Source organism: Macrotis lagotis, chromosome 1 (genome assembly GCF_037893015.1).
Source record: "Macrotis lagotis isolate mMagLag1 chromosome 1, bilby.v1.9.chrom.fasta, whole genome shotgun sequence".
Lineage (NCBI taxonomy): Eukaryota > Metazoa > Chordata > Mammalia > Peramelemorphia > Peramelidae > Macrotis > Macrotis lagotis.
Genome location: NC_133658.1, coordinates 924,518,573 through 924,590,661, shown reverse-complemented (window position 1 = coordinate 924,590,661; position 72,089 = coordinate 924,518,573). Strand labels below are relative to the sequence as shown.

Genomic DNA, 72,089 nt, shown 5'->3' with positions numbered 1-72,089 from the left:
GAGGTGTTGATAGCTATTGGACTGTGGGAAAACAGATTTTGAATGTTACCATTTATTGCTGTCAGTCCACTTAGTTTTGAAACTAGATTATGAAATGGTCTCCTTTACAATGAAATGTTTTTGTTTTTTCCCATTAGGATTGATGTGCTAAGTCAGAACTTAATGTGAAATGCATTTAACCCTTGGTAGTAAGCCACATGATTAGAAACTGCATGGATCAGGAAACCTGGGTTCAAATTCAGTCTCAGATATTTCTTAGTTATATGATCACTTCACATCATTTGCCTCAGTTTCCTCATCTGTAAAAAGAGATAAAATTAGAATCTAATTCACAGGGTTGTTGTGAGGATCAATTGAGATAATAATTATTAAATGTTTATCACAGTGCCTGGAAAATATTAACCATTATATAAATACTAGATATTATCATTTTATTAAGTGTAACTCTAAAAGACAACTAAGTGGCACAGTGGATAGGCTGTTGGGCTTGGAATCAACAAGACCTCAGTTCAAATTCAGCTTTAGCTATTTACTGTGTGACCTTGGGCAAGTCACTCAACCCTATTTACCTCAGTTTACTCATCCATAAATTGAGCCACAGATAAAAGTGGTAAGCAACTTTGGCAAGAAAACCAAAAATGGGGTCACAAAGAGTCATACACAGCTGAAATGATTGAAAACTAACTACTACTCTATACTACTTTTTTGAATCAATGAATGGAGATTGTCAAATAAATAAATGCTGTTTTTTTATATGAGAGAATTCAGAATTGCAATAAAAGAAGTTGATATTGACTGATAAAGTTTTGTGTCACATTTCCAAAAAGAATAATATTGTCGGTTATTGTTAGCCTTCATGTTTTCTTGCATTTTGATTTTGGAGAAATCATATATAAGACATATTGTTAAATTGAAAAGTGATATATATATATATATACATACACACACACACACACACACACACACATAGAGAGAGAGAGAGGGAGTGTGTTACAAAACATATCATTAGAAAATCAACTTCTCTTAATTTGGATGTAGTTAGATTGTGAACTGAGCTGACAAAGAATCTGTTCAACAACACATAAAACTGTTAAGGATTCAATTTTATTTTATTGCCAATTTCACTTTAAGAAGATTATAATAATTTACTGTTTGGAAAAAGGAAAGAACCATAGACCTTTTAAGTGGTGTTTCTTTGTGAGGGACTTTCTATTTAAACAGTCAAAAGATCTTATCAATCCTGCTAGAGAAACTATAAAATAATGATGTGATTTGAGGAGGAACTGAGACCACCTCTGGTCAAAATGAGAGAACTTTACGTGTTTGCTCAAAGAAAAGAATGAGCTTTAGTTGATAAATTGTTTGCCATCATTTAAGAAAATTATGAAAGTGTACTTGAAGTAATATATTTTGAAATATGAATAAGCAAATAATTTATGAATAAACAAGAGCTAGAGAGCAGAATGGTATAAAATGGATGATTTCTATCACATTAAATTAAATTTTTTTTTCTACAGATAAAACACATATAGTCAAGACTGTAAGGAAAGCAAAAAAAAACTGGGGAAAAGTTTTTAGATAGATTCTCAGATTTTTGTAAATATATAAAAATTTCATCAAATCTGAAAGTATAACAGTAATTCCCCATTTGATCAATGGTCAAAGGATATGAGCAGGCAGTTTCCTGATGAAGAATTCAAAACAATTTATAGTCATATAAAATGTCCTAAATTGTTACTGATTAGAGAAATCCAAATTAAAATCTCCTGATAATATTTTTTACATCTATCAGATTGGTTAAAATCTTTGAAGGGGGAAGTGGAAAATGTTGGAGAGGTTGTGACCAAATTGGGACACTAATTCAGGAAGATGAGTTCAAATATGATCTCAGACACTTAGCACCTGTGTGACTGTGCAAGTTAATTGACCTCTAGAATGATCTCCCTCCTCAGCTCTGCCTCTTAGCATCCCCAGGTCTCTTTAAAGCTCAGTTCAAGAGGCAGTTTTCCTCCTAATGCTTCCTGCTTCCTCTCTCTCCAATGAATGACTCTGCTTTTATCTTGCATATGCTTGTTTTTACTTAGGTGTGAATGTTTCCTATTCCCCCTTTTTTGCTCAAGGCACTGTTTAATTTTGATTAAAGTAACAAAAATGACCCACAGTCATGGGAAAAACCTTTTAACAAGACCATCTTCCTCTTCAGGGATTGGAAAAGTTTTCTATTTCAGACTGATTGCAGAACTTTATCACTGTCTGGATTAAAGTGAACTTGTTATTTAGTTATGTCCAACTCTTTGAGACTCTTTGGATCATATCTGTTGATAGATGGTTTTCTTGACAATGACACTGGAGTACAATGCCACTTCCTTCTCCACTGAATTCTTTTGTTTGGCAATCTGAGGTTACGTGATTTGGGCAGGATCAACTAGAAGGAGTCTGAGATTGGATTTGAACTTATGTTTTCCAGGCTCTAGGCCCAGTGTTCTATATACTGACCCATGAGCTGCATCTAGAGCAAGCTTATCTGCCATATTAGCTTAGTGACAAGAAGGCAGAAATATTGTATAGGATATAAAGAAACATGAGGAATATTCTGTGATTTGTAATAAATGATGTACGGTTTCTAAAAGGGTGTCATTCCTATCAAAAGCTGGAAGGTATATGATCCCTCATTCATTCCCATCATCCTTCAATAGCATGTGAATACCTTGAGAGAAGGGATTCATGTTCTTGTCTTTACAGTGCCTGCCAATTATCCAGCCATCCCACTTCCTGTGTATGAGTCATTTTAGGCCATATTTTGCCTCTTTCTTGCTTTATCCCTCTCCTTGTAGTTCCCCATTACCCTATGAAGACCTGTCATCTTAGTTCTTCACTGAGAGAAATGTTGCATGATGTATTTTTTGTTTCTTGTTTTGCAAGGCAAAGGGGTTAAATGCAGTTAAGCCCTTGGTCACACAGCTATCAAGTGTCTGAGGCTGAATTTGAACTCAGGTCCTTCTGATTCCAGGGTCAGTACTCTATCCATGTGCTAACTAGCTGCCCCCTCACTTCATGATTTTTGATCATGTAACATGACCAAGACAAACAGGAACATCAGCAAGCAGGGAGCAACTTGGGATCTCAGAAAGGATGGGCTATTCCCCAACTTCAAGTGGGCTGACTCTATCCGGAGTTGACTCCCCTCTTGCTATTGAATTCTGGGTCTGTGTGCGAACCAGCTAACTACAAACATGATGACATTTCTGAGCCTCAATCTGTTGTCTTGAAAAGAAAGATAAGAATTCCTGCACAACATACCTAACAGGTGTTTTACATACAGAAACCTTAAAGTGCTGGAACAAAATAGAAATTATTGTCCTACTGAGAGGAAGGGCCTGGGGAATATGGGACAAGTTGGAGAAAATGTGTCTTGTTTGAGCTAATCATCTAGTCCAACACTTTCATTTTACAGAAGAGGAAACTGAAGGGCAAAAGAAGGCAATATCTGGTGGAGAATGAGAGTCAAGGATCCCAGCCTTAAGTCCCTTCTTGGAAGATGATCCTTTTCTTCCTTCAGAGATCTCTGAAAGTATCTTTTTTCCATGTCTTCCAGGAAAGGAGTTGGATATATGATACCAATCACTTTCTGGGCTGATGCTGACCTATCCTGACAAGGGTTGGATTAAGAACATTTCATCATCAATAACTAATTTACTGCAGGAAGGATACAAGATGTGTCAAATTTGGATGAGACATATGCTGATGAGAAAAAGACTTAGACTTGGTTCTCCTGACCGTCTTATGTGTTATTTGCCTCAAGAAATATAGGAAATAAAGTCCTTAAGGAGATACACAGTAGCATATGCAGAGATCATGGAGGAGTCCAAGGCATTCCAACAACCCAGACAAATCATTCCTAGCCCTACAAGCTCATCTGGACTTGCTGATTTCTAAAAGTTTCAAAGGTTCTAAGATGACAGACAGTTTAGAACTACCATGACTGAGTGACACTTAGAGAGATGCAGGACTCTTGGTTTAGGAGGAAGACAGATGAAATTTAGTTTTATGCAGATAGTAATAAACCAAAATGTGAAGGCTATTTATGGATTGAAGACCTATGGATCCACATTGATTAATGATAGGGAAATGATCCTAGAAAGAGGCACTGAACACTTCCATAGTGTTTTTAATAGTCCATCATCAACCAATGCAGAAACCTTTGACCCTTTACCTCAGGTTGAAGTCAATCTATCTCTAGCTGAAGTTCCAACTGAAGAAGATAGTTTGAATGCCATTAGGCCCCTTTCAAATAGAAAAGCACCTGGTGCTGCTTCTAGTCCAGCCGAGGTCTAAAAGGTGGGAAGTCCATTACTCATCTAAAAACTGACTGAAATTTCCAGGTGGTATGGTAAGAAGAGGTAATCCTCCAAGATACACCTTCATCATCTGTCTCTATAAAGGTAAAGGGAAGAGATTGTCCTGTGACAATCCATCACAAGGGTATTTTTCTTTTAGTCATTGCTGATAAGATTCTTGCCAGAGTCCTTCTCAATAGATTGATCCTTCACCTGGAAGATGGTCATCTCCCTGAGAGCCAGTGTAACTTTATAAAGGGTAGAGGAAAGGTTGATGTGCTGTTTGCTGCCCAACAATCCAGGAAAAGTGCCAAGAGCAGGACAGAGCTCTGTATACAATGTTTGTAGATCTAACCAAGGTCTTTGATACCATCAGTCATGAGAGTTTATGGAAAATTATGTCAAAATTTGGTTGACCAGAGAAGTTCATCACAACTATACATCAGTTTCATGATGGCATGCTCACCTGGGTTCTGGATAATGGACAAATCTCTTGAGATTTCCTGGTCACCAATGGAGGGAAGCAAAGACTGTGTCCTTGCTCCCATGCATTTTAGCATGATGTTTTCAGTCATGGTATCAAACACCTTAATGAAGATGAACATGGCCTCAAGGTCAGCTACTGCACTGTTGGAAAAGTCTTCAACTTGGAAAGGTTACAAGCCAAAAGCAAAGTGGAGGGAGTGTTGGTGCATGATCTTCTGTTTGCAGATGATGGTGCACTCAATGTAGCCTCTGAAGCTTAGATGTAACAAAGTATGGATCGATTCTCTGCTGTTTGTGCTCTGGTCTAACAATGGACACCAAGAAAATGCAGGTGCTCCATCAGCCAGCTCCACACAATCCATCTGTGGAATCATCAATTACAGCAACTTGAGAAGTTTTGAGTACTGTAGACAAGGTCACTTCTCTTGGCAGTGTCCTTTCCAAGGAGGTACACATTGACAATGTGGTTGACACTTGCATTTTCGGAGCTAGCTCAGTATTTGGAAGACTCCAAAAGAAAGTGTGGGAGAGAAGAGGTATTAGAATTACTACCAAACAGAAGGTCTACAGAATCGTTGTACTGACCTTATGGCTCCATGCCTGTGAATCCTGGAGAGTTTACCAGCACCATGTCAGGAAACTGAATCACTTTCATTTAAATTGTTTTAGGAAGATTCTGCAGATCACCTGGCAGAAGATCCTAGACACTGAGGTCCTTTCTCAAGTTAAAATGCCTAGCATTCCAATGTTTCTACCGAGAGTGCAACTATGATGGACTGAACATGTTGTAATGCCAGACGTAGGCTTGTCAAAAGAAACTATTTTATGGAGAACTCACCCAAGGCAAGTGCTCACAAGGGGGTCAGAAGAGGTGATACTGAGACACCCTGAAGTCTCCTTGAAGAGCTTTAGAATTGATTGTACCACATGCACGGGACTGCCCAGCATGGCGTGCCCTCATGAGTGAGGGAGCTGCACTCTATGGTAGAATTGAAGCAGCTCAAAGGAAATATGACAACCACAAGTTTAGAGTACCCACCCCAGGTGTTCACATGGACTTTTTGTGCCCAACCTGTAGTAGAGCATTCTGAGATTCTATTGATCTGATCAGTCACATTTGGACACACTGTCATTTGTCTCAAACATAGTGATGTCATTTTGGTCTTCTTCAATAATGAAGGTCAATAACCAACAATCACTGAGACCTACTATTCCTTCTCTTAAAGTTCTACTCCAAATGTTGCCTGTTTAGTTCTTTGTGATGGAATTTTGACAGTTCCCTAGTCGCAGCCTTCACACTTCCTCCACCCATGGTATTTCCTTATTGATCCAAGAGCAAGTCCAATTTCTTTTCCCCTTAGCTGCTTTTCAGGTTTTTACAGTTGACCAATTTTACCCTTCCCCACATCATCTTCATAAGACAAAGAGGTTCTAGGGTCATGACTTTCTTCATTTTATACAACACAGATGTTAAATAACCTATGTAGAGAACTTTAGATTTTTATGGCCTCCATCAGTGGGAGCCCATTAACATGTGGTCTTGGAGGCTATTTTCAGAAATCTTGATGTTTAATCCCCAGCTCACTGTTTCTTAATTGCCCCTTTTAGTGTCTTATTCTTGGATCATTTTCTGACTTTATATACATGCTGTAAGAGCAGGAAGGGATCAGGGAAATATTAAACCCATCATTCACTAAACAATTCCCTAGTATGCACCAGACACTTTGAAATATAATTGGAATGAAAAGACAAATGCTGAAAGACCTCAGGGAGCATACATTTTTGTCAAGGGATAAAGTTGTTGAGTGAAAATTACTCTTTTTAAACATAAAGAAACAGGCAGGGGTGCCTAGGTGGTGCAGAGCACTGGCCCTAGAGTCAGGAGTACCTGAGTTCAAATCTGGCCTCAGACACTTAATTACCTAGCTGTGTGGCCTTGGGCAAGCCACTTAACCCCATTTGCCTTGCAAAAACCTAAAAAAAAGAAACAGGCAAAAAAAAAGGAAAAGTCCCTTGCCCAAGAAAATTCGGAAGTTAATATCAGTGCCAGGGATAGAGTATAAATTTCCTATTTCTCACTTCAGGGCTCTCTTTTGATTAGAGAGAGATTGTTCAATCTCAGACCCTCCTATTGAAGAGCTAGAGTTTGTATCTGCCCTGCAGAGATCCTTGTCTGAGGATAAAGGACAGGAAATGTGGAGGTGGAAGGGCAATGACTCATGGCCAGTCTGGGGACCCTGGGACACCTGAGAGTTGTTGCTTCCTAGAAGTAGAACATCTGATCATACTCTGGGCCTGGGCCATGCCAGCATTACAAGATCTCACCACATCCTGAGTCTGAGTCAAGTCCCAGCTCATTCTTTCCCTTCAGGCTATTGGTCTAGCAACATGAACATGAAGACTCCTGTCTTCCTCACTTAGGGCCAAATCCTGACTCTGTGTGCTCCAGAGGACACTGGATGGAGATGTGTAGAGGGGGACCTCTGGGAAAGAGGAATGAGCCCTGAGAATGATGCCAGGACATCTCACATCCAGAAATGAGTGGAAACTAAGAGGAAACTGAGAGGGGTACTCCCCAAAATGGAGGGAACATAGAGTCTTGAGAAGAGTAATATAAAGTGTAAAGAGGATGAGCCATCTTTTCACAAGAAATTCTCCGATATGGTATGCCCATGCCAAAAGAAGAGGGGAAAATACCTTATGTTGAGTCCTCTTTCATAATTCCATTGATTCTCCTTTGAGCTCATCATAACCCTCCATGTACAGGGCATCCAAGTGAGATGAACAGGTCTGTATTAGGTTGACGAATGTTGAACTTTGAGCTGCTTCAGTTCTGCCTTCCTCATAGAGTGCAGCCCCATCACTGATGAGGGCATGCCATGCTGAGTGGTCCTGTGCCAGAGTATCCAGTGCTGCACAATCTATCCTAAAGTTCTTAAGAATCAGAGGTAAGGATAGTAGGGTTGGTGGGGGGAGTTCCAGAAATTCTAGGCTCCAATTGCCTTTCAGATATATGTTTTGGTTTTTTTTTTTTTAGGTTTTTTTGTAAGGCAAATGGGGTTAAGTGGCTTACCCAAGGCCACACAGCTAGGTAATTATTAAGTGTCTGAGACCAGATTTGAACCCAGGTACTCTTGACTCCAAGGCCGGTGCTTTATCCACTACACCACCTAGCCGCCCCCTAGATATATGTTTTTGAGCATCATTTTCAGTTGAACTGAACTCTGTATGGAACAAATGTGACTGCGGTACTGAAGATCTTCTGAAGGGTACCGACTATCATAAATGCTCAAATTGACAGTACAGGACACATGGCAGAAGATACTATCCGCATCCAGAGAAAGAAATGATAACTAGAAGTATGTGCCGAATGATTTTAGTTATATATACACATATGTTTTTATCTAATGTGAAACATCTTTAAGGTGGGGAAAAAGTGTAAAAAGGAGAAAGATGGGGGTGGCTAGGTATACAGTGGATAGAGCACCAGTCCTGGAGTCAGGAGTACCTGAGTTCAAATCCGGCCTCAGACACTTAATGATTGCCTAGCTGTTTGACCTTGGGCAAGCCACTTAACCCCATTGCCTTGCAAAAACCAAAAAAAAAAAAAGGAGGGGAATGATGAAATTTACATGATAACTTTGTTATATGTTTAAAAGGAATGGCAAGTTGTATGTAATAGGTCTGTCGTTTCATATACTATCATTTTTTTCTATTATAGATTTTGGAAATGCTTTTTTCAATAAATTCAAAATTAAATTAATATTTCTAAATGTAAAGGGTACTGTAGTGACCATCAGGAAAAAAAGGCTTTGGCATTCTGCTGATAAAGTGTCTTAGGGAACATCAGACTCTATCCATGACTAATTCCTCAGAATATCATTTTTGCTGAGAAAAAATTAGGATAAATGTCTCAGTTCTTCTCCCCCCTGCCAAGGACACACTGCTGATTGATGAGATTGTGTCTGGGAAATTCTTCTGAAGCAGACTGAATCTATAGACCCCAGTTGACCCATCGAAGATGACTATAATGCATCCTAAGGGATACCACAGTGACTTACCTGGATGCCCCAAATAAACTTGCCATGGCACATTGACCAAAATCCAAATATTTTAGAATCTAAGAGTCACTTCCAAAATGCACCAGAGTCTCCTGCAAAATTTCCTTATCTTTCTTTTTAGGTTTTTTGTGGCTTGCCCAAGGCCACACAGCTAGGTAATTATTAAATGTCTGAGGCCGGATTTGAACTCAGGTATGCCTGAGTCCAGGGCTGGTGCTCTATCCACTGTGCCACCTAGCCACCCCCCAAAATTTCCTTATCTTGAGCTCTGTTTTTTTTTTTTTTTGCAAGGCAGTGGTGTTAAGTGTCTTGCCAGAGGTCACATAGCTAGGTAATTATTAAGTATATGAGATCAGATTTGAACTCACTCCAGGGCTATCCACTGTGCCACTAGCTGCCCCTTGAGCTCTGTTCTTTAGCAAGGAATCTATTATTACCTGATCACTCTCTTCCAACCCTAACTGATCACCTCCTACTTAAATAATGCTGCAATGGAAATTGAAGTCTTCTGATTGACTAATCAGATTTTAAGGATAAACTCATTTAGCCCCTGGGTTGAGCTCCCGTTATGTGTTGCAATGACAAATTGGAAGTATTTTAGAGTGACCAGGTCCAATGCTTTCATCTTATAGTTGAATAAACTGCAGACTTTGAGAAGGGAAGTCCAAGTTCACAGCTAATTGCTAGAAGAGTCAGGACTCACATCCATCTACAAATTGTTTCCATAGTCCACCTTCCACTAGGCAGCCTGTGGAAACCATACATTTTCTCCTGGGTCTTTCTCTGAAGAAAGTGCATGGTGATGGGTTATGCCCCACTCAACCAGTCCCATAGCTTCCTCTTGCTTCCTGATCAGAGTAATTGGCATTTCACAAAATTGTAAAAGACAGGATTGGAGGGAGGCATGTTACAGGAATTATTGTGTTAGAAAAAAACCAACAGTATAAAATTAGGAATATATGGGAGGGGGGCAGCTAGGTGGTGCAGTGGATAAAATACCGGCCCTGGAGTCAGGAGTCCCTGAGTTCAAATCCGGCCTCAGACACTTAATAATTACTTAGTTGTGTGGCCTTGGGCAAACCACTTAACCCCATTGCCTTGCAAAAAAAAATCTTTAAAAAAAAGGAATATATGGGAGGAGAGTTTTGGGTGGTAGAGAGCATATGTGCCAGAGAAAGAGGAGGTCTGGGGGAGGAAGACTAAGAACATAAAGAGGAAAATGTAATGAGAGAATAGGCTTACAGTCTTTCAGGGTAGGTGAAGTCCTAGGTAAGTCTTAGAATGTTAGAGTTTAAAAGTACTGAAAAGTTATCTGAACTATTCCCTTTCTTTACAGGAGGAGAAACTGAGACCCAGAAAGGTGGAATGATATGACTATAGTTAGTATGTAGTATATAGTTAGTCAAGTGAAAGCAATGACTTATTAGCCCTATTGAATTTCCAACAGGAATTGAGTTCATCTGGCCAGGTTCCCCACAACATCCTGCGTCACTATCACTGACCTAGCATGTTGCTGTAAATTATAACCAAAAGATGAATGGCTAGTGAAGGAGAAAGCGAATGTTTAGTGAAGGAGGCAGGTTAATCTTTATGAAGCTAGAGTGTCATGGAAGCCAATGAATTGGAGTGTATCCAAATATAAGAAATGTGTCATTGGCCCAAATACCACAGAGAGTCCAAGGAGAGAATGATAGAAGAATGGAACTGTTGATTTAGGGATCCAGAGACCATGAAGGATCCTGGAGTGAACTATTTCAGAAAACTTTTGAGGGCAGGAGCCAAGTTGCAAAAGCTTATCATGTGAAAAGGTGGGGAGGAAAAAGAGATAGAAAATGTACAGACTTCTTAACAGGTATTTGGGGTTTGGAGGGGAATAGAGATGGGCAAAAAATGAAACTGAGCAAAATGACCATTCTTGGCCACAGAGATAAAGAAATTCTCATGCTTGGACAAGCTAATGGGAAGGCTATTGCTTGTTGATTTGTGAATTTTTTTTTAAGATAGAAGACTTGAAGCAGTCCAGAAGCAGAGTGTGAAGATGTCTGAGAGGGCAGAGGAGAATAATGGAACTGAATCCCAGGGGAGACAGGAAAAGATGAGACTGATGTCAGGGGTGAAGACAGAATTGCTGCTCTGACGGATTTCCTTTCAAGGAGGGAGGAAGGCACAGAGGAAACACTAATGTTCTGGGACAGATACCCTGCTGCCTGCCAGCACCAAGCTCCTCAGAGATATGGTATAGGACAGAGGTTTGCTCTCATTAGTTAGGACTTCCTAATTATCTAGGCTTCAAAACTACTAGAATCTCTGCGCCCTGCCTCCCTCACGCACACATTTTTATTCCATGAGGAAACTTTGACTTGATTCTACGCAGGCACATTGGAGAACCAAAGAACCTGTCCAAACCCTGGGGACTCTCATGTCCTAGAACCTAAATTCATCCGATATCTCTCAAAGATAGCATTTCTGAGATTGTCTCTCACATCCATTAGACCTGACTATACTGGCATAAGCTTCCTAGTTCTTTTTAATAAGGATGATTCAATGTTTATACATTTAAAAAAATTAAAGAGCCAACTTTTAGTTTTATTTATCAATTTGATGATATTTTGTGTTTTTGGTTTATCTATTTCTGCTCTAATAATCTAGATTTCCTAATTTGTTTTTTACTTTGAATTTGTTTTATGGTTTTCTAATATTGCATTATAAATTCACAATTTTTTTCTGTATTTTGTTCATGTAGTTTTAGAGATGGATTTTCTTCTCAACAAAAAGTTTGTTTATGTATCCCTATTTATATTGTGTTTCTTTTATTTTTGTGTGTTGTCCAACAGTTTGATTGCAATTCTATATTTTAATTACCTAATGCATAGGTAATTTAGTTCATACTTTTCATTTTTTATACATATGTATTTATTTTTTTGTTTGTTTTTTTAGGTTTTTTCAAGGCAATGGGGTTAAGAGACTTGCCCAAGGTCATACAGCTAGGTAATTATTAAATGTCTGAGGGCGGATTTGAACTCAGGTACTCCTGACTCCAGGGCCAGTGCTCTATCCACTGCACCTCCTAGCCATCCCCAATTTTATTTTTAAGAAACATTTTTAGTATCAATAAATTGTGTTGTTTTATTTTCTTGTCTAATCTGTAATTCTTGCTTTATTCTTCACTTTTAAGGTTATGAAATTTAGAATTGTTTCTTTTAGAATAGTGTTTTTTTAATTGGGAAATATTTTGTAAAAATTTTAAGTCAAAATTGTATTCCTTTTATTATTTTTACATAATATGCTTTCAAATAAACCTATCCCATAATAGGGATAATAGAACCTCTCTTTCCTCATTAGCTTCATTTTCATTTTTTTCACTCTTTTTATGGTTTTGGAGTTTTACCTAAATTACTGATTTTTAAAAATTTCTCTTATGTATCTCTTTAACAGATGGCAAATTTCTTTTCCTCTCTGAGTTGTGGTGAATGCAAAAAACCTCCTCCTTACTCCCCTTCAACTTTAAAAATCCTATTTACCTTGTTCTCTCTAATCATTCTCTTCCCTTCCTGTCTTTCTTGAAATTTTACTCTTTGATCCATGGTCTAAATACTTATTTATTCCTTCTCTAATATCTTATGTTCATCATGGAATAAAAACTTCTGAAATTCCAACTCTGAGTTCCTTCTTCTAGTTAACATCTCTTTTATTTCTTTGGAATACCTTGCCTCAATTTCCCTTTTATTCTAGTATGCCTCTTATTTACAAATATCAAGTTATAAGTCTAGAAAGTATATTCTATAGTAGAGAATGCCCTATGGACCAACATTGTGGTCTCCTTATACCCCACTGTCCCATCTGCCTTGGGATAATCCCTATAGTCCATGCACTCTCCATATTCTTGGCAATAGTTGATGTTAGCAACTCCAATTCCTTGTCTTTTAGAGCAAAATTCTGAATTTGAATTCTCTGGATAGACTCAATCAAAGTTCCCAGTATCTTATTATGGTCATAGACGTTTTCTTTGAGAGTACTTTTCAGTATTTCCCTCTGCTGCTAGAGGCTGTGATCGTCCCCCTTTTACTCCCTTTTGCCACCTTCACTGTTCTCCAGTAGCACTTTGATTTGATGAAAGATGATCCTTTGTTATTCACTCATGGATTCGATTAGGCTACCTTACACATTCCCTTCCTTCATTCACCTCCCCCTCCTTATTGATTCAGACTCCCCTTCTGCTGTTTAATCCTGAAAAACATATGGATTCATCTCTGAATGTATTGTGGAATATTGTATCTATATTCTAGACCTGCTCCTCCTCCATCCTCTTCTTATTTCTTTAATTTTTTACTTTCATGTAAACAAATAAATAAAACAAATACTTGGCTCTTGTTTTCTTTATCCACTCTGTTCTGGCAGTCTTGTTACCATTGAAGACATCTCTTCCACCATAAACAGTAGCCTTTTCTTTTCTTTTCTTTTTTTCTTTTGCAAGGCAATGGGGTTAAGTGACCTGTCCAAGGTAACACAGCTAGATAATTATTAAGTGTCTGAGGTTGGTTTGAACCCAGGTTCTCCTGAGTCCAGGACCGGTGCCCCAATAGCAGCTTTTTCTCATACTCTTCAATTTGGGATGACTCATTAAAAAAAAAATTGGTTACTTCTTGGAACTTCCATTTTAAGGACATACTAAGAGAGCCATGTGAACTTTATTCTCTCCAGGTTCCACTTTTGACTCTCCATGCACCCATGTACCAGGAAATATCTCCCAATCCACACTCAAGAAGGCAGAAAAGGAAATGGAAAACCCCTCTAGTGTCTTTGCAAGAAAATCCCAAATAGGGTCAGGAAGAATCAGATATGACTGAACAGCAACAAAAGAAGACAAATCCTAAGGAAACAGGTACAATCTCATGGATGTGATTAATGGATCTTGGATTAGGAGGTTTCTGTGTTTAAGAAATGCTGAATCGGGTGGCTAGGTGGCTCAGTGGATAAGAGCACCAGCCCTGGAGTCAGGAGTACCTGAGTTCAAATCCGGCCTCAGACACTTAATAATGACCTAGCTGTGTGGCCTTAGGCAAGCCACTTAACCCCATTGCCTTGCAAAAAAAAAAAAAAAAAAAGAAATGCTGAATGTCCATTTCTCATTGACTACTGTGTATTTTCCTTATATTCCTTAGTTACTGATTCAGTTTAGGAAAACTGAAACTTGGTCAGAATAGAATAAAGAGAAGTTGTGTATGAGATTCTGGAAATCCTTAAATGCAAACCTAAGGAACTCCATTAATTCACCGGACTACAGGACTCTGCCACTTACTCTTGAATTTGATTCTGTGTCAACATCATCATTTTCTTATGATTTATGACGAATCTCCCAGAGAAGAGAAAAATTACGCTTCCATTGAATATGATTCTATTTCAGGAGTTACTGGGAAAATAGTACTGTGGATGCTAAAAGCCAAGTCATAGTTTTGCAACTGTGGATCTAAAATTATTGCTTGAAGATTGGGAAAAAAAGATATTTGTTCCAGAGGTTATGACATAAGACCAAAAGAAATTAGGTTGAGGAGCAGATCATAATTTTTAATAATAATATTATCCAGCATTTCTATTAAAGTATGAAAAATACTTTTCTGATGTTGTCTCACCTGAGCTTCAAAACAACCCTGAAAGACAGGTGTTATTTTTATTTCTATTTTATAGTTAAGAAAACTGAGGCAAAGTATAAGAAACTTGTCTTGGCACAATTCTGGCCATTCTGAATCCAAGGCAGCTAGGTGTTTTGGTCCTGGAGACATGAAAGCTTATCTTTGTGAAATCAAATCTAGCCTCAGACTCTTACTAGTGTGTGATCCTGCCTAAGTCTAATAATCCTGTTTGCCTCTGTTACTCATCACCAATGAGTTGGAGAAGGAAATGGCGAACCTCTAGAGTATCTTTGCCAACATAACCCCAGAGAGTTGGACATGACTGAAATGACTCAACTTCGACATTATGACTCTAGGTCCAGTGCTTTATCTAATAAGCCACCTTGCTACTAGATATGTCTTATCCACCAGGTGTTCCCCATGAGACAAAGGACTTTAGTTTTGATTGTTACTTCTTCCCTGGCACTGGGCTACCATTTCAGTTTGCAGTGATGCATTCCTCTCTGCCTCACAGTGTATGGCTACAGAATCATATAGAGTGGGCTCCAGTGGTGGCTTAGAAGGGACTCCTTTCTGTGTCTCACTCAGGATCCTTTTATCCAACTGGATGTAGGTAATTGTCTGGAGGTCTTCATCCTCTCTGACCTGGAAGTAGAATGTTAGATTGTCAGTAAGGGAGAAAAAGGAGTTGAAGGGTGGGGGGAAAGAACTTAGAAAATGGAGATGAGAGGGGAAAGACAGTTTTTATGTGAAATGAATGAAACCAAAATTGAGAGTAAATGTGAGGAGATTGGGATCCAGGATGAGATAGGATTCTCCAGGCAGAGGATTCACTCACAGCAGTCTCACTTTGGCTCCATTGATTCATCTGTATATCTGGGGAGAGAAGAGAAATTGTGTTTAGTTTATGAACTCACAGAACCAACCTATCCCCAGGGTAGCTGCTTTCCACCTGATGATTCACTCACACTCCTTTTGGGGGGATCCAGAGTTATGGGAAAGGCAAACTTGTTGAGAGAGGCATGGGTCATCTGGGAATCTGTGGAGAGAACATGATGGGGGTGGGAGACAGGGAGAAAATCATGCTCAGAAGGCAACATGCTCATTGTGAATGGTGAAGGGACATGTAACCCTATTAGATCAGAGAAAATGGGAAAGATCATCTGAGTCTCCTTACCTTCTTGGGAGCTGTCCATGTGAAGTCACTGGTCAGGGGTGGGAGAGAGAGAGAGAGAGAGAGAGAGAGAGAGAGAGAGAGAGAGAGAGAGAGAGAGAGAGAGAGAGAGAGAATCAGTTTAAATCAAGTCAAATCTGATTTCCCAGATGTTGAAATTTATGTCCCATCTATTACCCCAATACTTATTCCCTGAATCTGAGGAAACTGCCATCTCCAAACTCACTGATCTGGATGAGTTGATGGTTTCGGATTGCCAAAAAAAGGAAGACGAGGAAGAGAATGAAGATGCAGCTGAGTACAATCAGAATAGTTCTGGAATCTTTCCCTTTTAGGATAGAGGGTGAAGGTGAAGATCAGTCCATAAGCATTTCTTCTTTTTCCTTTCCACCCATCATGGTGAGTTTTCCTGTTCATCTACTTTGGAAACATTGCCCCTCTTCCCCATACTGTGAAAGTACTACGTCTTACCCTTAGTCTGAGCTGGTTGCCGAGAAAGTGTATCCTTCTTACCTGAAAAACATAATATTTTTTGCTGAAAAGGGAGAGGGAGTTGTAAGGAGAATGCTCATGCCCCAGGCCCTACCCAGTTCCCCCATGGGCTTGGGAAAGGCATAAGAGAAACTTTGCCCCTTCTCCCATGCCTCAAAATATGGAAGGTATTGGAGATTAATTCCTAAACCAGGGGTAAGGGAATGATCACAGGTGGTCTTCAGAGAATCCTTCTTCCTCTACTCCTCACTTTGTACCATAAGTTCCAGAATTTCACTGGGTGATACGCTGACATTGCTCTCTGGTCCAAGGTCATAGCGGCAACTGTAATTCCCAGAGACATTGATGTTCACGTGGGGAAAGTGGAACTCAGCCGCATCCTGGGTAAACTCTTTGATCCCTACACATCTTTCCTCTCCCTCATTGTAGAGAGCAAATCTCACACCTCGGATTGGTCCCTGACATCGGAGGGTCACATTTCCTCCTGAAACCACCAGATGTCTGGGTGTTGCTGAGAGGGAGGGCTTGGGGAGGGTTGCTGAAAGGCAAAGCACAGACATTAGAGGTTCAAGTTCCCCTCTGAGGAACAGAGGAGCCAGGCATGCTGGGAAAGATTCTAAGTATCCTTTACTCATCACTCCTAGACCTTCTTTGTCATGCCCTTTTCAAGAGAACCTTTCCCAGATATTGTAACTCTCTTATTCTTTGGACCTTCCTGGCAGTTTGGTCCTGTCTCCATCCTTTGCCCCAAGGTTGAGTCATACAATGAAGGATGAAGCAACCCCTCCCCATATCCCCTCTGCCTTTCTCAGGGCTCCATACTCTCTATCCCAAGATGGTCAGACCAGCTCCTCATGGGATCCCCTCCCATACTCTTTGGTCTCACTCATAGCCCATGAGTCCAGTCCTTCTGCTCTGTGATACCCCAGGTCCAGAAATGCTCTCACCTGTAACCCAGAGCTCCAGAGTCTCACTGGACTCTGAAACCCTATAAGAATCTGCAGTATCATTGTAGGTGCAACTATAGTTCCCAGTGTCCTGGGACCTCAGAGAATAAAGTGTGAAATTAAACTTTGTCCATTTTCCAGTCTTGCTTTGTATAGGCTTTGGGTGCTGTTCCTTGTGGAGAATGAATGTCATTGTTTGGAGACATGAGTCTGGTGGCAGGCTGCACTGGAGGGTCACATCTCGCCCTGGGCCCACCACAGGAGCTGGATAGGCTTGGAGGTGGGGCCTAGAGGGATTTCCTAGAAGAGAAAGATCACTAGGTAAGAGTCAGGATCTGCGTTCAACTTCCAATTTTGCCCAGAATTAACTGTGTAACCTTGTACAAGTCCCTTACCCTTCTGTTCCTTAGATTCCTCATCTCTTAAATGACAAGATTGGGGCAGCTAGGTGGTGCAGTGGATAAAGCACTGGCCCTGGAGTCAGGAGTACCTGGCTTCAAATCTGGCCTCAGACAATAATTACCTAGCTGTGTGGCCTTGGGCAAGCCACTTAACCCTGTTTGCCTTGCCAAAAAACCTAAAAAAATAAAATAAATGACAAGATTGGAGCAATGGCTACTCAGGCCCTTTCTGCTTCCAACAGGGTAAGAAGGAGACCTTATTGAAAACCGCATTGCAATTCTCTGCTACCTGGATCCGAGCTTTCAGAGGAGAGAATCAGTGAATTCTATTTCACCCTAAATGAAGAGGCTCTAGACAGTCTCAGTTCAACCTAATTGCAATGCTGAGAGAATCAGCTCCTGAAGTCAGGTCTCCATCTCTGCTACCACGTTTCTCCTTTTCTATCACATGATAAAGTTGGACTCTATCACCTCAAAGATTCCTTCCAGCTTAGTAGCTCTGGGATTCTCTTCCTGCTCCCACAATCTTTCCTTATCCTCAACCCTATGTACCAGAGCCCTGCAGATTTTCCCCAATTTCCTAGTTTTGAGAAGTCTGTGTGGGACATCCCTAGTTCCCAATATCCTGTTAGAATCTACTTGATTTGCTGCTAGTTCCAACCATTACAAGGAAATTCTGTAACTAGACAAGGTAACCAAAGCTTGGGCCCAGGGCACCAGAATTGGAAAAAGTATTAAATCACTAGCACTTTTTTAGCTATTGGAAATAATGGCACTTAGCACAAAGTTAACCCATAAAAATGGCAAATGCCAACCTACCCAAATGGCATTTGTCCCTAGCCCCCATAGCACTGCAGGTAAATAAAATTTTATCTACCCGCTTGGCTCTCCTTTCCAGCTCCCCTGATCCAGGCTGGCATCTATCTCATGGTAGAACAGATACATTATTTTCTTTTGGGTACCCATATGCTAATGCCTGAAGATCACCAACTGCTTTAAAAGTTGATCTGTGGGCAAAATTGCTGCTTTCTGACTCATGTGCCAAGATAATACTAAATCTTTTCTAAGGCCTTCACCATTAAGGTCAACAATAGCTCAGGTCTTCATTCTGCTGGGAAGCCCCATTCAACACAGACCTGCCATCATCCTTCATATATACTCACAAATGTTAGGGAGCCTGAAGCTCGGTTTTGTTTTTATCTCAAGCTTAGAGCTAGCCTTGGGGGTCATCATGATTAGCAAATTCTCTCTTTGAGGGAAATTGTATCAATCTGAGCCACCTCAGGATTAGACCTAATGGAAGGAGTTCGGGCAACCTAAAAGTGAAGATGGTAACAGATAGTTTAGAGAGATGTCCCAGCTCTCCATTGCTTTCTGACCAGGTTCTGAGAGGGTAGATTCTCATCCCATTCATTAATAAAATGCTCTCTGACTCAAATGTTTGTTGACTGACTTTCTGGTTGGCTACCTCATCAGTAAAAACTGTTTTGAGCACACATCTTGAATAGATGCAAATTGATTTATGTACAAATGACATTCATGTACTGCTTTACTAATATAGCATATGCAAGGGTAGATCATATTTGCAAAAAGAAACATTTTATGACATATTTTTAAATAATATTTTGTCCTCCTGTGATTACATGTAAAAACAAATTTTAAGATTTAGCTTTGTTTCTTTTTCCTTTTTTGCAAGGCAATGGGGCTAAGTGACTTGTCCAAGATCACACAGCTAGGTAGTTATTAAGCATCTGAGGTCAAATTTGAATTCAGGTCCTCCTGACTCTAAGGCTGATCTTCTATCCACTGGGCCACCTAGCTGCCTTCTTAACATGTTTCTTTTTATGTTTTGAGTTCTTAATTCTATTCTTTCCTCTCTCTCCCATTGCCCCTCTCTTAGATACCAATCTAATATAGAATAAAGTCTGTTTTAAAGCAATCCTTTTTTTTATGAAGCAAAAATAGATTTGCATTCCTGAGACTAGACAATGAATATCAGAGGGTGGCTTTGGATTTGAGGTCATTGTTTCTCCCAGAACTTATGGACAAACCCAATCTTTTTTTTTTTTTTTTTTTTTTAGTTTTTGCAAGGCAATGGGGTGAAGTGGCTTGCCCAAGGCCACACAGCTAGGCAATTATTAAGTGTCTGAGGCTGGATTTGAACTCAGGTACTCCTGACTCCAGGGCTGGTGCTCTATCCACTGTGCCACCTAGCTGCCCCAACAAACCCAATCTTAAGAGAAGAATCTTTCTGGCCACATGGGCTGCTTTGAGCATTCAAGACCTAGCAGATGTCTCCTAACTGGGATGACATGTCTTTTCTGGAGGTAAAAATCCACCACTTGATCTATCCTGAAGGCTAGAAGCTTAAAATTATGCTGACCAGTGAGTCTGGATCTTGTGTTGTTATTAAGGCATTGCAGATTGAGGGGTAAGGGATATGTGTGAGGTATTATCTCATGGTGTGTATATATATATATATATATATATATATATATATATATATATATATACTCAGGAGAATGAGTTGGAGATAATGATTATAAATGTTTTACATTAAAAGAAAATATTGAAGAGAATTTTCCATCAGTTTTCAGAAGTGGCTATATTAATTTCTTTGTAGGGTATTCAGGTCATGACCTGAAAACAGATTTGTATTTTAGAAATGTATTTTGAAGGTTTGCTCTGCTGTGGAGTATGATTGAATATGGAGAAAATCAAATTTCTGCTGGGTCAGATGTCTGCATGATTATGGAGACAGATCCTCTTTGCTGAAGTGTTGTATGCTCTGGGAACACGGGAGACCAACTGGTGATACTTTGGTTAGAGTGCAATGCTAGTAAGAAAACCTGAGATCAAAGTCATTCTCAGATATTCACTACTTTTTAACCTTGTGGCAAATTACTTAGCCTCTGTCTACCCCAGTTCCCTTATCTATAAAATGGGGTTTGAATAGTACCTATCTCCCAGGTTTACTCTAAGAAGAAAATGAGTTCAAACTTTTAAAGTGTTTTGCTGAAGGATTGATCCGAGATGGTAGAGTAAAAGGAACATTCCTGTAGACTTTTCCCAACAATTGAATTCTTGAGTGTCCTATGGGACCATAAAAAGTAGGAATGAGACATTTTTCAGTTCAAGGTCTCAAGGAGAGGTCTTTGACCCTGAAATGGGGTCTGTCCTAGAAAACTTTGGTGGTAGCAGCAGCTGTGGACCTTGCAGGTTGCTGTGACAAACAGACCAATAGTTTTGGGAGTCCTCGAACAGAAAGGGAACGGATCACTAGGCAGATCATATCAGACCCCTGTTCTACTTCTGGACACAAAACCCAATGCTGTTTAGCAACTACATCATCAGTATCCAGTTCCAGGTCACAATTCCAGGTTAGAGAGCACTATAAGTTACAGTGACAGAAGAACCTTCCTGAGTAAAGACTGGAGCACAAATCAAAAAAAAAAAAAAAGAGTGACCATACCTTTTGCTAAAAAAAAATGAAGTAATAGCAATATTACACATATTTGAACCAAATGGAAGAGCATCCAAATTCAGAATAGTAAAATTAAATGAGTTAAAGGAGGAAATAGACAGCGAAAATATCTTAAGCAAGGCCTGAAATTTACCCTGTGAGAGCTAGATGAATCTAACCATAAAATAAATCATAAAGAAGTTGAAGGATGAACAGATGTGATGCACCTCTGGAAAAAATAAATGGAAATAAAAAGGAGTATATTTTTTTCTCTACTTTATGTGACACCTTCACCAAAACATAAAAACCTCATGAACTGATGCAGGAAAGCAGAAATATCAAATGTATCCTTTTCAGACCAAAATGAAATAAAATAATTCAATAAAAGGCTTTGGAAGCATAGATTAAAAGTTAATTGGAAAGTAAATAAATTAATCTGGAAGAATGAGTGGTCAAAAGAACAAATCAAAAAATAATCAATAATTTTATCAAAGATAAAGACAATATGAGAGAAAATATTAATATTTGTGAGATGCTGTCAAAATACCACTTTGGAGCAAAATTTTTATCTCTAAATATTTACAGTCATAATAGAAAGAAGACATAGTTTAATTAGTTGGGTATACAAGTTAAAAAAAATCTAGAAAATATTCTTAATAACCCCAAACTAAAGATCAAAATTGAAACCCTGAAATTCAACATAGAGATTAATAAATTTGGAATAAAAATAACATAAATAAAATCAGGTGTTGGCATCATTTTAAAATAGCTAGGAGGCAGCTGGGGGGCACAGTGGGTAGAGCACTTAATAATTACCTAACCGTGTTACCTGGGGCAAGTCAGTTAACCCCATTGCTTTACAAAATAAATTAAAAAAAGATAAACCATTGGTTAATTTTATTTTCAAAAAGAAAGAGGAACACCAAATGATTAGTATAAAAAATGATGATGAATTTATCATCGATCAAATGGAAATTAATGTAATTAATACAGCTAGCTATCTTGCCTTGTTCAGTTTCTTGCCTTGTTATATGTTAATAGAAATGACAATCTAAGTGAAATGATGAAATAATAACAAAATATAAATTGACTAAATGAACAGAAAGATAAATAGAAAACTTAAATAATCATGTCTTAGAAAAAGAAATTGAACACACCATCAATGAGCTTCCTAAGAAAAAAAATCCCTAGGACCAGATGGATTCACAAGTGAATTCTTTCAAACATCTAAAGAATAATTAATTCCTATAAAATATAAGCTATTTGAAAAGTGGGTAAAGATAGAGTCCTAACAAATTTCTTCTATCACTCAAAAGCAGTTTTGTTATCTAAACGAGGGAGAACAAAAACAGATAAAGCAAACTAGAGCTCAATTTATTAAATGAATAGGGATACAAAAATTGTAAATAAAATATTAGCAAGCAGATTACAGTAATATATCATAAAGATCATATACTCTGATCAGAGAGGATTTATACAAGGAATGTAAGACTGTTTTTAATGCTAGGAAAACTATAATTATGTATATATCTATATCTATATAGATCTATATATTCTTTTTGACTTGTAATTGGTCATATATAAAACAAAATTGACCATGCCAATAAAAAGCAATAAAAACTCTATATTACTGAGAGATATAGATAAACGGCTTTGACAAAAAATATAAAACTATTCTTAAAAGAAACCTAAGAACTTAAGCCTCTTTGCACTACTCTTGATAGTTTTAAAATTCACTGAATTCCTAAAGAGGTGTTTTTAGCCTCTGATTAAGAACAAACATAAAAATTGAATGCAGGGGCAGCTAGGTGGTGTAGTGGATAAAGCACCGGCCCTGGAGTCAGAAGGACCTGAGTTCAAATCCGGTCTCAGACACTTAATAAATTACCTAGCTGTGTGACCTTGGGCAAGTCACTTAACCCCATTTGCCTTGCAAAAACCTAAAAAAAAAATTGAATGCAAAGGGGGAACAGAAGCTGGCCAAGACACTAATTAATGAGCCATTTTCAAACACTCAGACAACTGATACTATATATATATAGTCACACAAAAAAGAGTTCAGTTGTTCATAGGCAGCCAGAAAAAAATATTCTCTTCTGGCTGGTGGAAGGAGATGCAAGGTTGATGGTCTGCTGAAAGAACAGTGACCTCTTACTTTTCTCTACTGGAGAACTTACTGTAGGACTTGCCCTGAAGTTTGTATTATTGCCTTTTACAGTTATATTCGTATGTCAATGCATGTGTAGCTTTCATCTTCTATTTTTAAGATTAGGGTTGTGTTATCACCTTTCACAGTTGTGTTCTCATATTAATTTTTAATGCACTTGTGATTTTCATTTTCTATTTTTAAGATTAAGGCTGTATAAAAAAAATTCAGTATCCTGTCTTAAATTTGACTGTTTTTTAGAATTCTAATATCATGTATTTTTCACAAAGAAAACATTGCTGGTATTTCAGGCTAATTCCTATTTCACACAGGAAATGTTCATAATTTACTATAATATTTACTCACATACTGTGACAAGAGCAGCTCATACATGAAGAAATAACCAGCACAATTGTTTAGTTGATCTCAAGTTAACTGCAAGAATCAAATATTTTAATTATGTTGTGTTGACAGTCAAGATGTACATTATTTCTCTTAATACCTTAAATGTATTCTGTGGATTAAATGTGACTCTGTAACTGTCCTATAATTGTATTAAAACACGTCTGAAATAAAAAAGAAAGAAACCCAAGAAAGCAGAGTGATACATGGAGCCTTTCATTAAATAAATAGTATCCAGCCAGTAGATTATGGCAAATTTGACTGCACATAGAAGTTCATCAGTATTGTCCTTTAGTTTCATTCTCTCCTAATTTAACTTAATTCATGCTCTCCTAATTTACTAGTAACTGATGCAAAGAAGTAGGGCTTCATGCTTGCTCCCATGCTTTTTAGCATGATGCTTTCAGTAATCTTCTTAGGTATCTTCAATGAGGATGAAAAGAGCATCAGTGTCAGCTACCAGTGATGGCATATTTTTTTTTTTTTAGGTTTTTGCAAGGCAATGGGGTTAAGTGGCTTGCCCAAGGTCACACAGCTAGGTAATTATTAAGTATCTGAAGCTGGATTTGAACTCAGGTACTCCTGACTCCAGGGCTGGTGCTCTACTCACTGTACCACCTAGTCGTCCCCGATGGCATATTTTAACTTGAAAAGTATAAAGGAATATTTTCCAGAGAACTCATGCAAGGCAGGTTCTCAGAGGACAGAAGAAATAATACAACAGACTCTCAAGATCTTTCTATACCTATTGTGGGACACAGAAACACCCAGTATGGTATGTCCATATCAAAGAAGGTACTGTGTTCTAGGAGCAAAGCAATAGTGCAGTAGCTCTGAAGAAATGTATTATGCTCAAATTTAGAGACAGCTCCACTCTAAAGTTTCAGGTGGACTACCTATGCACAAACTATGGTAGAACTTTTGGAGTTCTTATTTATCTTCCCAGAGACAATCAAACAACACTATTTTGACCCCAACACAATGACAGCTTCGATCCTTTTGAGCATGAAGGACAAGAGCCAACCAACCAGCCAAAACCAAGAATAAGAATCTATCATGGGGGAAACACTAGGAATTTTCTCAAAAAGATCAGGGGTAAACAAAGATGACCATTATGACCCTTATTATTCAATATTGTGCTAGAAATGTTAGTTAAAACAATAAAAGACAAAGAAATTGAAGGAGTAATAATAGGCAACAAGGAAATGAACTAACATTCTTTGCAGACAATATAAAGTCAGAAAGAACCACGGAGATTCAATTAAAAAACTAATAGAAATAATTAACAACTTTAGCAAAGATGCAAGATTTTAAAATAATACCATTTAAATCATCAGGATTTCTATAAATTAGCCACAAGACTGAACAGGAAGACATAGAAAGAAAAAATTCTATTTAAAATAACTGCAGACAGTTTAAAATACTTTGGAGTTTACCTGCCAAGTTACACCCGGGTATACCCAGGCATGCAATTACTAAATAATTTTCACATAAATCCAGATCCAAATCTTTGGAGAAATGTGAATTGCTCATAGCTAGATTGAATCATTGAAATTAAAATGGGTAATTCTACTTGAACTGATTTACTTAGTTCAGTTGCATTGAAATCAAACTACCAAATATTTATTTCATAGCACCAGAAAAATAACAGAAAATATTCAAAATGTTAATACCAAGGAAATTGGTAAAAAAAATGTGAAGGAAGATGGACTAGCAGTATCAGATTTCAAACTATATTTCTAAACATTAGTTATTAAAACAAACTGGAGGGGCAGCAAGGTGGTGCAGTGGATAGAGCACCAGCCCTGGAGTCAGGAGTACCTGAGTTCAAATTTGGCCTCAGACACTTAATAATGACCTAGCTGTGTGGCCTTGGGCAAGCCACTTAACCCCATTGCCTAGCCAAAGCTAAAAAAAAATAACAAAAATTGGAATTGTCTAGGAAATAGAATGGCAAAACAGTGGAATAGATTAAGTATGTAATATAAAATAGTAAATGATCAAAGTAATCTAGTGTTTGATAAAAACAAACATTCAAGCATTTGGGACAAGACATCAGTATTTGACCAAAATTTCTAGGAAAAATTGAAAGCAATTCTGCAGAAATTAGACAGGGACCTATGTTTCAAACATATACTAAGATTAGGTCAAAATGAGAAGATGAGAGCATAAATGTTGCTATCGCAAGCAAATTAAGTGATCCTGCAAAATTGCATGTTAATTTATGAATAAGAGAAGAGATGATGGTCAAACAAGAGAGTAAAACATCATTTTGATTGTATGACATTAAAAAGATTTAGCACAAAGAAAACCAATGAAGTCAAAGTGAAGACAACAAGAAACTGGCTGGGGTTGAGGAAATATTTATAGCATATTTCTTTGATAAAGAACTCAGTTCTTGGTTATAGACGGAACTGAACCAAGCCGGCAAAAAACAAACAAACAAATAAGCACCATTGCCAAATTGCTAAATGAGCAAAGAAATGAAATAGCTTTGAAAATCAAAGCTATCAAACTCCACAATTCTTTCTTGGGAAACAGGTGGCATTCTTCATCACAGATACCCCAAAATTGTGCCTGATTGTTGCCCTATTGGTATGAGCAAGTCCATTAAAGTTGATCATCACTCCCATATTGCTTTTAGGGTGTATAATGTTCTTCTGGTTCTGCTCATCTCATTCAGCCTCAGTTCATGCAAATCCTTCCAGGCTTCCCTGAATTCCCATCCCTCCTGGTTTCTAATAGAACAAGTTTAATTAAAAAAAATCGTCTTATTATGTAATTTTGCTATATCTCATTCTATATATTTCTTCCTTAAGGATATGATTTCTTTCTCATCACATTCAACGTAGATTAATGCATACTATGGAAATGATGTAAAAATTAGCAAACTGCCTTCTGTGGGAGGTGGGGGGGGAGTGAGATTGGTGGGAAAATTGTAAAACTCAAAAATAAATAAAACCTTTCTAAAAATTAAAAAAAGAAAACCAAAACTATCAAAGCAATTAATTTCATAAAGCAAATTCAATCATGAAAAATTAGAATTTAGTTAAAACAACTCTGAAATATCATCTCACACCTTACACATGGGTAATATGGAAGAAAAAGAAATGGACAAATGTTGGATTGAATATGGATAAACAGGGACATTCTGGAGAATGATTTTGGCAGTTTTAAAACTATAAAAACAATGGTATAAAGCTGCATTCCCCTTTAGTCAGCTATACCACTTCCAGGTTTGAATCTTTCAGCAATCAAAAAAGGAAAGAGACCTATATGTTCAAAACTACTTATGTGGTAAAGACTTGGAAATTGATGGACTGCCCATCAATTTTGAAATGGAAAAACAAAGTGGGGCATTTACTGTAATGGGATATCATTATTCTATAAAAATGATGAAAAGGATAGTTTCAGAAAATCCTGGCAAGACTTACATGAACTGATGTAAGGTGAAGTGAGTAGAAGAAGAACATCATACACATTAATAGCAGCATTTTAATAATGATTAGTTTTTATTCACCTCCAGACAGAGAACTACTGAACTCTGAGTGTAGACTGAAGCACACTTTTTCCATTAAAATTTTTTTCTTTTGAAAAATATCTGGTGTAAAATTTAGTTTCGCATTCTTTCACTTATATAATTGATATCATATCACTTGCCTTGTATTTGGATAGGGGGAGGGCTGAAATAAAAGAGAATTTGGAACTCAATTTTTTTTAAATAAAAAAGAACTGCACAGGAGATAGCACATGGGCCCTGGAGTCAGGAGGACCTGAGTTCAGACATTTAATAATCGCTACCTGTGTGACCTTGGGCAGTCACTTAACCACATTGACTTAAATAATTAATATTTTAAAAAAGAAAGGTCTTAAAAATATAAAAAAATAAAAAGAACCAAAAAAAAAAAAGAATTTTCCAAGCTTTCTTAATGAAAGATAGAAATCCTTTTTAAAAAAACTATCTGATTAGGCAATGACAATGTATAGCTGGTTAAAGTATAAAACATTTACTTTTCTACAAGTTAGTGATAATTATACTTAATAATAGAAATAGAGTACTTTGCCAACCTTAGATGGTTTTAGACATGTTAACTGGTATTATTATGGTGTTGCCTCAGTGACTCCTCTTCAATTTAAAATGTCTTAAAAAGTCCCTGGCTAGGAGATAACTGTGATATTTTATGTGAAGTAACAGGCTTTCAGAGGCACTCCCTAAAATATCTTACTTCTGGTCATACCTTTTTAGAACACCATTGATCTTGTAATGTGATTGATGAAGAGCTCATGCCGGTCATAGAAAATGGATAAGCCAAGTCATTTTTTCATTGTTTGTTCTTCAACATATTATATCTATTCTTTTAGTACTTTGGTTTCTTTTCAGTGATATTTTTGTACATTTTGTGTCACATGCCTTAACACTAAGTCTCAGAATGGATCTGTCCACTTAATGAGACAATCCATTGCATATGTTGAATGCGAATGGATGAGGGTATCACCATCCAAACCATTATTCCTTTTAGCTGTTCTGTTTGCTGACTCATGAATCATGATCTTCTGAGTTTACAGACCAAGAGAAAGCACTGGAGATGATCTTTATTTCCAAGATCAATAAAACAATGGCTTTTATTCATTTTTTGATGAGAAGAAAAAGCAATTAGAAACTGTTATTTTTCTCCCATACTAAGTCACCTTATAACACTCTGAGGAGAACAAATGCCACTTTGGGTAACACTGGGGGAACTCTGGTGGACCTACCCTGATTTCTGAGTCACAACACCTATCCACTTTATCCACCATCACTGACCCTCAATGATACTTTAATTCAGATCCACATCAACTCCCAAGAAGGAGTGGAGAAATATCCAAGGTTATCTGTAGGCTCCTGATTTGTTTTCATTTTTCAGGGCACACTTGCTTCCATACTAAATCTCCAGCTCTTCAGGGACCTTTTCTAGGGTAAGTGGAAGTAAAAGTGGAAGCCATTCAGAGGGGGATGATCCTGTTTCAGAAAACTGTCCAGAGAATCAATGTTATATCTGATGCCTCTTTTGTTCTCTTCCCACATATCAGGTGCCAGATCTTGGCATGTCCACTTCCATCTGTCCACTTCTCTTCACTCCCTTCACTAGCCAAGTTTGATCTCTCATCTCTCAAGTAATCTCTTCACTGATCTCCCTGTTTCAAACCTCTATCTTAGCCAATCCATCCTCCACATAACTGCACAAGTAAACATTGTGAAGTGCAGGTCTGAGGTCATTATTCCCCCATTCAAAAGCCTCCAATGGTTATGGTTCAGTTATACTGGCAAATGTTATTTTTTGTTTTTAGAGAACTTTCATGACCTAGTGCCAATCTATCTTTACAGTCTTATTGTACATTTCTCCTTTTTTCCACACTTTGCAATGAAATCAAACTAATATTTCATACCATTCCTCTCACACAATACTCTGTCTCGCTCATCCACTCCTATATCTTAGCTGTCTTCCAAGTCTCAACTACACTCTCATGTCAATAAGACTTCCCAGAATCCCTCTTTTCCTTCAAAACTCTACTTATGTGATAATGCCTGAATTATTCCTTCCCTGTTCCCTTCTCCACTAGTGAATAATGGCTTCCCCCCAAACATTTCTATCTATTCTATCATCTATCTATCATCTATCTATCTATCTATCTATCTATCTATCTATCTATCTATCTATCTATCTATCTATCTACCCATCTATCCGCACACACACATACACACAAATTGGTGCATTAAAATATTTCTGGTATGTGGATTATGACCCTTGTTATTTTGCCCAATTAATCCTCAACTCTGATTGTGGTAGCTCTAATTCCAGTTATTTCTCAATGGGCACAAGTTCTGGCAGGAACAAAAACCTTGGGGCATTCACCACTTCCACTTGGAGCTTTCAACCTATTAGGTATGTCAGCCTATTATCTCCTACACGAGCTTCTAGGACTCAGTTTTCTCCCAAGTAGAAGACATTTTTTTAAAGTGTTTTTTAGGTTTTTGCAAGGCAAATAGGGTTAAGTGGCTTGCCCAAGGCCACACAGCTAGGTAATTATTAAGTGTCTGAGACTGGATTTGAACCCAGGTACTCCAGACTCCAGGGCTGTTGCTTTATCCACTATGCCATCTAGCCACCCTAGAAGACATTTTCAATGAGCCTCTCCCCTCACATTTCACCACAGTCTCTGAAAGGTTCTGATCATCAAATTTCTCACTTATTCCAGCAACCATAAATGTTTACATGGCTCTGTTCCCTGGAATTCCAATAGGGAAATTATTTCCCCACATTTCTCAATTCTCAGCTATCTCTTAACTGCAGCAGCTGCAAGTTCTCATCCCTGAGTAGCTCGGGCACCAGAGGGTTATAGCTTCTCGGTGCTGCCCAGAGAGGGAATGGTGAGGAGAAAGCAAAGCTTTGATTCCCTGGGTTTGCCCCTGCCCATGGACCTCCTGAATTCTAGTTTCTCAGGTTTCTCCTAGAGTCACCCAATGCCCTCCATATGGTCCTCCTTTGTCCATTACTCTGTGACAAACTGATACTGAAAGGAAAGAGATGGGGAAGAATTTGGAAGAAAGACTCACCCATATGCATCTCCATTTCCCGAACCAGGCTTAGACCTGTAAGAGAAGTTGAGATGATGCATGTCTACTTCAGATCACAGCTGCCCATTTTCACTTCTCCACAAAGCAATTTCTGTGCTCAGGAACAAGCAGGAGAAAACCAGGATGCCTAGTCTCTCTTCTCTCTAGGCCACTTCTCACTAGACCTCAGTGTCCCTTTCTCCCCTATAGTTTCCTGGTCAATCATCCTCATAATGCCTTCTTCCCTACTGCATCCCCTAAGCCCAGGTTTGGGACTTACCCAAATAGAGAAGGGGGATGAATGTGGGGAACATACTGGCTCCACAGTCCAGTCCAGAGCTGGTGGCTTTATCTGAGCAGAGGAGAGGAGGTAGGTGGACTAGAGATTGGAGCCAGGATGTGGTAGTCAGAATAGCTACCCCAACCCCTGACAGGCAGCCCTCACATTTCTTTTCCGCTCTGAAAAAGCTGAGATAAAGAGTGGCTCACAAACAAGCTTTAAATAGGCCCAGGGTCTCACCTAACAGCTCTTAAAGACCCCAGACATGAGTCATCAAGCCTAGTACTAAAGAATCAGTCTTAAGCAAGAGCCTAGTGTAAAGAACTCTGAGGCCTCAGAGAACAGGTGTGTCTGTGAATACAGGAGATTGATGCCAAAATTACCAGACTTCCATGTGAAGACTTGAGTCCATTAGACCCAAGGACTTTGATATTGTGACTAAGGCTGCCAGGACCTCAACCATCTTTATATGGCCTCTCTGAGAGTTATAGACCCTTCAGTTCATCTGCCAGTCTCTGATTTCCCACTATCTTTGGATGAAGCTTCCAGGTCTAAGAGTTTAGTCCAGACCCTGGAGCCCCAATCTCCAGTCACCCAATAGACCTGGGAACTCTCTGCTGCTTTAACTCTCCAGTCTTTGGAAAATGGACCCACCTTTCCCAAATTTACTTTCACTCATCACAAGACCCTGAAGAGAAAGACTCCAATCAACCCATTATTATTCAGTCCAGGAGGGTAGCTAGGTGGTGTGGTGAATAAATCACTGGCCTTGGAGTCAGGATGACAAGAGTTTGAATCTGATCTTAGACATCTACTAGCTGCAGTAGATGTAGGCAAGTCACTTAGTCCTGATTGCCTTGCACCTTGGACCATCTCCAGTATCCTGATTTGTATCTGGCCCAGATGATTCTGGAGGAGACAGTGAGACAGGAGATTTAGCACAGTCTTTCTCTCACTCAAATCCAGTTCATGTACTTGTCATGACAAACCTCCCTGATGTCATGGTCTTCTTCAAGAATGAAGGGCAAACATCACTCAGTTCAGTTGCCAGAAGTTTCACATTTCTTTGTTCCCTGAATCCTTGTAATTCAAAGTCCTTCTCTGCTGAGGGGATCTTTTCCCTTAGAAAGGGAATCTCAGTTAACACTTATCTGCCAATCACAATGAATACCTATCTGGTTCTATACTGCCTACTCACTCTAAACTCCTTCATATTTTGGCGAATAGAGTCCCTGCTAGATTATGCCTTCAGTACCACCCCCTCCATCCTGCTTCTCTCATTTACCCAGGGTTGTGAAATCCTTGATTAACAGCACTAGCATGACCTTCGTCTCCTCAGACCTTCTGCTTATCAGAGTTGGAAACACGCTCATCCCAGTGAAACATTTGGGAGCAGAGATTCTTAGCCCATCTTCCTCTGAATTGGCAACCATTGAGTACTACTAGCAGTGGGACTGACTTTGAATTACCCATCATTACCACTTAGCAGAAGGAGATTTGCATCAGGGATGCAGGCTATGAATCTCCATGGACCAGTGTATATTGACAGGGTCCAGTTAGTGTCCATGGTTTGAAGGTAGAGTATAGCGCATCTGCCTTGCCTCCAAATCATAAAAAGAGAATGTTGATGGAACTGTGAATTGATTCAACCATTTTTGGAGAGTATTTTGAACTGATGCCAAAAGGACAGTCAAATTCTTCATAACCTTTTGTATTAAGTTTCTATCCTCCTGATGAAGCAAAATGCAAAAATATTTATAGCACCTATTTTTTGTGATGGATGGCAAAGAATTGGAAATTAAGTGAATGTCCATCAATTGAATGCTTGAACAAGTTGTAATACTGTGCTCTAAGAAATGATGAGTAGACAGATTTCAGAAAAAAATCTAGAAATAGATGAACTGATACAAAGTGTAGTGAGCAGAACTACTATATATATAGTAATAGCAACATTGTGTGATGATCAGTTATGAATGGCTTAGCTCTTCTCAGCAATACAACAATCCAAGTCAGTTCCACAGGACTCATGGTAAAAATGCTATATACATGCAGAAAAAGGACTGTTGGGGTTGGAATGCAGATGGAGACATATTTTGTTTCACTTTCTTTATTCTTTTTCTTTTGGTCTGTGTGTATACAGCATGACTAATAGGGAAATGTGTATGATTGTACATACGTAACCTATATCAAATTGCTGTGGGGAGTTGAGTTGGGGAGGAGATTATTTAGAACTTAAAATTTTTAAAAATGAATATTAAAATTTGTCCTTACATATAACTGGGAGAAAACTAAATGCTATAAAATTTATTTAAATTAAAAAACCCCCAAATCAAAAGCAGAAAACTCTACACCACTGAAGATACAAATGCTCTACAATTTTCTGGCTTCTGGGACATTTCAGCTATGCAGGGTGGACCAAGGTGATTCCAGCTGTCAAGCAGCACCTGAACCAGTCTGGGTCTAGCTCCAAGAATTCTAAATAAATCCCTGGGAAGTACAAGAATCTGAATGACAATCACCCCCATTTGTTCACTTTTCCTAATGGTAAATCCTATCTAAAGTTATCTCTTTTGCCAACCTGGACTGTGATTGAGCAGGATGGCACCAGCCAGGCAATGAGCATTTATTAACCCCTCCCATGCCAGGCTCTGTTTTACTTGCTGGGATAAAAAAATAACTCAAGAAGACTACAATCAAATGGGGAAGACAATAATAAAATAAATGGGTACAAATAATCTAAATGTAGGAAAAATAGGAAATAATAAAAAAGGAAAGAAATAGAAATAAGAGGAATTGAGAGAAATTTTCTACAGAAGAACTTGGAGCTTGAAGGAAGCTAGGAGGCAGAGATGAGGAGGGAGAGACCCAGTTATGGGATACAATCAGTGGAAAAATTTCTTTAAGTCAGAAGATAGCGAATCTTGTTTATGTAATATCCAAGAGGCCAGTGTCATTGGACTAATATGTATAAGACAAGGAATAAGGTATCAGAAACCTAGAACAGGAGGCAAGTTATATATATTCACTGAGAGTGGTAATAGGGAGCCAATGGAGTTTAGAATGTGAGAGTCTGGGTTATGGTATGGTCACATGCTTTGACCTGCAGCCTAGGATATATCACTGAAGCTCACAAGTACAGATAGTAAATAAGCAGAAGTAAAAATACCAGGTATACAAAGTAGAGATATTTTTGTTGAAAGTCCAAAGAATCCCAAGGGTTATTAGTGTTTTTATTTGGTCTTCAAAATAGTTTAAAATGGAAATAAATGGAGGCATCTCAACATTAAGCCTATTCCACCCCCCCCCCCCAACTTGGAGTACCCAAAACAGGTGCTCCATGAGCCAGCACCACAACATCTACATGTTTGATTACAGCAAGTGGAAAAATTTTGAGTACTGTGGACAAATTCACTTCTCTTGGCAGTGTCCTTTTCAAGGAGGTACACATTGACAATGAGGTTGACACTAGCATTGCCAGAACTAGCTCAGTATTTGGGAGATTTCAAAAGAAAGTGTGGGAGAGAAGTATTAGACTGATTACCAAACTGAAGGTCTACAGAGTCATTGTACTGACTTCATTGTTATAGGCCTGTGAAATCTGGACAGTCTACCAGCATCAAGTCAAGAAACTGAATTGCTTCCATTTAAATTGTCTTAGAAAGATTCTGAAGATCTCATGATAGGAGGAGATAGCAGACACTGAGGGCCTTTCTCAAACTAAACTACCTAACATTCCAACTACAATGGACATTGTTAGATTGCCAGAGGTATGCCTGCCAAAATAATTTTTTTTATGAAGGACTCACATGGAGCAAGCACACATAAGGGGGCCAGAAGAAGTGATACTGTGACTCCTTGGGAGACACTGGCATAGGAATGCGCAGCATGGAATGCCCTCATCAGTGAGGGTGCTGCATTCCATGAAGAAGGTAGAATTGAAGCAAACATACAAAGGAAATGTACCATAAAGTAAGTTTAGAGTAAGCATCCCAGGTCTTCCCATGGACTATTTGTGCCCAACTTGTGGTAGAGCATTCTGAACTCTTGTTGGTGAGATCAGCCATAGTCCAACTCACTGTGATTTTTCTCAAACATAGAGATGTTATTTTGGTCTTCTTCAATAATGAAGGACAAGAACAAGCCAACCAACCAACTTCAACATTCTTACTGACTATCCATCTATTCTATATCCATGTGTTTTGTTTCCTAGTTTTTTCCTTTCTCAATAAGTAAATCATCATTTTCCCTTTCCTCTCTTTCATAACAGTACCTGGTCACTTAGTTTCATGAAAACCCCTTGGATACCCATCCATCTTCTCCTTCTATTACATTCCATCAATTTAGATATTCTAAAAAGACAATAGAATCTCTCATTTGGAATTGCTCAGACAGAGCAATGCTTGTTCTCTCTTTCTCTCCCTTACTGTACTTGCTCCCTTTCTTTTATCCATGGTTTAAAGATAGCTTATGGGCTGCCATCGTGCCTAAAAATCACAAGGAGAGGCTCTTGGTGGAGTTGTAAACTAATCCAGTCATTCTGGGGAGCACTTTGGAACTATGCCAAAAGGAAAATTAAACTGTTCATACCATTTGATCCCCAATATCATGATTAAATCTGTATCCTATAGAGATGAAGAGGTAGGGGAGAGGACCTATTTGTACAAAAATATTTATAGCAGCTCTTTTTGTGGCACAAAGAATTAGAAATTGAGGAAATGCCCATTTATTGGAAATGGCTGAACAAGTTGTCTTATATTAATGCAATATTGAACTATAAGAAATAACTAAATTACCTAAAAAATTATGTTTTGTGACATCCTTTCAAACTAACCTCAGTTCTGCTTGTTCTCTAATAGGTGAAATTCTTTCTACTAGAAAGTATATATCTATTCCCCGCCACAAAAGGGAGTGTGGCATGTATGTTTACACTTGATTAGCTTATAATACCATAAATTTCTACAAACCAGGAAAAGTATTTCCTTCTTGTTCTTGGTTATCTTTAGTTTTACAATCTCCAACCTATCCAAGATTATGCAGGCAGAGAAAAAGAATCTCTTAATCTTATTTCCCACTGAAAGTCTAATCAAAAGTCAGGGAGACTTCTTAGTATTATAGATAACTTATTTTTTTTAGTTTATTTTTGCAAGGCAAATGGGGTTAAGTGGCTTGCCCAAGGCCACATGGCTAGGTAATTATTAAGTGTCTGAGACCAGATTTGAACCCAGGTACTCCTGACTCCAGGGCCGGTGCTTTATCCACTGTGCCACCTAGCTGCCCCTATAGATAACTTAGAACACTGTATTGGGACTTCCTTAGTCTTCCTAACTCTTCTAAGCTCTCTTTCTGTGTGGCCTTGGGCAAGCCACTTAACCCCATTGCCTTGCAAAAGCTTTGTTGGTGATGAGATGCTTTACTTCAAAATTCTACAAGGTAAACCAGTCTTTCAAGGTAAAAATGTGTCCACTAGATAACTTTTGAATTGGAAGCTTACCTCACTGCCTGCCAAGTACCAGTTTCCATAACTAACCTACAGTCATCCTAAATGAATGAATGCAGAACTAATGTCCATGTTAACTTAGTTATCTGGATGGCTATGACAGACTAGATATCCCAAGAGAGATGGGGGGGGGAAGGAAGAAAAAGAAAAAAAGAAAAAAAATTTCTATCAATGAGCTCCAGCCTAATTTAACCATCTTTTTTTTTTTTTTTTTTTTTTTTTTTTTTTTAGTTATTGCAAGGCAATGGGGTTAAGTGGCTTGCCCACGGCCACACAGCTAGGCAATTATTAAGTGTCTGAGGTGGATTTGAACTCAGGTACTCCTGACTCCAGGGCTGGTTCTCTATCCACTGTGCCACCTAGCCACCCCCACCTTTTAAAAAATTAAAAAAAAATTAGCACCTACTTAGTGATCACTTCAAGGGCATCACATGTTTGTAGATTAGGGCAATCTGGTATGACTCTCATTCTGTCTGAATCTTTCCTGGACTAAGTCCATGCATAACTCCTTAATTTTCTTGATATTGGAGTCATGGTCTTGACAATCAGAGTCAGCTCAGTGTCTGACCTGAATCCAAGGGTACTTACCAGTGTTTGTTGTAATCCCATTTTGGTCAATCCCTCTTATGCTCTATTCTACAATCAGAGACTTGCTTAGCTTCCATGTTCTCAGAGAGTCTTCAGGGTTATCTGAATCACTAGAATAACTTCTGATATCATATTGTAACTTAGAAGAACAAAGCCCAAACAATCTGAAGTAATTTTAGAAAGACGTTTCCTAGGTCATTTGGAGGAGAGATCGATAGACAGATAGATAGATGATAGATAGACAGATAGATGATAGATAGATAGAAGGAAATTTAGAAAGAAGAGACTTTCTCCTTAGGCTCTGTGATGTTGACGCCATATAAGAATTTAAAAAGGGAATATACATGCACAAGGGTACATATAGCTGATGCAGTGGATCAAACAATGGGCTTATAATTAGGAAGTTCTGAGTTCATAATTGAACTTAAACATATATTAGTAGTCTGACATTGGGGAAGTCACCTAATCCTATTTACCTTATTCATCTATAAACTAGGGACCCATTGGAGAACGAAATGGTAAACCACTCCAGTATCTTTGCCAAGAAAATCCTGTGGACCTGTCCATTATGTCACAAAGAAGCAGACATGACTGAATGACTGAACAATAGCCTACACATGAATCACATACGCAGCAAACAGTTTTGCTGAGAGTGAAAGGCAGATTGAAATTTGGGTGGAAGCAAAATTCAAAGGGAATCCAAAACAAAAACTTATTCCCAAAACATATCATTGGGTGACCTCAACACAAATATTCTGGGTGTTTCCAGATCCTGAGGGTAACCTCAAATTCCTTTTAACTATCTGCGGCATTTTTGGAGAGTGACTGGGGTCAGGACAATATTCTAGATTCAAACTATCTCTAGTTATACAAAGTTAAATTTAAATTTAAAATTAAAAAAATGTTTTCTGAGTAATATAACAAATCATAAATAATAATCCACTTGACCCCAAAGCTGACCAAATTCTCCTCTTGTGGAAATGATGAAAGACTGACCATGCTCCTAAGATCGGGTCTAAGGTAGACATGATGCATCTCAAGTAGTCTGGATACATAAGATTGGTTTGATGGCTTTAACCAGATCATGAATGATGTCAGGGTCAAAAGAGCAGAACCAGAAGAACATTATCCACACTAACAATAATGTAGGATGATGATTAACTATGATAGACTTGTTCATTTCAACAGTACAATACTCAAAGACAATTTTAGAAGACTTGTGATGGACAATACCATCCATGACCAGAGAAAGAACTGCGAAATTTAAATGAAGACCAAAGTTTATTATCTTTAATTTTTAAAGCTCATCTTAGATATAATATCTCTTTTTCTCTCTAATATTTTCTTTCTTCTGTTTGGATGTAATTCTTCTCTCATAACATGATCGATATGGATCTATGTTTAACATAGTTATAAATGTAAAGCTTCTGTTAGATTGCTCTCTGTCAGGGGAAAGGGGGGAGGGAAGGGAAGGAGGGAGAAAAATGTAAAGCTCAAAACCTTGCAAAAAATGAATGGTAAAAACTACCATTGCATGTAGTTGGAAAAAACCAAATGAATAAAATATTAAAAATAAAACAAAATGAGCTTTGGAGTTAACATTACTTGATCCCTGGGATCTTTCAATCTCATCATTCCTTGGTTAAATTTTCAAATGGGAAACACCAATAATCCCTGGGATTCTTTGAATGTTCAACTAAAAAAATATGTGCTTTGTAGCCTGGTATTTTTACCTTCAATTACAGCTGGTTATTTATTTTCTCTATTTTAGAGATTTAGGGACATATCCCTGTGCTGCTGCTGAAACCATGTGAGCATTGCACACCCTAAATAAACACACTCAACAAACTCCATTGCTTCCCCATTGCCTCCAGGAGTAAATACATAATCTGGTTCCTTGCCTCCTGTTCTAGAATTCTGATAGCTCATATATGTTGATCCAGTGACACTGGTTCTTATGTAAACAAGACCCTTCATCTTCTGACTCAAGGAAGTTTTCATTGAATGTATCACATACCTGAACTTCTCTCTTTCCTCATCTCTGTCTCCTGGCTTCCTACAAGCCCCAACAAATAACCTACCTTCTGAAGTCAGCTTCTTTCAACTCCTTTTAATTCTATTTTCTTCCTTCTTTATATTCTTTTCTCTTTTCTTACATTTAGATTGTTTGCACATTCCATTGTGAGCTTCTTGAGTTTTCTGTATCCCGGAGGTTAGAGCAATGACTTTGCACATGGTATCTGGTCCTCAACAATTGACTGACTCTCACCAATTTTCTCAATCCTCAGTACAACTTCCAGTCCAGGCTAGTAGGAGAGCTAGCATATACCAGTAGAACAAGTGAGAAAAGAGATGATTATATCAGGTCCTTCCATTTCCAGGGATTAAGTTAGAATTTCTGGAGGCTAAATTTCTGGTTCAGGGGTGCTTGAGAGTAGGAATCCCCTTGGTCCCCACAGCATGACTAAAATCTTTTGGAAGCCAAGAAACTGTTGGCTGATTGACTCTTCAGTGATATAAAGTTTTCTGCTTGTTATTTATTTATTTTCCAGTTTAGATAAAATTTTAAAGTAATTTATTTTTCTCCAATTACATATAAGATCAATTTTTAATATTCATTTTAAAACATTTTGAGTTCCAAATTTTATCCTTCCCTTCTTCAACTTCTCCCTTTCTGAGATAATAAGCAATTTAATAAGTCATATATGTTCAATCATGCAAAACATGAAAGGAGAAACAAGCCCAAAGTAAAAGATGACAAGTAAAGAAAATGAAAAATATTAAGTTTTGATTTGCATTCAGACTGCATCCGTTTTGTCTCTGGATATAATAACATTATCATCTTGAGTTCTTTGGAATTTTCTTGGATCATTTTTATTGATGAGAATAGTTGAATCATTCATAGTTGTTCACATAACATTATTGTGTGAACATTGTTGTCTCAGTGTTAAGTGGTTCTGCTCACTTTACTTTGCATCAGTTCATTTAAATTTTTCTAAGTTTTCTGAATTCTGTTTGCTCCTTATGCCTTATAGCTCAATATTACAGTCACATACCACAACTTGTTAAGCTATTTCCAATGAATGGGCATTCCTTCAATTTCCAGTTCTTTGTATCACAAAAAGAGCTGCTTTAAACATTTTTGTACAAATAGTTCTTTCCTATGTCCTTCCCTTCTTCTTTTTAGGATACATGCCTAGTAATGACATTGAGATATCAAAGGGTATGGAGAGTTTGATTGTCCTTTTTGGAATGATTCCAAAGTTCTCCCCAGAATGGTCGAATCTGTTCCCATCGCCACCAAAAGTCTCTTTTTGTGATTTGTAGACAACGGAGCAGCCCCTAGACTACTTTCAAACCATTGACAACTTCCTGGCAGGTAGCCTCATGAGCTTTATCTCTGGAACAAATGATTGGTGATTGTGGGCAATTCTGAGTCATTTCCCCTTTTAATTTTACTCAATGTTTGGCAATTCCGAGTGGGATAGGGTGAAAATCTCTGCTCCAAGTGTTCAATTGTGTGAGCAAGTGCCCAACTCTAAGAAGCAGAGGCCTGAGGGGAAGAAGGTCATGCTAATGTTGCCAGGCAAAGAGCTCACAAAACCTAGACAAGTGAGTGAAGGGCTGGTGCTGATTTCATGGAGCACAATGAGAAAGGAACTGGGGATGTGGGTAAAGAGGAGAATGGTTGGGGAGGGTGGTAGAAGTAGATAGGTTTTAAATGTGATTGGAAGTAAATCAAAGGGGAGGTTTCCCCTCAGCAGACAAGGGCTTTGAATCACAGAGATTCAGAGAGGAAGGAAGGTGAAGTTGATGACAACTGGACTGAGAAATAATGGATTCATTGAAGTCTTTTTCTTGGTAGTCTTGTTATGAGGGAAGTAAGATTTTGAAACCGGTTGTCCTAACACTGAAGAGATACAGTTAGTAGCAGCAGAGAACCCCAGATCTATTGGGGTATGGGATGTTGGGGCTCCAGGTCTGGACTAGACTCTCACACGGGACCAGGTCTGGAGTTTTCACCAAAGGTGATGGGAAACCAGAGACTGGCAAATGAACTGAGAGGACTCCCAGCTTTCAGAGAGATCTTGAAGAGGAGACTGGGCTCCTGGCCGCCTTGGTCATTTTGACAAATATCCTGGACCTAATAGACCCAAGGCTTTTCATGGAAGTCCTGGTGCTTTTGGCAAGTGTCTGAGTCTTTGGTAGGCTTGATACCAGACCTTTGTCTGAGGCCCTGGTCCTTTAGTCCTTGCTTGATGACTCATGTCTTGGGTCTGAGACCCTGGGCCTTTTCGTAGTCTTAACTTTTTCAGAGCGAAAAAATGTGGGACCTGGTTAACAGGTTGGGGCAACAGTTCTGGCCACCACATCCTGGCTCTACTCTCTAACCTTTAGGCCTCCTTACCTCTCAGTAGATAAAGTCAACTGGTCTGGACTGGTTGAAGAGTCAGGATGTCCTTTACATTCATCTCCCTGTTCTATCTTGGTGAGTTCCAAAGATGGGCTTGGGGGATGAAGCAGGTGAAAAGGGGTTTTGAGGAAGATTTGACTAGCCAACTGTGGAAGAGAAAGAGCTGCTGAGGCCTAGAAAGAAGTAGCTTGGATAGCATAGAGATCAGATAGTTTGACTCTCTCCTGCCTGTTTCTCTACAGTATTTCTTTGTGGAGAAGTGAGGAAAGGGAGATGTGATTTGGAGGTGTAGACATGTATCATCTTAACTTCTCTTACAGGACTAAGCCTGGGTCAGGAAATGGAGGTGTACAATGGTGAGTCTTCCAGAATCTACCTCTCCCTTCCCCCTTAGTTTTAGTCTACTACAGAGAGCAATCAGAAAGACCAGACAGGAGAACATGGGTGACTCCCAGGGAACCCAAGTTCTGCCTTCTCTCTAGCATCCAGCCACTGGTCTGAACTCAGAAGCTGTGACCCTCTGGTGCCAGGGGCTAACTGCTTGAAAATGAGATCTTGAAGTTTTCAACTGGGAGTTGTCTGAGAATTGAGAAATGTATCTATACAAGGAATTGATCTCCTTGTTGGGATTCTGGAAACCAGAGCCATGCAAAACGATAGGACTTCTGGCATAGGCAGAGGGCTTGATCTTGTAGACCATAGTGAAATGTGAGGGCAGAGGACAATTGAAAATTTCCTCTAATGGGAGGAAGGCGGGATTCATGTTGAAACCTGAGTCCTAGAAGTCTGTAGGATATAAGAAGTTGACCTGACTATTAGGTTGATACCCCTTAGTGACGGAGATGAAGACCCCATGGATTTTACTCCTGTCAGGACTTTATTCCCAGTTATGAATACTGGGGTTAGGGTAAAAGCAATGAAAGAGTTTAGAGGCAATTGAGGAAGACAACATAGATCATAAGACACATGACAGAATAATTTTTGAAAGTTCAATATATATTCATATATATTTACTTATATATGTACATTTATGTTTATATATATATTTATATATTTTTATTTATACACACATATATGTATATTTCCAATATACACATAGAATATACAAATATAAGTATATAATATACATATATATATATTTCTGGGTAAGTCAGTCCCTGGTAGAGGAGGAACAGGGAAGGCATAATACAGGAGTTATCACATAAGCAGAGTTTTGAAGGAAAACATGGATTCTGAGAGACCTGCTTGACATGGGAGTGCAGGTCAGGCATGGAGGACAGCCAAGGTCAAAGAGTGAATGAGAGATGGAGCATTGTGTGTGAGGAGAGGTATGAATGTTGATTCGACTTTGAAAAAGAGATATGTACACTAACACTGTAAAGATAGATTGGAGTTCGATCCTTGGGTTAGGTTTCTAAAGGCAAAAAATAGCATTTGCCAATAACAGTGAAAGGGAGCCATTGGAATCTGTTGAAGAGGGGAGTGATGGCCTCAGACCTGCACTTCAAACCATTTACTTGTACGGTTGTGTCGAGTGTAGATTAAAGAGGAGAGAGGTTTGAAGCAGGGAGACCAAGGTAGAGATTCCTGCATAATTATAGAAAAATGTGATGAGAGATCAAACTTGAATAGTATTCTTAGGAGTGGAAAGAAGGGGACAGATGGAAATGGACATGACATAAATTGGCAACTGATTGGACATATGCGGTGAAGAAGAGTCAGAAATAATATTACCGCTGTGTCTGAAAGGTAAGACACTGAGTCTGAAGTCATGTCTATTTTGGAAAATGAAAATATCTGAAGCTCTAAAGGAAACCCTGGGAACTTTTCCACTCCTTCTTGGCAGTTTATAGGGACTTATTTGGAATTTCATTGTGAGTCAGTGATAGTGCTTAGGGTCTTGAGGCCTAACAAATTAAGGAAGGTCCACCAGAGTTCCCCCAGTATTCTCCAAAGAGTCATTTGTTCTCCCCAGAGGGATTGTCATCCCATTAGTTGACAATATTGGGAAGAAAACAGGAGAGTCCCTTTTTCTGTGTCTTCTTTTAATAAAAAGTGGGTGAGAACTATAGTTTTACAGTGCTTCTGTAGCTCAGAAGCTCACAGGTCAGCTCATGTAACAGTTGGAAGGATGGCGTGCATGATGACACTCTTCATTATACATTTCTCCCCAATATATATGATTGATGTCATCATCAAGTGGATGGGTCGGTCCATCGTAAGACCTAATATTAGTGAAACTATGTTAACCAAAAAGGGACATAAGAGTCTCTGCAAAGAGACCCCAAGGTAAAAAAATAGGAATGATGTATGGAAGAAAAAGCAATTACTGAATTGTTCCATAAGTTCTTTATTAATCATATTACTAGATCAAGGCAATGATTTTCTAAGCAGATATGAGAAGAAAAATAGATATTTGGGGAATGTCTCTCAATTTTTGTTGCAGCACACATTTACTTATTATATCTATATGTATGTATTTTTTTTTTTTTTTGCAAGGCAATGGGGTTAAGTGGCTTGGCCAAGGCCACACAGCTATGAAGTGTCTGAGGCTGCATTTGAACTCAGGTACTCCTGACTCCAGAGCTAGTGCTCTATCCACTGCACGACCTAGCTGCCTCTTAAAAAGACATTTTAAATTTGAAAGGTCACCCAGGTAACCCCTATAAGAAGAGAAATTAGCATTTCTATAGCAGTCTAAGCTGGCAAAGCACTTTATTTTTATTTAAGTACATCTATCGTTTAATGTAGCATTTATCACTATAGTTGAAAAGTAAATGTTTTTTAACTTAGTCATTTTTTTCATTGGTTGATTAGATAGCTAAAGAATGAATTTCTATTTCTCAATTAGAAAACTTTAAAATTTTTTTTTTTGGTTCTTTATTTTTTAAACAGTATTAAAGAAAAATGAAACTTAGAGTTTCAAATTCTCTCCTTGCTTTCAACCATTTCTTTACTCATTCAGAAAGCAAACAATATATCAATTTTACATTTATAATTTTGCAAAACATTTTGATTCCAGTCATGTTGCAAAAAAAAAATGAAGGAAGTAGAAAAAAAAACCAAACCTCTGCTTCCACCTGCACTCAGAGTTCAGTAGTTCTTTCTTTGGAAGAGAACAGGAATTTTCATCATGAGTCTTGGAATTGACTTGGATCATTATTTTAATCACCTGATTCAGAGTGGATTATTGCTCCAATATTGCTGGTAGGTAGTGTGTACAATGTTCTCCTAGTTTGCACATTTCACTTTACTTCAGTTCATAGAAGTCTTGCCAGATCTTTCTGAAACCATTCCCTTCATAATTTCTTTTTTTTTTAGTTTTTTTTTTTTTTTTTGGCCAAGACAAGCAGGGTTAAGTGGCTTGCCCAAGGCCACACAATGATGTAATTATTAAGTGTCTGAGGCCAGATTTGAACTCAGGTACTCCTGACTCCAGGGCTGGTGCTCTATCCATTGCACCACCTAGTCACCCCTATAATTTCTTATAACAAAATTATATTCCATCACAGAATATGTCCCAACTTCTTTATCCATTCCCCACTTGATGGGCATCTTCTCAATGTTCAATTCTTTGCCACCTGGTTGAAGTACTTTTGTACATATAATTGACTTTTTAACAAATCTCTTAGTGATGTAGACCTGGTAGTAGTAGTAGTAGTAGTAGTATTGTTTGGTCAAAGGTTATGAGAGTTTTACAATCCTTTTTAAACATAATTTTAAACTGTTCTCTAGCCCCAGAGTGCCTCTTTTGGCCACCTTCACGGCCATTGGAACAAATTGTTTTTATCTGTCCATTTCATTGGTGGCAGGGCAGATACCCATCTAACTTATCAAAAGTTGCCAGACCCCTCAGTTACCCTCATCCTTGTTTAACCCCTCTGCAGAAATGATTTATGGAGCCTTAATCTGCCATAAACCCTAAGACTTTTTTGAACTTACAGGTGAGAGTCTGGGGATTCAAGTGGACAAAAATAGTGGAAATCAGTCCTCACTGTTACATTCAAGACATCATAAAAGCACATGAAATTGTTTCTATCACAGTGTAAAATTAAATTTCATCTGCCTTCTTATTACATCTGAGTCTGGAAAAGAATAGTATTTCTGATATGAGGCTGTTTTCCATTATTTTTGTCCATCTAATTCACCAGACTCTCACCAAAAAAGACTCTCTCCAAAAAATTCTCAGGGTTTATGGAAGGTTAAGGCAAAATTTGGTTGCTCAGAGTATTTTATTTTTTTTTATTTTATTTTTTTGTTCTTTCTTTTGTTCTTTTTTATTTTTTTAAATTTATTTTTATCCTCATTTTGTACAAATGTTTTTCTTTACATTAATAAAATATACTTGTTTACAAGTAAACAAAATACTCCTCCCCCCATGAATATAGATAGACTTGCTTGGGCAAAAAAGTAAAGGGGGAGAAAAAAAATTAAAATTAAAAAAATAATAGTAATATTTGTAGCTATGGCCAGGTGGCACAATGGACGAAGCACCAGCCCTGGAGCCACTAGCACCCATGTCCATATCCAGCCTCGTAAACCCAATAATCACCCAGCCATATGACATGCAAGCCACCTGATCCCCACTGCCCTGCAAAAACCAAAAAGAAGAAAAAAAAAGACCCAAAATAAAATAAAATTGTAATAATAGTAGGGGTGGCTGGGTGGCAGACAGAGCATTGGCCCTTGAGCCAGGAGCACCTGGGTCTGAATCTGGCCCCAGACACCCAAAGATCACCCTGCTATGTGGCCCCAAGCAGTCCACCCAGCCCCACTTGCCCTGCACCCTCCCCCAAATAATAATAACAAAAAATGTGCTTCAGTCTTTGTTCCAACACCATCAACTCTGTCGTGAGTGGATCACATTCTTTATGATAATTCCATCACAAAAGTTACTTCCATATTTTTCCAACGTTGCCATTGCTGATTGCAACTCCCTCCTTTCTTATTTCTCCACTACCATGTACTCTATTTTCTCTCTCCTTTCACTCTGACTCTGCTGTAGGGTAGCTGAGTGGCACAGCAGACAGATCCCTGGTCCTGGGGCCAAGAAGCCCTGAGCCCCCATATCACCCCTTAGGCCCAGAATCCACCTGGCCCTATGGTCTTGGGCAGGCCATCCAATCCCAGCCCCTTGCAAGTAATAAAAAAAGAAAATGTGTTATATCTGACCACTCTCCCCCCATGGTCCATCCTCTCCTCCTTTATTCACATTCCTACTCCTTCCCGCTGCTCCCCCTTCCTTCTTACTCCAGTTGTCTATACCCCATTGAGTATATTTGCTGTTTCCTCTCCTAGCCATCTCTGATGAGAGCAAAGGTTCCCTCATTCCCCCTTGCCTCCCCCCTTCCATATCATTGCAATAGCTCATTGTAATAAAAAAATTTTATTATGTGAAATAGCTTGGACTATTCCCCCTCTCCTTTTTCTTTCTCCCATTCCATTTCCCTTTTTTTCTTATTGACTCCATTTTTACACCATATTTTATCTTCGAATTCAGCTTTCTCCTGTGCTTCAACTATAAAAGCTCCTTCTACCTGCTCTATTAACTGAGATGGTTCATATGAATATTATCAGTATCATTTTTCTATACATGCAGTTCATCCTCATTAAGTCCCTCATATTTCCCCTTCTCCTCCAATCTCCATGCTTCATCTGAGTCCTGTATCTGAAGATCAAACCTTCTGTTCAGCTCTGGCCATTCCAAAAGGAACCTTTGAAATTCCCCTGGTTCATTGAAAGTCCATCTTTTTCCCTGGAAGAGGACATTCAACCTTGCTGGGTAGTTCATTCTTGGCTGCATTCTAAGCTCTTTTGTCTTCCTGTATATTGTATTCCAAGCCCCACGAGCTTCCAATGTAGCTGCTGCTAAGTCCTGTGTGATCCTGACTGCTGCTCCACAATATTTGAACTGTGCCCTTCTGGCTGCTTGTAATATTTTCTCTTTGACTTGGGAGTTCTGGAACTTGGCTATAATATTCCTGGGGGTTGGTTTTTTGGCATCTCTTTCTCGGGGGGATTGGTGGATTCTCTCCATTTCTATTTTGCCCTTTGCTTCTAGAATATCAGGGCAATTTTCCTGTAGTAATTCTTCGAAAATGATGTCAAGGCTCTTTTCCTGATCATGACTTTCAGGTATTCTAATAATTTAAAAATTATCTTTCCTAAGTCTGTTTTCCATATCAGTTGTTTTTTCAATGAGATATTTCACATTTTCTTCTAATTTTTCATTTTTTTGGTTTTGAAGTATTGATTCCTGATTTCTGGTAAATTCATCATTCTCCCTGAATTCTATTCTTCGTCTGAAAGATTTATTCTCCTCAGAGAGTTTTCTTATCTCTCTTTCCATCTGGCTAATTTTGCTTTTTAAAGCATTCTTCTCCCCAATAACTTTTTGAACTGTTCTATCCATTTGACCTAAGCTGGTTTGTAGCATGCTATTTTCTTCAGCATTTTTTTGGATTTCCTTGACTAAGCTGCTGACTTCATTTTCATGTTTTTCCTGTATCTCTCTCCTTTCTTTTCCCAGTTTTTCTTCCAACTCCCTCATTTGATTTTCAAAGTCTTTTTTGAGCTCTATCATAGCCTGAGCCCAATTTCTGTTTTTCTTGGAGTCTTTAGATGCAGGAGCTTGTTCTTCCTCATCTTCAGACTGAGTATTTTGATCCTTCTTGGGCTCATTTGCAAAATATTTCTCAATGGTCTTCCTCTTGTTTCTTTGTTTGTTCATTTTCCCAGCCTAAGCCTGTTTTTTGGGGGTGCTTCCTGAGCTTTTGGGACACTCCCACAAGGGTCTCAGTGTGTGAGGTTCTGTCCTCCCTCCTGGTCTGTGAATGACCATAAGTGCCCCCTCTGCCACGGGGCTGAGGTGGGGGGGGGGCTAGACTGCGATCAGGATCTGAATGTGGTCAGAGCTCCAGGGTCCTGTTCCAGGGACAGAGGACAGAGCTTGGCAGTCTCTCTTCACTCCCCTCCCTCAGCAAAATGGGCTCATGCCTTGGGGGCTCCTGCTTACAGGCTCCACCTGCTTCTGTTTCCAGGTCTAGGCTGCAGAAAGACCAGGCTGCTGGCTGTGTACCCTGAGGGCTGGGCTCCACGTGCCCGCCCCGGCAGAGGTCCCCCGCTGTTCCCCCACTCCGTGCAGGTTCCCCCGGGGTGCAGCCCAGGAGACTCCCCCGCTGCTGCGACCCCCAGCGCCCTGGGGCTGCCTCCGGGAGGCTGAAGTTCTTTCGCTCTGGGGGGCCACCCCTCCAGCAGGCTGCCCCTCCGGCCCCAGGGAGCAGAGCCTCTCTGCTCTTTTCCAGCTTACCTTGAGTAGGAGAACTGCCTCACTGGGTCCCTTTGTGGGTTCTGTCTCTCGAAAATTTAGTTAGAGTCCTTAGTTTATGAGTTTTTATCAGAGAGCTCCTAAGACTCGATCCCTTCATGTCGCCATCTTGGCTCCGCCCCCTGCTCAGAGTATTTTAAATCAGGTTTATGGTGGCTTATTTGCTCAAGTTGTGGATAATGGACAATGCTTTTATGCTTTCCGAAAGGGAGTGAAGCAAACCTGGGTGTTTAATGCTTTTTAACATGCTTTTTTCTAAAGAAGACAGACATCATCAAGGTCAGTTACCACACTGATGGCAACTTATTTAATTTGTAAAGGCTTCAAGCCAAGACTAAACTGGAGGGAGAGTTGGTACATGTTTTTTTTTTTTTTTTTTGATTTACAAATGATTGTGCATTCAATGTTCCAATGGCCATGAAAGTGGCCAAAAGAGATACTGGAACTAGAACAAATTGTTCTTATCTGCCCATTCCATTGGTGGTGGGGTAGTCAACCTTCTGACACATGAAAGGTTCTGAGACTCCTCAGTTACCCTCGACCTTGCTTAACACATCTGCTGAAATGGTTAAGATACTCACTGTGATCCACCACTTGAGAGGTGCCAGCCTGGTTCAGGGGAGGAGGAGAAAGGGGAGAGCCACACAGATCAGTCAAGATTTCATTTACCTACAATACTAAGGGGGCCAGCATGGTGACTAGAAGCAATTGCCACTAGGTAGTTTCCCATTTTCCTCCTTTTTTAATTGACTAATTTTCTGCTAAGTGCCAGTTTTTTTTCTAGTAGCTGAAAAATGACTAGTAATGTTAATACCTTTTCCAATTTTGGTTCCTTTGGGCCAAGTCCTGGTCACCTTTTCATAGTTACAGTTTTTCTTTAGAATGACTAAGTCTGGCACCAGATCTAAAAGAGTCTAGCAGGGAAATGGGACTTTGGGATGGCCTCCACACAGACTACTCAAAGCTGGGAAATCTGCAGTGCTCTGGTATGTGGGATTGAGGGTGAGGTCATAGTTTAGAGTCAGGAATAGAGTCCCAGAGGAATTGAACTAGAAGGAATCTCTGGGGTGATAGAGTCCATCCTCCATGTCACAGGAAAGGAAACAAGTGGTAACAGAGCTAGAGACCTGGCCCCAGGAGGCCTGATTTCCTCAGCATTCCATTTAGAATTGATCGAGGCTGTCTGGAGCTTCTCCATGGTCTACATTGGGTGGAAGGGAATTCTCCACTGAGTGTCTCCTCTAAATCCTCAGAGCACTGGAACAAGGCCTTCTAGGACCCAGAGCCTGACTCCTAGTCCAATGGTTTTTCTGTCCTAGAACGTCTCTCTAAGCCCCACCTCCAAGCCCTTACCACTCCTGTGGTGGCCCCAGGAGGAGACGTGACCCTTCAGTGCAGCCTACCGCCACAATCATATCCCCAGAAGGTGACATTCTTTCTACAAAAGTTACAGAATACAGAACTCCTACAAAGCAAGACTGGAGAATGGACAAAGACTGATTTCTTACTTTTTTTCCTGAGGCCTCAGGATACTGGAAAATATCATTGCATGTACCAAGAGATTACGGGTTCTTATAGGGTTTCAGAGCCCAGTGAGACTCTGACACTCTGGGTAACAGGTGAGAGGGGAACCAGGTCTGGGTATCACAGAACAGGACTGAAAACATGGGCTAAGAGTGAGTCAGAAAAATATGGGGGTGATCCTGGGGGGGCGCTGGTGTTGGCATCATGGAGGGGAGAGTTTGAGGCTCTGAGAAAGATAGGGGATATGGCAGATGAAGGGAACGGCCTAACCCATGGATCATATAAGGTCCCTAAAATTATTTAGTCTGGTGGAAACTGCAGGCTTATTTTTAAGTTTCTAATTTTGTATGGCTCAAGAATGATGCTATAAATATCTAAATGGCCCTTGACAGAAAAAAAAATGTTCTCCACCCCTGGGATATGAGAATAGGCTCTCACTGTACATTGAATGACCCAAGCACTTGGGCAAATTGGAGAACTTCAGCATCTGCTCTTATCTTGGGGACGGGGGGGGGGGGGGGAGTCCCCAGGGAGTGGAATGACAAAGAAGTCTTAGGCATAATGAGTAAAGAATATCCAACTCCTCTGCCCCTTAGAAGGGAACTTGGATCTCTAATGTTTGTGTTTTGCTTTTCAGAGGCCCTCCCCAAGCCATTTCTCACAGCCACATCCAGTCAGCTGGTAGTTTCAGGAACAAATGTGACCCTCTTTTGTTGGGGTCCAATCCGAGGTGTGGGATTTGCTCTCTACAAGGAGGGAGAGGAAAGTTTTGTGGGCATCAGAGAGTCTACCCAAGATGGAGATGAGTTCCTCTTGACCCACGTGAACATCAACCACACAGGGAATTACAGTTGCCGCTATGACGTTGGACTAGACAGCAATGTCACCACAACACCCAGTGATCTTTTGGAGCTAACTCTGCTAAGTGAGAAGGAGAGGATGAAAAGATTCCCTGGATTGCCTGACCACTCCCTTACCCTGACATTAGGAATTTGACTCCATGCCCCTTTTGTCTCTGATTAGTAGATATGGAAGAAGAGGCCAAGTTTCTCTTGTATCTTTCCCAGGGCCATGGTGATTTGGGTAGGGTCTGGGACTACTGCTCCAACTCTTTTCTCAATAGAAAACTTTCTGTTTTTCAGGTCAGCAGGATATATCCTTTCAGCACATATCTAAGACCAAGGGTAAGAAACAAGGCTTTCAGAGTTTGAGGAAGAGAGGCAAGGTTTCTAGATGTCCCTGGTACTAACTAGCCTGGTACTAAGCCTAGCACTAACTCCTGAAGGTTGGGAAAATGTGGATTGAATCCAAACTGGTCTGGATGGATTGACAAGAAAGGGGAGAAGTGATTTCAGACTGATCTTAACTCTCATCTTACATCTCAGTTTCCAGATATATTTGGATCACACTCCGCCACCTTGTCATCCTATTCTTCCTCTTTCTCTTTTTGGCATTCCTATGCAATCATCACACTTAGACTGGTGAGTGTGAGCATGGTGATCTCCTGAGATTAAAGGGAATAAGTATTGGGGTGAGACTGGGGGCCTCAGTTTTCATATTTGTGAAATCAGGGGCTTGATCTAGATAATTTCTAAGAACGCTTATAGAACTAAACCATAGGAAAATGATAATGACTCTCTGTCTTTCTGTCTCTGTCTCTATGTCTCTATCTCTCTCTGTCTTTCTCACCAGTGACTTCACATGAACAGATCCCCAGATGTTATAGAGACTCAGCTGATCTTGCCCCATCTTCCTGATCTAATATTCTGATGTGACCCTGCATCATCCACAAAAAGCCTAAGAGTGATTTTCTTCTTGCCTTCTACCCCCATTTTGTTCTCTCCGCAGATTCCCATAATGCCTGTGTCTCAACAGATCTACCTTTCCATTACTCAGGAGATCCCCAATTGGAGGGTCTTTTCCAATGGGTTTTGTTTTCCTATTATGTGGTCCAGTTTCCTATTATGTGGTTTTGATGTTTGTTCTTCCACTAAGTAGTTTGAATAAATTTCTTTGATTTCAGATTGATTTGATCATCTTATTGTCTAAGGAACTCTCAAAAACCTTCTCCAGTACCACAATTCATAAGCATAGGTGATTTGAGGTACAACTTTCCTTATAGTTCAACAGTCACAGTTCTATGTTGGTACTGGAATAACCATAGCATTGACTAGCCAGACTCCTTATTTAATTTAGAAACAAGAAGCACCTGGGAAAACTGAAAGACATTTGGAAGAATCTAGGTACAGACCAACATCTCACACTCAAAATAAGTTCCAAATGGAGTCACAGCTTAGACACAAAGAGTTACAGTCTAGACAAATTCAAGGTTCATAGAAGAAATCAGCTTTCAGATTTCCAAAGAGAGGAAGAATTCATGGTCAAACAAGAGAAGATCAAAGAAGGAAGATGGACAAATTTGATTCCATAAAACTAAGAAGGTCTTGCATGAGCAAAACCAATACAATTCAACTACAGGAGAATTATGTAGGTGAAAGGAAAAAATCTTTGGAGCAAGTGTATCTTTATAAAAGATTGACATGTAGAAGATGACAAATTCTTGAAGGTCTGTGGAAAATAGGTACATTAATTCAGTCCTGGTAGGATGGTGAACTAGTCCAACCATTCTATAATGTCATTTCGAATGATGACTCAGAATGTGTTATGCCCAGCCTTGGATCCATCCATAACAATATTGGCTCCACCCATGGAGAGACCAAAGAAATAGAAAAAAATACTTCTCTCTATATTGGTATTGGCAGCAACTCTTTTTATCATCAGTTAGTTAACCAATAAGTATTTGTTAGGCCCCTTTAATATTCCAGACCCAGGATTAAGCACTGAGGATACAAAAGCTGAAGTTAGTCCCTGCCCTACCAGAAGAGACAACATACAAATAGCCATACACAAACATGCTATATAAAAAGATAAACAAAATTATAGAGATACAAGGGATGAAGATTATAAGGGTCTGTGAAACCCCTCCATTTGGACAGTGATTTGTCTAAGTGTCAAGGTAGGCTTTGAGCAAGAGAGGAAGACCAAGGAATGAATCTGTTGCATGACTCTTGAAGGTTGACTACCCATATGTGTGAACATTGACATTGAACTATGGTGTGACTGGAAGCATAAGAGAAGTTTCTGAGTAATGATGGCCAAGGGAGGGTTTGGTAATGACAATAAGGATGGTCATTTCTCTGCCCAGCTCAGGGGTCATGGGATATGCTATAAAGAGCACCCAGCATCTTAGAGGACATCAAAGATGGTGCCTGTTCTAGGGAGCATCTGTTTTCTCTGAATGGATGAAAGAAGTAGAATTTAAAAACTCAAGGATAAAGGAAAAGTTTATTAAGGATCACTGTCAGTGGGTTTAATGAAATGGGAGGGTAAAGGAACATACAGGGGAAAATAGAAGTTTTGTGGTGAGCAAGGGATTTCTGATATCAGGCAGAGATCCTGTTTCACTGGGATTAGAGGAGTGGGAGATGTGAAGTTGCTGCCTATTGGACTGAGGAGGCACAAGGGGACTGAAGTCTCACCCTTAGGATCTTGGGTGAAAGAAGGGAGCCTTGGTACAGGGTTCCAGGTACCAACACTTGGGAAGTAATCACTGAAAACCTGGAGACTGGTTCCTCTGGAATTGACCTGAATTCACATTTGGGACCAATTCTTTGATTTCTTACAGAAAGAACAAGAAGCTACTTTCCAATGGAGAGTGCAACCTAGGTGATCAGGCTGACCTTGTGTCTGAGGCTGAGCTCATCTCTTTGCCTAGATCTTTGTCTTCAGCTCTGCCCATTCAGTATGGAGTATGGGATCAAGGACCTTCTTCCTTTGTAGTATTTTCCTGTTGGTTAATTGCTCTTCCAAGTCTTCAGAATTGGTATCATAGTCTTTGAAAGACAGGTCTCATGCCAAGATTCTGGTCCTCTCAGAGGGAAATTTTCTTAGGTTCATATTTCTCAGAGTGGAAACAGTATGACCAGGCTTTAGTAAGTGGAGACCACTGGTACAGCCACCACATCCTGAGTGTGACTCTTTTGGGGATTTCTACCTTCAACTGACTGCTTAGTAAAGTCTGGTAAGCTCATGCCAAAGGTTCACCATGGCCCTGCCCTGGCTCTTGTTTCCTGTTCTGCCTAGGTGAGTACTTGGCCTGGGCTGAGGAGGAGGGATACTACGAGAAGACTGTTGGTGCAGAAATGGACAAGGGGCCGGAGGCAAGGTTTCTGGATTGAGCAGATCCCAGATCTATCTTGTCATCTGAATTTAGTTTCTGCTGATGTCATGGAAGAGCTGAGGGAAAGAACTTTTAAAGGTCTTTAGAGGAAGGGGGGAGGTTGGACTCATCTATGACCTGAGCTTCTCTTTCAGGTCTATGTTGTACCTACATGATCAGGGCATAAACAGGTAAATCTTTCTCCCAGGGGTCATCCTTTTGAGGGCAATCAGGGACAGAGAAAGTGGGAGTGGACAGAGAAAGGGCTCCTCCAGAGCAATTAGGGAGGAATAAGAGTGAGATGGGTCTTGGATAATCCAGTGCAGTGATTTTTGAGAAGGGCCATTAGTTCACAGAATTTAGTGACCTTATTATTGTCACCCTGTTGTCTAACCCTTATGTTCTAGATAGACAACCTGAGGCCAGACACATGAAGCTCTTGGGTTCCATGGGTAATAATTCAGACAGGAAGCAAAAGCAGCTCTTCAAAACCTACAACTGGTGCTTGCTCCACATCCAACTAGGTCTGAGTAAGAGGAGTGTTTCCTACTCATTGCCCTCTTAATGTAAGCAACAAGATGCTCAGGTGGGAAACCTCTTTGTTTGAATTACAAATCATCAATGGCATAGACTAGATGAGAACAACTGAGTTGGACTGAAACATTTCAAACTATTCAATGAAATCCATGATGAAATGTTTTGACCATGGTTGGAAGAATTAGGAACCCTTTTGGAGGCAGGTGAATCAGAGGAGAGATGTGCAGGAACATTCTAGCCCCGAGGGAAGTTTCATCAAGCTTTGAGGAGTTCAATGATCTTAGCCTCTGTGTTTGGGAGTAGGGCTTGTCTTTTGGGCTCATTCTTCTAAGACATTTCCTCCTTTGATGAATCTGATTACATTCTGGCCTTACTTTTGTCCTACCCAATTTAAGTTGGTTGCTAAATTTATGAATTTATGAAATGAATATATGACTTAATTATGGAGGTATTTTACACTTGATAAATAAATCTGATAGAGAACATCTAATGAAATACAATACAGTGATCAGGATGGGGCAGGTGAGATAGGCCATCTTGTTTCTCCTAGGACTTTTTCTCTTTGCATCTGTCAAATTCAGTTGTTGAAATAATAATATTAATAATAATAGTAAAGATAAGATTTTCACACCTATATTTCTGGTCCAAGACTGATTTTCTTATCTAGTGTGAGGAATGGAATGTGTCCTCCTTTAGACCTTCAAAGGAAGATTAGTCTTGCTTTCCTTAATCCAGGAAAGAATGAGACTTAATCTCATGAAAAAAATGTGACCTCCCTGAGGCAAGATATCATTGTATAAGGATGGTTCTCTTTGATGAGATGTCTATAAAATAATAGAATGTCTTCCAGGATAGGTTAAGGTTTTGTCTCCTCTAGTTGTGTATATTCTGTTCTCCCTGCTCCCCAAACCTCTTGCTTGCTGTATAAGTATCTTGGTCTCTTGTTGACTGGTGTAGTCATTACTCTGATTTCCACTTATAAGTTACCAGTAAATCCCAGAGAATAAAACCTTCTGTCTAATTTATAATTTCCGTCATTTTATTTTAACCTTATATTTTTAAAGTTTTCAGTTTTAGTGCCATGACTTGGAGATGGACAGGATTTTGAGGAAGGACAGGTCCTTGGTCTCCACCCAGATGTGCTCCTTGGAAGGCAATAGATCCGTAACTTTTCAAACCCCAACTCTATTCTGAACCCATGTTTTAGTTGACAGATGTGGGATAATGTAATTTTGCTTTGCAAAGGCTCCTTTGCAACAACACTGGATATGGGATCCCTAAAAATACTAGGGACAGATTGAGTCTAGCCAAAGGTGACCTTGCAACAAGGGAAGTCTGTCACTTTTTCAACTCAATTGTTCTATTTTTGAACCTTTGCTTTATTTGAAATTGAACTTTATCTCAAAGTTTAATGGGAATTCTTGCTTCTTTGGGAAAGTAGAAATTTTCCTGGTTTGGCCCAGGGGTACTGAAATAGCCCCTCTAAAGTAAAAATATCCAGGGGTGCACACTCTAGGCATTTTGGGTCCCTCTAAGGTGAAAGAAAGTAAATCTGTCTTGGTTTTGAGAGTTGTGCCTTTGACACCCCAATATGTGAGACTTCAGATAACCCTCCTTTTTATTTGAATATATGTCTGTCCAGGTACCTGTGTTTATTTATTGCCCTCCTTAATACCAATATTTCTGTGATTAATATTTAGAGTGTAGATGAGTTTAGAGAAGTAATTTCTTCATATGGGCTCTGCCTTTTGCCTCTCCTCTCTCTTTGCAAAAGGCTAATGAGGTCTTTATCTCACACCAACCAAAGGGATGGAGAGCCCCTAGGAAAGCTGGTGGGAACTCTGCCTTTTTTCCTTCAGAGATATTAGTAGTTTGTGAATAATAAAAATCGGTTTTACTTGGTTTGTGTTTGTGTTTTCTCTGTGCCTTGATTGATTGTGTTAGTTGTCTAATTGTATCTTCTCTGCCTTGATTTGGCCAAATATGTTTCTCTTTTTCACCTGTAAAATAGGGGGAAAATTAGATTTTTCTCTCTTAAAATTCACAATTTAGATGTCATGGATTATATTAATCCAAATATTGTGATTTTGAAGAGAGGCAGTCTGCTTTTTCTAGTCCTCCATTGGATAAAAATAGTCATTCATTTTCAAATTTTGCTTCTGGTTATCATGCTACACAGTTTCTCTTATCTCATTCACTTGAAGGCTGTCCTCCCTTTCCTTTCCACAGTACATGCAAAGTTGTTTTAAGGAAAAAAGACTCAAAATAATAGAGAGGTAGTTAGGTTTTGCTTGGGTATTTTAAGGGTTATATTTTAAAAATTCGGGATTATTTTATGTAAAATATTCTATTGATTTGAAAGCATATTGTGAAAATTTAGAATTTGACTGTAAATTATATTATATAACTTAATTTTTTTTTTTTTTTTAGTTTTTGCAAGAAAATGGGGTTAAGTGGCTTCCCCTAGGCCACGCAGCTAGGTAATTATTAAGTGTCTGATGCCTGATTTGAACTTAGGTACTCCTGACTCCAGGACCAGTGCTCTATCCACTGCGCCACTAAATTCTTTTTTTTTTAAATGGATCAGAATTCGATTGAAATCTGAACAGATTCTGAAATGTTTTTGATAATTTGATTTTTAAGGTATCTTAATATATTTATGAAATCTTTCTGGGAGTCTAGAACTCAGATTTGAAATGGTTTAAGATGTGTTCATGTTAATACATGTTATGAAATCTTTCTGAGAGTATAGAACTCAGATATGAAATGGCTTAAGATGTGTTCATGTTTGAGGTAGAGTGAATCATCACATCATGAAAGTAAATATTATCAATCTTAAAACTATAAAAACCTTAAAAATATAGGGTTAAAATAAAATGACAGAATGATACAGATTAGACATGAAGTTTTATTCTCTAGGATCTTATCTTTAAACTTTAAGATGGAGACCAGGAAATGAGCACCTGAACTGGGAATTAGTTGGACTTTTAAGCAAAAACTCCGAGTAGAGAAAATCATTAATCCTCTTTGTGACCTAAATATGAATGTTGCATTGCTTCTCAAAGATTATCAACTTTGTATATTGCTATCTGAATTTCTGTTATTTCTGGATGGTCTGCTAACATCCAGCTCTTTGTCCTCCTAGATTTGTACTGACCATAGGGAGAGATACCTTGGAGTCTTAATTTCTAACTAAGGAGGCAAGTTGACCAATAGGAAGCCTGAGTATCCTACAAAGAAATCAATCTTTTACCAGGGTATAGCTTTTAGCAATTATTATACTTTCATTGCATGGTGCTGGTTTGGGGAGCTCTTAGGGATTAATCAAGCTTTTGGTTCCCATATAAGGGATGGAAGTGGAAAATTCTATTCTGATATTAACGGTTTGAAATATTATTCTATTGGATAACATTTGGGAAAATAAGATACATTGGTAACTGAGTTCAATTTCTAGCTCCCATCTAAATGAAATGAAAATCCCTAAATCTGAATTACTCCCTTTTTTGGTTTGTGTTTTAGATTTAATTGTATAAACTTAGCTAATTTAAAATTAAAAAGCATTAGCACATTATCATTTAATTTAGACTGTCTTTAGAAATCAGTTTGTACATTGGGTTTAAACTAAGAGACTTAAAGATACATATCTACAGGAAGCTTTTTGAAGTAAGCCACCTTGCTAACAACCAGAGTTGGTTTGATTTCAGAAAGAAGATTTAGCTCTGAAAGGGGGAAAAAATGGAGTAGGACTATGTATTAATTGCTATTTCAGGTTAAATAACTATATATTAGATAATTATATTATATGGATTGATTTTTCTGTGCAAGGTAATCTAAAAATGTATTAAAGTGAAATGCATAATTGAGATTTTGAGTGTCTTAAATGTTCCAGTATTTAGAAATACAGGTAAAATGTAACAGCTAGAATTATTAATAAAAGACAGATTCTCTCATAAAGTAAACATCTGGGAATTTAAAATTGTGCTTTTGACCACCGGCAGAATAAATCTCTCAAGGAATACTTATATATTATTGCTTACCATAACTCCTCTGTGGCTAAAAAAATAAATGTATCTGACCCTCTTAGGTTTTCTTTGACCAGTCTTAATTGGCTTGATCTCAAAGGATTTGAAAATAGTCTAGTTTCTTCAGGGTGGTCAGAGACAGCACTTGTGCATTTCTACAGTAGTGTAGACCACTGAGAACTGCAACTCTTTGAACTAGTACAACTCCTCTAGTCCTTAATTGCCTCATCTCCGCTCTCCGAGTTACCTCCTCCATCAAAGTATGTGAACTGAGTTACTGGAGTTATTTTATTTAAGTTTTTTAATATGGGAAATGTAGCAATGTGGCTAAAGATAATATAATAGGTAATTTTTTGTGATAAGAGTAATTTAATAGGGTATATTTCTCATACCTCTGTAGAAAGGTTGATCATTAGGGAAAAGTGTGGAGAAGTATTTTTCTGTAAAAATTTTTTGTATGTAAGTGAATTAATAGTTGTATTTGTTAAAAATATAACAATTATGAGGCAGGTAGGTGGCACAGTGGATAGAGCACTGGCCCTCAAGTCAGGAGGACCTGAGTTCAAATGCAACTTCAGACACTTAATAATTACCTAGCTGTGTGACCTTGGGTAAGTCACTTAACCCCATTGTCTTGCAAAAAAATAATAGTTACTATAAGTTTTTATAAACTATTGTGCTGGTCAAAGGTTGTTTTTCTTAGCTGTTATGAGGAATGGAATGTGTCCTCTTTAGATTGTGAAAGGAAATTTTGTCCTGCCCTCTTTAACCCCTTTATTAATTGATTGATCGATTTTATTATAATCTTACATGGTAGTGGGGTTAAGTGACTTGCCCAAGGTCACACAGGTAGATAATTACTAAGTGAAAGGAAATTTTGTCCTGTCCTCTTTAATACCTTTATTAATTGATTGATTTTTTTATTTTTTTTTATTTTTTTGGTTTTTGGCAAGGCAGTGGGGTTAAGTGACTTGACCAAGATCACACAGGTAGGAAATTATTAAATGTCTGAGGCTGAATTTGAACTCAGGTACTCCTGACTACAAGGCCAGTGCTCTATCCACTGCCCCACCTAGCCACGCTCCCTTTTATTAATTGAAAAGAAAATCTTGTCTGACTTTCCTTAAATCAAGAAAGAATTGAGTCCACCTTTAGATTTCAAAAACAAATAGTCAACCTGTCTCCTGGTACTTAAACTCAAAATATGCTAACTCCCTCAAGGAAAATAGCATTGGAGTAGAACGGCGCTCTGAGATCCAGTAATAAATGATCTCCTGGCAAGTTTAAAGCTCTTGTCTACCCTTGTTATATATATTCTGTTCCCTTTTCCTTGATGCTATATAGATTTTCTGATCTTCCTCAATGTGAGGAGATCATTTTCTAAGATGGCCTCCATTACCTAATAGTGTTGGGTAAATACCAGAGAAATAAAACTTCATGTCTAATTTATTTTTCTTTATTGTTGGTGTCATATTTTAACTTCTGTTTTATGGTTCAGATTTTAGGTTAGATGCTCAGTTTTGATTAGTGAAATCAGGCAACCCTGTATTTTAATTGTGTTGCTGTTTTGATGGAGATTTTGTTTTGATTCAGCTGAAATTAATTGTTAATAACTGACCTACTGATCTCAGTGAACACGACTCAAAACAACTTTGAATTCCTTTTTTTTAAAAATATTTATTTATTCTCTTTTTGTACAAATAATTTTTTTATACATATAGAGAATTCCTTTTTTTTTTTATCATGACTATTGTAATGAAGTGAGACTGAATATATCTGTGAAGTTTTGTTTTCCTAGGTCTTGTTTCTGCTTATACCTCTCATAGAAAAATATTTCTATTTTTCAAGGGAGTAAAAGTAGGAACTTACTATTTGTGAAACATTTTATTAAGTAAAAGCATCTAAATTATTGTCAGTAGAAAGTATTTTGCTGTTTTTGATCTGAATTTGTTGCCATTTCCATGGTATAAATAAGAATCATTTATGTGTTGATCACCAGTGTATAATTCAAATTCCTGAAGAATCTCAGTCTTCTTGAGAATGGTATGAGTATATTTAGTTCGAAGTAAATACATTTATAAAACAATATGTAAAGTCATTATGTTTATAAGATTAAAAGTTAAGAAAACCTTTATGTTTTGACTGCTGTTTTAAGAAATGAGATTTGAGTATAAAAACATTCTTAAATGAAATTCATGTGTCACCTTCCTTGGAAATCTGATTGTTTTTATGACTATTTTGTTACATTTGAAATTACTAATATGTCTATTTACAATTTTTATTTTTAAAAAGTCTGTTTCTAGATGCAATGGGGATAATTTTTCTTTAATCCCAAGTTTCTATTTAATTTTTAAGTATAGTCCTTATGTGCATCAATAATTTGTGAAGTTTTTCTATGATAATATATTATTGTTGCCATCTAAGATTATAGTAAACATGTGGCATAGTTTCATCCTATAGCCTCCACAAAGTTTACAGCTAAATTTCTATCTTGAGACTGAAAATTGACCTTTATCTGAGTCCTGAGTCTGTGTCTTGAAACCAATGCCTATGAGATGGCAACTCTATGGGGTTTGGATAAGGATATTGTGGATGACAAACTCATTGGGAAGGACTGGGAAAGCAATCGTTCAACAAGTTCTTGGGTTGGACTTTCCTAACTCGGTTCCTCAAAAATGACATTTGGAAATGTCTCACCCAGAAGATTTAAAATCTGGTTCAAGGCATTTGATCATCCATATAGGTTAACTGGGAATTGATATCTAAATGAAAAAGGAAAATTTTCTTTGTCCTTATGGTAAATTCTTGTAATCATGTTAGGTGATAAGTACAAAAAAATAGATTTATGGCTATCTAATTCTTATAGCCAGCTAGGCTGGTGCGTCTTGGCATCTGTCGACTGTTACATACTCCTGTGAGAATTAAGATCCTTTAGTTTTTCTTAATGCTTGGGGGATATTTAAGCAAGTATGATAAAGTTTTTGTGATATCAGGATAGCTATCATAACTATCTCAAGTTCTGTTTTAAGGAAAGGAATGTTGCTCAACTAAAAAAGTAAGATATGTGGTCTTTTAATTTTTTGTTGTTGTTGATTTTTTATAATTAATTCATTTATAGCTAAGATTTTTTTTCTCCTGCTTCTTTTTAAACATGGGCAATAGGGGCAGCTAGGTGGTGCAGTGGATAGAGCACTGGCCCTGGAGTCAGGAGTACCTGGGTTCAAATCCGGTATCAGACACTTAATAATGACCTGGCTGTATGGCCTTGGGCAAGCCACTTAACCCCATTGCCTTGCAAAAACCCTAAAAAATAAATCAGTATAACAGAAAGACATGTGACCTTATAATAATAACCAAATAAATAAAAATTAAAAAACATAAGCAATAAGTTAAATGTTTTTTATAAATCAACTACTAGATACACACTAATCCAAAAATGATTATCAAATGTGTATATTCTTTGTTATTATGGAAATTATTTTATTTTAGTGAAGCAGCATTTTCCAAAAGGGGGAAATACAATAATGCCAAGTATTTAAACTGAATCTTTTAAAACTGGATTGTATAAAACTGGTTTGATTCTCAAATTTCCTATTCATAATCAAGGTCTTTGTGTGTCAATTGCAAATCAAAGAGGTTCCAAAATCATAAATATTGACCTGATAAAGTTTTGTGTCAAAATATTTCTTTTTGCCAGAAAGGAAGATACCTACAAGTCACCCGAATGTATCTGGAAACGCCTCATCATTGACAGACTCCAGAGATACAGAAGGACATCAGATGTCTCCAGAAAAAAGAAGAAATGGACCAGAATTTTATGTTATTGTTTGCGTTCTCCATCTTGTAATTCTAATTTGTATGGGTTATTGAATCAAAGGGAACTGTCCCCTTTTGCTCTCTGTAACTTGTCCTTTTAACTCTGTAAATGCGTCATCCATCCTTGTGCCCCTCATAAACAATTGTCTGCCCATATCCTAGCAACTTTATTTCCAAGATAGATTTTTTCCCTCCAATATGGTCTCTATTTTTTCTGCTATACCCCTTTAGTTGATCTATAGCCGACATATTGACATCACCTTGGATCAAAATAGGGAAATGTTGAAGTGTGATGATAATAATGATAGTAATAAGTTTTTCACAACTATATACCTGCTCAACAGTTGATTTTCTTAAGTATTGTAAGGAATGGAACATGACTTCCTTCAGATTTTGAAAGGATTCTTTGTCCTGCCTTCCTTTTACTTCTTGATCCAGGAAAGAAGGCTTCCTCCTTTAGACAAGATAGCATTATGGAAGGATGATCTCCTGGTTGACCTCCGGGGATTTTTAACCTTTTGTTGAATCTTGTTATGTACATTCTGCTCCCCCTCCTCCCCTCAGCTCAACGTGGTCATTACCATACTGACCTCCAATTATGATTTGATCCAAAGGGAAATCCCAAAAAATAAATCTATTTGTCTAACCTATATTTTCCTTCATTTTATTTCAACCCTGCTTTTAATGTTTTCAGCTTTAGGGTTCACAAAGTATATGCATCACATGTGTGTTTATTTGCATAAATATATATGTCTACATGGATCTGTGTCTATGCATTTATAAGTGAATAGAAATGTGTTTTTGCATGTGTAATTGCATTGTACCACATGGTATGTGTCCACATATATGTAATATGTGTGCATGTTGGCATGTCATTTGTATATATGTTTATACAACATTACTATGGAGAGTGCAATACAATGGGCTGGGCATGTTAGAATGTCAGACATACGCTTGCCAAAAAACACAACTAGTTTATGGAGAACTCATACAGGACAAGAGCTCACAAGGGGGTCAGAAGATGGGATATGACTGAGACACCCTGAAGGTCTCACTGAAGAACTTTAGCATTGATTGTGCAGTGGGCCCGCCCAGCATGGTGTGCCCTCATCAGTGAGAGGGCCGTGCTCTATGAGGAAGAATTGAAGCAGCTCAAAGGAAACATGGCATCCCTAAGTTTAGAGTACTCACCCCAGGGATTCACATGGACTAGTTGAGCCCAACCTGTGGTAGAGTGTTCCGAGCTCGTGTTGGTCTGATCAGACACACACTGCCATTTGTCTCATACATAGGATGCTATTTTGGTCTTCTTTGATAATGAAGGACAAGAACCAATCAAGATTTTATATGTAAATATATAAAATATACACACATTCTATATAAATTACATATAAATATACACATATAGACATGTATATAAAACATACATGCACATCTATAGTGTTCATGTGCATGGGTATCTCAGTGTGTAAATACTTTGTCTTCATATCCCTACTTCAAATTTACTACTTTCATTTTGAGGCTTCTCGGTGAGGTTGGGCCAGCCTCTCTCTCTCTCTGTCTCTCTCTGTCTCTGTTTCTCTGTTTCTCTGTGTCTCTGTGTCTCTCTGTCTCTGTGTCTTCTGTGTCTCTGTCTCTGTTTCTCTGTCTCTGTCTCTGTTTCTCTGTCTCTGTCTCTGTCTCTGTCTCTCTCTTTCTCTCTCTCTTTCCCCTCTCTTTTTCTCTCCTTCCACCCCAATGAACTAATAAACTTTACAAACTATTTTAGATTTGAGGGCTCATTCTTAGGAGCAACAATATAATGACAGAAGTGATCCTTGTGATCACTCACTGTAAACCTTAGGACTCTGAGACTATGGAGCCAAACTAGTTTCTGATTTAAGATTGAGCATAGGAGAGACTGACCAATGTAGGATTATGTCAAAGGCCCCTTGGGCTGAAGTAAAATATAGTTAAGGCACTGACTTAAATAATCAAAAGCTTGGCCTTAGTCTAGGAAAGACCCAGGCAGAATGAGAATTAAACAGATTGCTTTAATCTATAAATAAGTGATCCCCTTGACTTGGTCAATCTAACACTTGGCTTGTAGATAGTAAAAAAAAAAAGGAAAAAAATACCCAAATTAAGACTGGAAGACTTTTGTTAGAGCTTTCTTCTTCTTCTTCTTCTTCTTCTTCTTCTTCTTCTTCTTCTTCTTCTTCTTCTTCTTCTTCTTCTTCTTCTTCTATTTTTCCTCAACCTTTCTGAGATATAAAATTTGTCATTGACCAGTAGCCACCTAGATGTCTTGGTTAACACGGGCTTTAGTTCTACACTCATTTACTTACCATGAAACTAGGTTCGTAAAAGGAAATTTGTCCATGGCAGGCAGTGAGATGACCTTTGGCAGGTGTTTGTATTTCAAAAGTTATATAGCTTTCACTGTCTGGTTTACCTTGGAGAATTTGAGGGAAATCCTTCACATCACCAATAAAGACTGTTGTAAACCAGTACAGAAAGGGAGCTTAGAAAGTTAGGGAAGATTCCAATTATCCATAATATTGAGCGGGGAATTATTCTCACTCACTTTTGTTTAGACTTTCAGCAGTAGATAGGAGGAGACCTGAGAAATTCTTTCTCTCTGCCTTCGTATCAATGATAGGTTAGAGAGTGTAGAGGTAAAGGAAAGCAATAAAAAAGAAGGATAAATTTTCCCTGATTTGTAGGAATTTATCAAATTATAAACTAATTTGAGACTAAATTTTTACCTGAAATATTAAGCACAAACAGTACACATTTCTCTCCCCTTCTTAGGGGAGAATGGGGTAATAGAAGGTGATTTTACCTATTAGAGAATAAGAAGAACTGAGATTAGTTTGAAATTATTGAAAAGAATTAAGTGTTTAGTTAATTTATTGGAACCAATATGGGAGTCAAAATGCAAGGAGTCACTTGAGTTCTTCCAAATTTGCTCTAAAAAACTTTAAATAATGTCTCAAAAGGAATTAAAAATTTACAAAAGGAGGGGGTGGCTAGGTGATGTAGTAGATAGAGCACTGGCCCTGGAGTCAGGAGTACCTGAGTTCAAATCTAGCCTCAGACACTTAGTAATTACCTAGCTGTGTGGCCTTGGGCAAGCCACTTAACCCCATTGCCTTGCCAAAAAAACCTAAAGAAAAATTTACAAAAGGAAAGAGTGGAAATAAATTTCCGACCCAAGACAACTTAGAAGGTCAAAAGGAAAGGATTGTCATAAAAGTATGAGAGTGGAGCATATTGTAGCACAGGCTGGAGCAGCTCAGGACCACTGAGTGATAACCGAGTCAATGTGAGCAGCAGAAGATTTTGGAGCTCTCAGTTCACAGATGAAAAAGAGATTGGTTAAATGTCAAAAGAAGATTACAAGTATCATTTGCTGCCATTGAATGAAGGACTCTTGCATTACCCAAATGTGGATCTGAGGGCAGATCTGTGTCATAGTCTCGGAAAAGAGAAGGACTAGAAAACCAGGGCTTGATATCATAAAAGAACAGGGACCCTGGTAATATTTCTAGGGTTGAAAAATAATGCTTGCAGTTTTTCAAAAAGTGAAGCAAAGGCTAGGAAAGCAAAGGCCATCTCTTCTTAGATCATACAACCTTAAAAGAACAGAAAACTTACAGAACTAACTCTGAGGATAGTGAGGACCTGAAACTTGGGACAGTGCAAATTTCACTCAAAGTTAGAAGTCAAAACACTAACTGGGAAAATGGGCAAATATACAATGAAAGAAACTGACCATAGAAAGTTATCATAGTGACATGGAAGAGTCAAAACATAAACTCAGAAGAAAGCAACAAAAATGATAACTGCCATATTGAAAGCCTCAAAGAGAAATATAAATTGATTTTAGATGCAAAAATAATTCCTGGATGAGTTTGAAAAGAATCTTAAAATCACATAAGAGAGGTAGAATCTAAATTGGGAAAAGAAAGGATTATAATGCAAGAAAATCATGGAAAAGAATCAACAGCTTGATAAAAGAGGCATAAAGTGTTATGAAGAAAATAATACCTTAAAAAACCAGAATTGGTCAAATGAAAAAGGAGAAGAATGCCTTAAAAAAGCAGAATTGGACAAAAGCAGAAAAAAGGTACAAAAATTCACTAAAGAAAAGGACTTCTTATAAAGTAGAGCCAAATAGAAAATGGTACAAAAGCTACCTGAGGAAAATAATTCCTGAAAAATTCAAATTGGGGCAAGTGAAAGCTAATGACTCCATGACTGAGTCATCAAAAGAGAAGAAAAAGTCAAAAGAAAAAAAATTAAAAGAAAATTTGAAATCATTCATTGGAAAATCAGTGGATCTGGGAAAAAGATCAAGGAAAGATAGTTTCAGAATTATTTTATTATCTAAAAGCCATGATGAAAAAAAGAAAGCATTCAAACATTCTACTTTTTTAATTTTAATTTTTTCCAATTACTCATAAGATAGTTTTCAACATTCATTTAAAATTTTTAAATGCCTTTCTTTCTTTCTTTCTTTCTTTCTTTCTTTCTTTCTTTCTTATTTATTTATTTCTTTTTCCAACTACATGCAACATTTACTTTTTTTTAAAGTTTTTTGCAAGACAATGAGGTTAAGTGGCTTGCCCAAGGCCACACAGCTAATTATTAAGTGTCTGAGGCCAGATTTGAACTTAGTTTCTCCTGACTCCAGGGCCATTGCTCTATCCACTGCGCCACCTAGCAGCCCCTTCAACATTTACTTTTGTAACATTTTGAGTTTCACACTTTTCTTGCTCACTCCCTTTCCTCCTTTGTCCCTTTGACATTGAGTATAGATATTATACATGTAAAGTGTTAAACATTTTCATATTAGTCATGTTGTGAAAGAAGAATCAGAACAGAAGGGGAAAGAACACTATAAGAATGAAAAAATATAAAACATAAAAGAAATTTAAAAAATTGAAAATAGTATGCTTTGGTTTACATTCAAACTTCATAGTTGCTTTTCTGAATGTGGATGGTATTTTGTATCACAAGTCCATTAGAATTGTCTATGAGCGCTGTTTTGCTGAGACCGAACTCTATCATGGTAAATCACTACACAATATTGTTGTTCAGGTCTATATTGTGAGGATGAACAGGTTGAAAGGAGAGAAAATAGAATAAACTAGAAGGAAAATAGGATGAAGCAATATACAATTAGTAATCACCACTGTGTAAAAGTTTCTTTTATAAAGACTTCCTTTGGGAATGAATTGAGTAAAATTTATACAAAGGAGAGTCATCCCTTAGATAATAAATAGTCAAAGGATAAGAAGGGAAGAAATCAAACCTCTCCAGAGTTAATATGAAAAATACTCTAAGAAAGTATTGATTAAAGAAATGCAAATTAAAATAAATCTGAGGTACCACCTCCCACCTATCAGCTAGGATAATATAACTAAAACACTATGACAATTGAGACAGTGATGCATTGCTAGTAGAATTGTGAACTGATTCAACCATTCTGGAGGGCAATGTGGAACTCTACCCAAAGGGCTATAAAACTATGCTTACTCTCACCCAGAAATGCTGCTACTAGACCTGCATTCCAAAGAGACAAAAAAGGAAAAATGTACACAAATAGTAATAAGAGCCTTTTTTTAGTGGCCAGTAACTAGAAATTAAGGGAATGCCCATCAGTAGGCCGATGATTGAACATATTGTGATAGTTTGTGATTGATACTATTGTACTATAAGAAAGCAAGATGCTCTCTGAATAAATCTAGAAAGACTCACATATACTGATGTAGTACCAGATGAACAGACAGTATCAGCAATATTACAGATTGATCAACAGTGAATGACTGAGCTAATCTCAGGGATACAATGATTCAAGACAATTCCTGAAGGAATTATTGAAAAAATGCCATCTCTCCACAAAGAAAAAACTGAAAATATTTGAATGAAGATCAAAGTATGCTTTTTTTAAAGCTATCTTTACTTTCTTTTTTCCTTTATTTTGTTAACAGTGTGACTACTATGGATATGTTTTACCTGACATATATATATATATATATATATATATATATATATATATATATATATATATATCCTAAATCAAACTTCTTGCCTTCCCAGTGAGGGAGGGAAAGAAAGAGGGAGAGGAATTTTGAAACAATTTTAAGAAAAGGTTAAAATGATTTTTAAATGTAATTGAGGAAAAAATAAAAAAAAATTAAATATATATTTTTAAAAATTAGTATCTGTTAAATAAGGTTAAAATTGTGCAATATAGGGGCAGCTAGGTGGTGCAGTGGATAAAGCCCTGGAGTCAGGAGTACCTGAGTTCAAATCCGACCTGAGACTAATAATTAGCTAGCTGTGTGGTCTTGAGCAAGGTACTTAACCACATTGCCTTGCTAAAAAAAACCTCTAAAAACAAAACAAACAAAAAAATTGTGCAATATAGTAAATAAAAGGAAAACAATTGATAAGTAAATTTGTACAGAAAAGACCCAGTGAAATGTTAGACTAGAATATAATGGGAAATAAGAGGAAATGGATTTAGGCAAAGTGGGGAAGGTCAAGTGAAGTGTAATTAAATCAGAATGAAAAAGCAACAAACACATCAGTACTGAAGTTAGCAGATAAAGGCCAATGTAAGACCAGGGTTGGGGAGAGCAAAAAGGTTGAAGCAAGTAGAGATAAGGATGAAATATTAAAGGAAGATGTAGTGGACTTATTCTGACAATGTGAATGGAAGGTAATCACAAGTCTTTCAAATTTTGGAAAGAATTTTTGATCTCATTGAAATGAGGATAGGAGAAATTATATAGAGCAGACCTTATTACCAAATTCAGTCAGACATTATTTTATCAAGTTCTCATTTTTCTAAATGGTCACTAGAAATAAATTTTGAAACCTGGAATTATTTGAGTATAACCTACTAAAAGTCTGCATTTGAATGAATATTAGAAGGATGTGTCCCAATTCTTAAAGCTTCATGGGCTACAAAAAAAGGAGGTGGGAATGTGAGATTGCAGGTAATGACCCTTGGGAAAAATGAGATTTTGAATGTTATCATTTGTGTTTGTCAATTCAGATTTGATTTGTCTACTTTGTCCTGAAATTAAATCACAATGTGCTCTCCTTTATAATGATTTGTGTTTACCCATTAGGTTGTTGGTTAGTTCTCACCCATTTTTATATAAGAAGACCAAAATGACATCACTATGTTAGAAACAAGCTGAAGTGTGTTCTACTGTGGTTGGTCAGACCAATATGAGCTCTGAATGCTCTACCACAAATTGAGCACACATAGTCGATGTGAACACCTCAGATGAATTCTCTTAAGTTACATATATCATACTTCCTTTGAGCTGCTTCATAGAACACAGCCCCCTCTCTGATGAGGGCACACCATGCTGGGCAGTCCTGTGCCAGTGTCTCCCATGAAGGACAATCAATTCCAAGGTTCTCAAGAGAGACTTTCAGGGTGTCCCTGTAGAACTTTTTCTGATATCCGTGTGAGTGTTTGCCCTGTGTGAGTTCTCCATAAAAGTCTTTTTGGAAAGGGGACATTTGGCATTCGACTAATCTGACCAGCTCATAATAGTTGCACTCTCTGTAGTAATGCTGGAATGTTTGGCAGTTGATTGAGAAAGGCCCTCTGTTTCTGGGATCTTCTCCTGCCAGGTGATCTTCAGAATCTGCCTAAGACAATTGAAATGGAAGTCATTCAATTTCCTGACATGGTGCTGGTAGACAGTCCAGGTTTCACAGGCATATAGCACAATGGCTCTGTAGACCTTCTGTTTCTCTCCCATGCTTTCTCTTGGAACCTCCCAAGTACTAAGCTAGCTCTGACAGTGTGAGTGTCAACGTCATTGTCAAGGTGTACTTCCCTGGAAAGGATACTGCCCAGGTAAGTGAACTTGTCTACACTACTCAAAACTTCTCCATTTGCTGGAATCAATGATTTCCTGAAGGATGGTGTGGTGCTGGCTGAAGGAGCACCTGCATTTTCTTGGTGTTCATTGTTAGATCAAAATGAGCACAAGCAGCAGAGAATTGATCCATCCTTTATTGTATTTCAGCTTCAGAGGCTGCATTGAGGGTACAATCATCTGCAAACAGAATATCCTACACCAATCCTCCCTTCACTTTGGTCTTGACTTGTAACCTTTTCTAGTTAAAGATTTTTACCATCAGTGCCATAACTGACCTTAAGGCCATGCTCTTTCTCATGACTGAAAACATCATGCTAAAAAGCATGGGAACAAGGACACAGCCTTGTTTCACTCCATTGGTGACTGGAAAATCTGGAAAACATTGTCCACTATCCAGAACCAGGGCATACATGCTATCATGAGATTGATGTAAAATACTGATGAACTTCTCTGGGCAACCAAATTTTGACATAATTTTCCATAAACTCTCATGACCCTTGGTCAGATCTACAAATGTTGTATACTGACCTCTGTTCTGCTCCTGGCATGTTTTTCCTGCAGTTGTCAGGCAGCAAACACTATATCAACCCTTTCTGAAATCAGAAGTCAGGGAGAATCTTGCCAGCAATGACTAAGAGAGAAATAGCCCTGTTATTGTCTATTCCCTTTATCTTTGTAGAGATGGACAATGGAGGCATCCTTGAATTTTAAGGGGATAACCTCTTCATGTTATATAACCTGGAAAATTTCAGTCATCTTTTGTATGAACATTATAAACCTTGACTGGAATAGAATCAGCACCAGATGCTTTGCCACTTGAAAGGAGCTTAATGGCATTCCAAATCTCTTCTTCAATAGGAACTTCAGCTAGGGACTGATTGACTTCAACTTGAGGAAAATGGCCAGTAGCTTCTGCATTGATTGACAATGGTTTGCTAAGAATGGAATGGAAGTATTCAGGATCTAGGATCTTGTCCCTATCATTTAAAATTATATCAGTAACTTCCCTTAGTCTGGATGCAGTTATATTATGAGTCGAACTAATAAGGAATCTGTTCCTAACTGTTAAGCATTTTACTTGCATTTTTGCTAAATTTGCTCAGACCTCAGCTGCTTTTATTTTTGTGGTTCCTTGAGACTTTTTACTTGGGTAGAGTCAAAAGATCTTATCAATCCTTTGAGACAAGCTGCAAAACAATGATGTGGTTTGATGAGGAAGAGTCCACCTCCGGCCAAAGTGAGAGAACCAACATGTTTGCTTACAATAAAGCTATGTTTTATCTGAGAAATTGTTTTGTCATAACTTTGAAAAGTTATAATAATATGTATTGAAAGTTACACAACTAATGCTTAAGGGAATAATTTATGAGTAAGCAAGCAATAGATAGCAGAGTGACATGTAAAATGAATGATTTCAATCACATTAAATTAAAAAAAGATTTTGTACAAATAAAAAACAATGTAGCCAAGATCAGAAGGAAAGAAAAAAAATTATTCTTTATAGACAGATTCTCAGAGAAATGTCTCCTAGCCCTTAGAAAAGAAGAATGTAGACATTTATCAAGTTACATTCTCCCTGAAGTCTCTGAAGGTTCAGGACTTGAGGAACTATTGCTGCTTTGACTATGAGATCTCAAACCCACAGGTCAAGTATAAACCCAATGAGGTCCTAGAGAAATGAATGACATGTGAGAGAGAGCAGGTCCAGGACCAGGGACCAGAGCAGGCATTGAAATCTTGGTGTGAGACAAAGGACAGTTTTGGACTGGTTAGAATGAGGTGCCCTTTATTAGGAGCACCATGAGAGGAAAGAGGGGGCCACATGTGGAGGGG

General features: G+C 38.3%; 2 protein-coding genes across 7 annotated transcripts; one reads left to right on the top strand and one right to left on the bottom strand.

Annotated features, from left to right (window-relative positions):
- Positions 1 to 14,428: 14,428 nt before the first annotated feature.
- On the bottom strand, positions 14,429 to 36,995 carry LOC141510020 (immunoglobulin superfamily member 1-like). Of its 5 annotated transcripts, none has more exons than XM_074219976.1 (10): positions 36,500 to 36,969; positions 30,135 to 30,170; positions 17,128 to 17,427; positions 16,431 to 16,718; positions 16,160 to 16,201; positions 15,915 to 16,016; positions 15,692 to 15,719; positions 15,483 to 15,553; positions 15,353 to 15,390; positions 14,429 to 15,159 (listed from the first exon to the last, which is right to left on the bottom strand). In XM_074219976.1, the coding sequence occupies exons 2-10, from the start codon at positions 30,148 to 30,150 to the stop codon at positions 14,950 to 14,952; spliced, it is 1,095 nt and encodes a 364-aa protein (XP_074076077.1). In that variant the 5' UTR covers positions 30,151 to 30,170; positions 36,500 to 36,969; the 3' UTR covers positions 14,429 to 14,949. The 5 variants fall into 5 exon arrangements, with proteins under 5 accessions (XP_074076077.1, XP_074076076.1, XP_074076080.1 ...); XM_074219975.1 differs by lacking the exon at positions 36,500 to 36,969 and adding an exon at positions 30,415 to 30,611; XM_074219979.1 differs by lacking the exons at positions 30,135 to 30,170; positions 36,500 to 36,969 and adding an exon at positions 36,976 to 36,995.
- A 3,880-nt stretch (positions 36,996 to 40,875) lies between these two features.
- LOC141510027 (immunoglobulin superfamily member 1-like) lies at positions 40,876 to 63,022 on the top strand. 2 transcript variants are annotated; one of them, XM_074219995.1, is made up of 7 exons: positions 40,876 to 40,988; positions 41,234 to 41,269; positions 49,560 to 49,859; positions 50,402 to 50,689; positions 50,907 to 50,948; positions 51,150 to 51,245; positions 62,240 to 63,022. In XM_074219995.1, exons 1-6 carry the CDS (start codon positions 40,955 to 40,957, stop codon positions 51,239 to 51,241), a joined length of 792 nt encoding a protein of 263 aa, XP_074076096.1. In that variant the 5' UTR covers positions 40,876 to 40,954; the 3' UTR covers positions 51,242 to 51,245; positions 62,240 to 63,022. The 2 variants fall into 2 exon arrangements, with proteins under 2 accessions (XP_074076096.1, XP_074076095.1); XM_074219994.1 differs by lacking the exon at positions 62,240 to 63,022 and adding an exon at positions 51,457 to 51,788 and having other exon boundaries at positions 40,878 to 40,988.
- Positions 63,023 to 72,089: the final 9,067 nt, after the last annotated feature.

What these genes read in the sequence shown, in the direction of transcription:
- LOC141510027 (XM_074219995.1), top strand. Translation starts at nt 40,955, where the DNA reads ATGTCCTTTACATTCATCTCCCTGTTCTATCTTG. An exon ending in CATCTCCCTGTTCTATCTTG is followed by an intron (nt 40,989 to 41,233) that starts GTGAGTTCCAAA and finishes CTTCTCTTACAG; the next exon opens with GACTAAGCCTGGGTCAGGAA. An exon ending in GGAAATGGAGGTGTACAATG is followed by an intron (nt 41,270 to 49,559) that starts GTGAGTCTTCCA and finishes TTTCTGTCCTAG; the next exon opens with AACGTCTCTCTAAGCCCCAC.
- LOC141510020 (XM_074219975.1), bottom strand. Translation starts at nt 30,448, where the DNA reads ATGTTCCCCACATTCATCCCCCTTCTCTATTTGG. An exon ending in CATGGACAGCTCCCAAGAAG is followed by an intron (nt 15,554 to 15,691) that starts GTAAGGAGACTC and finishes TTCTCTCCACAG; the next exon opens with ATTCCCAGATGACCCATGCC. An exon ending in GGAGCCAAAGTGAGACTGCT is followed by an intron (nt 15,160 to 15,352) that starts GTGAGTGAATCC and finishes TTCTACTTCCAG; the next exon opens with GTCAGAGAGGATGAAGACCT.